The following is a 71,703-nucleotide window of genomic DNA, read 5'->3' as shown; positions in this document are numbered from 1 at the left end:
ATCACCCCTTTTCCCGCCACAGCCCAAGGAACTTAGAGATGCTACAGTAAGCCCTTAGTATTCCCCACCCAGCCCCTTCCCACCACCACCACCACCACCACTTGTGAGAGAGAAATAAGACATAGTTAAATCAGAAACAACTCCCTTGGTAAACTCAGACAAAAGAAGAATAGACACCAGGTTGCATACAGACATAGCATTTATCACCAGCAGGTGAATGATGGGTTCTTTACTGAAAAACTTGTGTGTGCGATTTGCCTTCAGTCTTCTGAAACAATGTAGGATGTGAAAGAGGAGTCCGTTCTGCAGTTCGGGAGCGGATAAAGGTTCTCAAAGTGTGAATATCAGACCATGACACACACCTACAGAAAAACACCAAGTGTGCCTCGAGCGATTTGGCTTCGGTAATAAGGGTCGGATCAATCAACGATGGCACACCAATTACGGTCAATTACACAGACATGCGATAAAGTAGATTTTCACATGAAGGAAACTCTTTAAAGGCGAGGGGTGGAGAAGTTCAAACCTGATTTGATTGTAGGTAACATCCTAAAAACTCTTCCCACTCCAATTGGCATGGGTGTTACTGTGCATATTTGTTTGTAATAGTAGTGGTAGATAAAAATGCAAAAAACAAACGTATATAAAAGAAAGATAACAGGGTTATAAAGACTTTTAAAAACAAAAAAGAAATGAGGACTCCAAATGTCTGGTTATATTTTAATATGATCATACAGGGATAGAGGTCAACCAAAAAAATGATATAATGTGAACAAAAAATTTAAGTAACAAAAAAGTTCAATAAAAACAGACAGAAAAGCACTGATTTTAAACATGTTTTTACTGTATATCAGTCTGTAGCAAATAGTCATTACATACCCTGAAAAAGGGAGGAAGAAAGCTTTGAATGGTGCACTGACCACTGAATAACGTGGCTGGAGAGCAAAGGGGAGGGGGGTGTTAATGCTGAATTGTCTCTGAGCTCCAAGAGTGGTACCCTCAAGATGAGGCTGCTGTGCCTTATATGCGCGAGGTTCTGTTTTTATAACGTCTACAAGATGATCAGTCACTGCTTTTGGGTGCATAGAGGCGTAGTGAGGGTTCAATTCATTTAGCAATCTTCAGTTTTGTCAATGCAACCTTTTAAGCCATCAGTGTGGCGACCATAAGGAGCTTATGGATTTATGCCGTTGCAGTAGGTGCGAGAGAGCAAAAAAGACCACTCGAGGAAGTGCAGAGTTGGGGAGGGGGGGTTGGGGGGGGGGATACATACTGAAGGTTTGTGTGCAACAGGAAGGCAGTTTTTGTGTGTTTTAGGTTTGCGACGGCACTTCCCAACGCTTTGAGCTCGGAGAGTGCTTCTGGTTACTGGTGCCTCTTTTCTCTAGGGCTGCACCACAGACTGTATAAAATAGATGGACAAGGTGTTGACTTCCTCAAAATATCTTAATCGCCCCCTGGTGGCTGGCTGCAATATAGGATTTTTTCCTAGGATAGCGAAGGAATGACTTGCCTTACTCTGCCTTACTCTGCCTCTGATTGGCTTACTCTGACATTCATACCCTAACCCTAACCAGTTCCACTCCTCTTGCCTAAATTGATCCTATAAAGGAAACCAGTACGACCAAATCTTAGGAAGAATAGCGGGTAATTCCTTTTCTATCCTAGGATTTGCAAATTTGCTTAGCGGATGGCACATGGACCAAACTAAGAACTCGAAATAACTATCAAATAAATTTTTCGCATAGATGGTTTCGGTCTTTCTTTTTAGGAAGGTCTTATCAAGATGCTGTATGTTCAAGTGCCTGTTTTTGTGATAAGTTTGGTTTAAATTACTTACTTAATGCTATAAAAATCATGTTTGACATCATTATTAGGCTTGGGTGGTATCACGGTATAACTGTATACCAGGGTATTTAGAAATCTGGAAGCTATGCTTTTTAATACCGTCATAAATTAACAGCCTCTATATTTTAAACTCATTGTATGTAGTGCACAGCAGGCCCCACCATAGCTCATATCTGGTGGCACAGGCAGCTGAGCTGAGCTGAAAAACACATTGGCACCTAGTGATGGAGAGGTAAGTTACAGGACTGTAAACAGAGAGAGACCGTGGGGAATAGCTGCATGTTTCTTAATAAAAACTTAAGGAATTAAGGATTTGTTTTGACCAAACTGGAGCTGATGATTGTTGGAACAGTGGACTTACTAAATAGATTACTAGCAAGAGTAACCAAGACCGTTGTGGGTGAGTTTTATTTAACTTCTGCTTAGTTTGAATGAAGTGTGTTTTATGATGAGTGAACAAGGCATTTTCCATGACTGAGATAAAGCTGAATTCAAAAAGTGTACTGTTTTATTTCTTAACATTTTGTAGGGTTTCTATTGTGTATTTATTAGTCTGAAATTGAAAGTTAGTACCGCACACGCCGTTAGCACTGCAGACCATATACCGTACACCCACGTGAAATTTCAGGAAGCTATGAAAGTGTGAAATATTACATACCACCCAAGCCTAATTATGATTAACAGCTGTGCATGCCAAGTTGTGTGATCACATTCACAATGGTGCTGTTTGGGATTGGTGGGACGGGTGTATGAGCGAGAACTTGACACTGAGATCACTACTGAGCAGACTCTGGCCCTTCCTTCGCTATCCTAGGAAAAGCAAAGTAAGATTCCCTAAATTTTGACTTTATTTTCGTCCATCCTTATAAACAGTCTATGGGACGCACCAGCTACTCATTCCAATAATTACAATCATTACCTTCTCTTATGAAATGACCCTTTGCTAATAACACAACAGTTTTACAGCTTTTTGAAAACATGCCTCACTCACTTTTTAAATTTTCCCCACAGAGATGATTCATTGCAAATAACTCAGTGCCGTTTGAATGCCACGTGGTTAAGGAGAAAACAAAAAAAATCCGAAATGTAAAAATTAAAGCCCCGGATTAAAGAAAAGTTTTACTTTTACAAAATGGCTCTCAAGTATTCTTTGTTCCACAGATAGAGGTCCCTATGGGGCTTTGGATAACTTAGAATTGGTTTAAAATCCTCTTTACAATTTTACTATGGGATTAGGGAGCGTAGGGGAAGAGGAGGGGGGTGTGAATCTTCTGCTGGTGTGAATTGAACACACATACAAAAAAACACGCGCCAATTAAACCTGCACCCACAAATGTCAACTCTCACACTTATGTGTGCATGCATAATCGCTCTCACTCACTCACACACAAACACACACACACACACACACACACACTCACACAGACACACACACATGCGCACGCACGCACAGAGGAGGGACAGCAGTCAGCGGCGTGCAATCTGAGTTGCACTTTTTCACGTCTTTTGAGGAAGGTCGTGTGTCCTGACAGTGGAAACCCCACCTCACCACCAACGTGTGACCCCCCCTCACCGTTGATATGTGACCTGTCCGTCTCCTCTTAGGCAGATGTAATGGAGTTTGTGCGGTTGCTAGCTCGACAGAGGGAGGGTTGGGGGGAGAGAGGGGGGTGGCTGTCAGTTGGAAACGTTACAGCGACTGTCCTTGTTAGAAGTTAAATTAAGGAATAAAAAGTTTCCTAAATGTCGAGAAACACAAAGTGGAATCTTCACGCTAAAGCTTTCCACGGGCACTACTTGAGCTAAGATTCACCTCTTAAATGAGAATTACGCTATGACTATCATAAAAAAATTCCAACATTTAGCATAGCCTTTTTTTGTGTGTGTTCTTTGTCAGCTGGTCGGTCAGTGTTTTTATCGGTGGATTTTCAGCTTTTGTCCAACAGATCGAAGAATATAGCAAGAGAGCGGGGAAGAGGAGGAAAACACACATACAGAAGAGTTGCTATATCCCCCCCTATGCACCATCCTCCCCCAACAACACCCCACCCATGTCCATGGAGACATCATACAGGTAATGTGAGAGACAAACAGCCAGACAGATGTAGTCCAATGATAGACGGCTGGTCTGCCGTGTTTGTCTGGAGGCATCACTGGGGACTTGATGTGCTCCAAGCTCAAGGTGGAGGCGGGTTTCCTGGGAAACTCTGCGAGGACCTGGCATGGCTGGTGGCCATGCAGCGAGATGGGGGGAAGACAGGTCAGTTGAAGGAGGAGAGCGGCCATTACAGCTCCCCAGTGGATGGTATCCCGCAGGGCACTGACTGGTCTTCCTCTGGGTCTGGGATCAGGTTTTGGATGAGGACCTGAATTTTCAGAGTGTCCGTCATCACCTCCGCCGTTTTGTCTAGGCCAGTCAGGAGACAAATTATTCCCCGCTTTTGTTTTCTCTTTTCGTCTTGGTGGTTTGTTGTTGTTATTCTCGTCTTGCTTTAGGTTGGTGTTGAGATCTGATTCGCCCGTTTCGATTTTTGTTTTATTGTGGGGTTCTTGGATTGTTGTTAAAGACAGATGTCATCTGCTCCGTGAGTGACCATCAACTGTCCATGTTACTGCAGTTTTCTGAGGAGAAACAAAAGACATCAGGTTAATCAAGAGATATAATTCAAGAACATTCAACACAACAGTGACATTTTACCAAAAAGCTCTTCCAAAACGAGGGCTGGTTATCGTTTCTAAAACCTACAATACCGGTTCCAATGACGTTACCCTTAAAGTGATACAGATACCAAAAGAGTGCTTCATTTGAGATCAATAATGTGTATGGAGTGGTATGTCTTCTAAACGTTTTGGTGGTCAATCTCTCAAACTAGGAACACTGATCAAAAATGGATTCTGTTACTGCACTGTCAAGTTTATGTGACACAGCCACCATGTTGAAAACGGTCACATCAAACGGAGCACCGCCCACCTGGAGTAAACTTTCTCATATTACAGCTAAACAGTGCACAAATATTTTATATTTATATCTATCTATCTCTCAATATGGTAAAAACAGATTTGACCATTACCGTTGAGTCCGTCCGCCTCTTGCGAGTCGAGGAAGGGTGCAGGACCCCAGACACGCACTGTGCCGTCATCTGAGGCGGAGGCCATGAGTCCTGGGATGGCCGGGTTCCAGCTCACACAGTTAACGGTGCGCGTGTGGCCTGTTAGCTCAGCTATGGGAAGTTCACCACGCCGGTGCCAGATGTACACTTTGTGGTCTGTAGAGGAGAGATGACAAACAAACAGGTGGAAGTTAAGATGTCTCGTAAATGAGCGGAAATCTGAGAACAGGGATAATTGTTAAATACGAGCAAAAATGTGCCAAATAAAAAAACTGTTCAATACTGCAGTGAACCTATGCAACAAGCAGTAATGAAGATATTAGTAACTTTATCTGTCTACTACCCCCAAAATTTTCTAGTCTGGAATATTGTCAAAGCAAGGCCTTAAAAGGCTCACACACGCCTTTATTTCATGTCGATTATATTACTGAGATGGTATTTTTGTAGGCCTTTCAAGACAAGCTGTTTGATAACTTCAACCTATATAGAAGGATTTGTTTTCAAAATCCTGTTGTGTGTCTATGAATCACAATGGCTAAGCGCCCAAATATATCTCTGACATGCTTGTGACATAAAAAACTTCTGCGACCCTAAGGATATCTGGGGCTGGCCTACTGACCAACCCAAAAGTGAGACCAAAACATGGAGAAGCAGTGTTTATTTATCCTGCAGCACAAACCTGGAATAACCTCCCAGACAATGTTAGACAACTTTAGACTCTGAAGACTTTTTGAGTCAAAACTAAAAACATTTTTTTTTACACTGTCTACTCCATTTGCTAATGACTGCAAACTTATTCTTAAACTTGATTTTGAATCATTTTAAATAATCTTTTCATCTTTGCCTCTCTTGTTGGCACTTATCATTTAGTTCTTCATTTCACCTTTTATATCCTATTTATCTACTCTTTTATTGTAAATCTGTAGCCTTTATTATGTTTTATATTTTAGTGCTATGTAAAGCACTTTGAGTTGCCCTGTTGTATGAAATGTGCTTTACAAATAAAGCTGCCTTGCCCACATTAAGTACCCTGCAATATATCACACCACACTGAGAGATGACTTGTAGTGCAGGAACCTCTGTTTTTTACTAAACACAAACCAAACACAGCAACATTACTGCCACTAAGTCTACAGAATGAAATGAAAATATTTCAGCAGCTGAAGTCTATGTACGACAGTGTTATGCCCATCAATGTTTTACTCTGTAGCACTCTCACTCTACCTTCGCTGCCACTGGCAATAAAGTCTTCGTTGTGTCCTCCGAAGCAGGAGTGGATGGTGTAGAAGCCCTGGGTCACACCTTGGTATTTCCTCACCAGCACCCGGTCCTGAAGGTCCCACAGGTGCACTCCCTACAAAAGGATGCAGAATAAAAACCTTTACCTGCTTAAAATACCCTGCATAGTGTTTACAGAGACAAAGTGGCAGTTTGGTTTAGAGGCGAGTAAGCTTATATTGATGATGGTGGAGCTGGTCAAGAAGCTTACCTGAGTTGCTACATTTAACAAAGCTAATCTTCCGTTCTTTGAAACAGTAAAAGACATGATAGGGTGGTCCTCCTGAACTCTGTAAGGGACATGTTAACAAGACACAGGCAGTCAGGCAACTTATTCTTTAATAAAAATATATAAAACACCTGTGTAGCGGGACAGTGATCACTACATTACAGGGCATACTGGATCTGGCACATACATGTTTCTGTCCGTAAGGTCCTCGAAGTTGTACCCCCGGATACGTTGGTGTGTGTCTGAGGCCAGCACTGCTCTGCCATCGCCCAGGCACCACAGGCACTGCACCCTCACACCCTCCCAGGAGTCCAACAAGTTACCGTCCAGGTCCTGACAACACACAGCAGAACCCTCATCTCTCATTCTTAACAGGGAAATAAAAACATGGACAAAGTCCAGTGTGAAGACCTCATTTAACAAGAGAACCTGTTAGATACTCTTTCCGTTCAGCAACATGGCAAAACAATCACATGATATCTTCTGAGACAGCTGAAATACTGGCAATTATGTCCAACATCACTGTCTTTAGACGGATGGATCGGCATCAGTTTTCTTGTGCTGGGTTAAGACACCTTTCACAAGTATTTAAACCTTTGAAGTGAACAAGTTGGTTTGATTTCTTTCAAAAAACAGGGAAAAAATGAACTCAGCAACTTGGCAAGAAATGTCTCGTAAACTTCCAAAAATCAGTAAAAGGTGATGAAAAAATAACCTGAAATTGCCTTAAAGAGGACAGAGAGAAACTAAATGGAAAAAGCATTGAACGTTTTTATACATTCTAAACTTCAAAGTTGAGAAGGCACCTAAACAAAACGCAATGTTTATTGTATAATCATGAATAGAAAAACTTGACAGTGCTGAGATACATCTCAAATTAATCTTTGAGTTTCCTACTGTCAGATGGATGGCATATATCATTTCAATGCGGTATATAATAATGACCTGCTGTCTCCCCTTAAAGATCCTCTCTACCCCCTAAAAAGACAACAGTGGGTCTATGGTGGGTCTCAGAGTGTTTAAAAAAAAAAGTAAAATTTGAGGAATATGGAAGGTCAAACTGCTTTCCTTCCTCTCAACATGTTACATGTTTGTCACACAACAACCATGGAATGGCTGCTAATTTTGGCATTTTTACTGTACTTTTTTGTGCGCCATTTCTGCAGTTTGACAGTTTTTAAGATGTGAAATAAGTTCATGTTTTCATTTTAAGCTTACTAACATTTACAGACATCACCTTCTCAGAGACCTTGTCATGCACAACACACAGCGACACAGGCAAGAGCCATCTTCTCAACAAAATGTGATTTAAAAAGTCGCCCTTATGGGTTCATCAGGTTCATAGCTGGAAAATCAATACACAGAAAGATCCAATTATGTGGAAGCAGCATCCTTAAGGTCAGAGCAGATGTTTAACAGCCATGACTCACATACAGTGTCTTTCCCTTTTTCTTTGTCCTCTCACCTGCCCTCAGAACACACCGGGCATGAGCATGAATTGAATATAAAGATGATTCATAGTTCTTGAGAGGAAAATGGGTGATAAATTTTGGAAGCATTTAAACACATCCCATTAAAACAAAACTATTACTGGAATATTATACATGCACTTACACACTGATAAAACTGCCCCCTCTGTCCTCCTGTGACGAAGCGCTTGCCGTCGGGGTTCCACGCCACACTGGTCAGACTGTCTTCATGGGACTGGGACATTTTGGTCCGCAGCTCCCCCGTCTGCTCATCACAGGGATTGGCAGAGACAGTGGAAAAACAGAGGAGAGAAAAACAGGGGGGAGGGAGAGAGACAGCAAGAAGAAACATTAAGGAAAAGTGGGGGAGGGGTGCATAAAGAGTAAGGGGAGGGGAGGAGATGGGAGAGGTCATTGAGTACACACAGCCTTCGGAGGATCTATGGGAGGCTAAAGGCTTGTTTTTCTTTTCTAACTTGTTCACTGAATTTGAATTAGACAGCTCAAGTCCTTGACATCACCGATCCATGCTTTACTGCAATTTTTCACTCATGTTCACATGAAAAACGGGGCCGGCGTAACACAGTCTGTTACAAGTATAGGGTTATGTACGGTGGGGTCTGAAACACGTAAAAATTTTACCTGAACGTTCCAGAGCCACAGCTCGGAGCAGTCGTCTGGTCCACAGGCGATCAAGTAGGTGTCATCAGGACTCCAGGCTAAGTAGGAGACGCCATATGCGTGACCCTCCAGGGTTCGCAGAAGCTTCAACTGATGGCTCTCCTTCACAGAGATGGGGACAACAGGATAATGGCCAATTTGATTATGGCCAACCAAGACTAATATGACAACTTATCTATGTACACATGCACATTTAAACACGGTTTCAGAAATAATATCCGTCCATATTAACTCACCTAAAACGCTATCACATCATCATTCACATACACAGGGCATGCACATACTGGTGTAAACAAGAAGCAGACTTTTCTACTCAGCTGTTGTTTGCTTAGTGCTTAGTTACAGAATAGATTACAAAATAAATATGGCAAAAAGAAAGAATCAAAATTTCTTCGATTGGACAAACAAAAAGGGGGAACTTTTACTAAAAGCATCACATGAGGGTAAAGGCAGTCAAGGAAATACACAATCATTTGTGTATTTCTGTAGAAAATGACTCATAATCTGAGACAGCCCATAAAAGTGCTGCAAATAGATACATGTGGTTTTAGGCATAAAATATGCACAGAAGGGTTATCATGGGAGATTCTAAGAAAGTACATTACTGTAAAATACATATTTTAAAATGCCTGACCACTACATTCCTGTAGAGTAATTTTAGCTGTGGACTAAATCAGAAAAAAAACAGAGGTCGCATGTGTTTATTTGGGCAGCTGTCACACTCACCGGGTCCACTTGCCAAATTATGACTGTAGTGTCTTTGGAGCCGGTGGCTAGTTTGGTGCCGTCATTTGAGAATTTGCAGAACCACACCTCGTTACAGTGCTCTGTCAGAATCTGTTGGGTGTAGCAGGGGAACTGCTTCCTGTGAGAAACAGCAAAGGTTGAAATCATAGTGTACATGAGCAGAAGCCTTTATCTTCTATATCTCAACATGTGACAATCACAGTAAAATCAATTACATAATATGAGGCCAGGATAAGAGGAAGGAAGTAAAAAGAACTTCTGAATCAAAAAGAGTAGTGCAGTCACAATAGGATAGTAAGTGGTAGGGGCATGACATAAAGTAGAGTGAATGAGTTAACCCTTTGAAATCTGATTTGTGATCTTGCAAGATGACCTGAAGATTTGTTTTTACAAGGGAGGGAGATTTAAAAGAACATGCAAAAAATCTAATCAAATAAAAAAGGACAGAAACTCCAAATAAAAAAACAACATATTTTCAATAATTATAGTTATATATTTTAAATTTATGTTACACAACAAAAACTTGTATATATATATATTCTTCACCTTTATGGGGTAATTTTCTTGTTTGTTTTTGCTTTTTACTTTTCTTTTTTGACATACTTTCAGGTAATTTTATTGTAACTATTTTCTTATTTCGTGCTCATTTTTGAGCCACGTTTTGTTCAGTTTCTTATTGCCTTTTCTTTGAGGTTTTTTTTTTTTAAAGGAAACCAAACCAGTTGCTCAGGTTTCAAAGGCTTAAGACAGAAAACAAACACAAAGCGAGGCCATTGGTGCTTATTCCTCAACAGAACAGGAGGCCAGCTGATACATTATTATCAGATGCTGCGTTAGAATAATGCAACTCGAGGTCTTAAGGGGCCTGATGAACACGCTAGCTGTCCTAACCTGCTGCAGACATGATCAAGAAGGAGAGAGACTGAGTCCAGACTACTGTCCAGCTTGGTGTTGTGATAGAGGCAGCGGTCCCTCTGCAGCTCCACTGCTTGCCGCAGCAGGGTCTGCAGCCGCCGGGGGGGCAGCATCACTGAAGGTGGCAGGTACGCTACGAGAAGAGAGAATAACAGAGATGTGCATTGTAACAGTGTTGTAATCATGCAATATGTGTGTATATTAGTACTCAAGGTCAGTGTGTAGAAGGATGATTATTTTCTTGATTGGTATTCATTGTTTGGTCAAGCCAGTTATTATTTAAATAAATTAGTTACCAGTTAAAAGTTGACAACTAATTAATAAATCGTTGCAGCGCTAGTGTAGACATGTCTCCTCACTTTGTAATTTGTCCAGCAGTCGGCAGCGTGAGGCGGTGCCCTTGCCCTCCCACTCTGCCTTGGCCCTCAGGTCCTCAGCATGGCTACACATTAGGTACCTGCAGGAAGACACGAGCACACAGCTCAAGCAAAACAGCATACACGGTAAGGTTGGGGGATAGGACAGTATTAACTGTGTGCGGATAGAGATGTGTCCACCAGCAGAGGTTTGGCAACACCATTTCCAGCATGGGAGCTATTCGGGGTACCAAATCAGGGTTGAATTCTTGCATGAATTTGTGATCTTGTAAAATCGAGCTGCCTCACAAGGAAAGTATGTCGGTAAAGATTCTCAGTCTTGTAGTTCGTGTAAATTTCAAGTGCTATGTCGTAGGCAACCGGTCTTGCTTGAGTTTCTCGAGGACTTTTCAGTGTTCACCCAAGAGGCTTCTTCAGGTCTGAGTTCAGAACTGAAGAAGCCTCTTCGATGAAGAGGTGACACATCTTTGAGAAAATCAAGCAAGTCCAGTTGCCTACGATGTAACACATTAGAAAGAGCAAGGTAACGTAATCGGGGCAGACACAGAGGAGGAGTGTGAAGTAGTAAATATAGTAAATCCAAAACCTGCTGAAATTCTCAGAAACCTTACAGCTTCCATTTTGACAGAATTTTAGTCTAATTGTTTTGGTTCTCTGTTTTGAACTAACGGGGATTTTTGTTTGTATAAAAGTTGTAAAGAAAGAAATTGATATGAAAAAAATAGTGATTATTTTGACAGATATTTCAGTTTCAAGATGAGCTGTAGGAACTGTTATTTTCACATTGCATTATAACTGAAAAAAATATGTATATATAAAAATGATGATGTGATTTTGCACCACAATTCTTCACTTAACCGTATGATGTGACACATTTTAACTTTATCAAAAATTGCAGCTCTTGTGATTTGGATATTGCACTTGGGGATGTTGTGATTACGATAACATTTCGATTAACTGTGTAGCCCTAGTTATTTAAAACCATTTCTTAACCAAATGCACAGAACAATTACTATATGCTAATACATACAATTATATATGATATAAAATTACATATACCATGATAGAGGGGTTTTGGCTATATCGCCCACCCCAAATCCAGAGGAAATAACATGCACAGTATATTAGCACAATAAAAATACAACAAAAAACATTACATAATGCCAGCGAGAGCAGCAGAACAAAAAACTGATATTAGTGGGAATCAGTAACAATAAGGTGAACATTTCTGTACTATTACTGCAGTTCTACGCTTCTGACCAACACTACACCCAGTACAGATTTAATACAAAAGAGAAACACTGAATGAAATCTTCACATGTGGAAAAAACAGTAAGCTGCAGAATCAAAAAACAGGAAACGGTGACTTAGGTATCGCTTGAGTAACGAGTTGACAGAAATACAATGACAGAGCCGAGGACACACTCAGATACAGGCGAATGATTGACCCAAAACAAGTGACAGATCAATACATTATTCTGTCCATTGAGTGACAGTCTGTTAAGACAAACAGGCTTGTCGCCAGTGTTAGGTGATCAATGCACCCTAATTGATTCAGTAACAGATCACAGGAATGTTTTTGCTGAGGGTACAGGCACACCATGGATTAAATGATCCTACAGCTTCTGACACTCTTATACTGCAGGTCAGAGGGACAAATTTATAGTGTAATATGTATATCGGAGAAACAAATGATCAACAAACTGAATATCATGGAGGAATATTGATCTAAGCCATTGATTTTTGACAAGCTGTGAAAACGCTGTGTGAGACAAAAACAAAATAGAAGTCAAAACTAGTTTCTAAAGGCCTCGTGATTACAGTCAATAGTCACGTTTTCCCCGACTGTACAAGATAAATACACATCTCTATCAAGAAGAGGCGTCATACCCTACAATTTATTGTGTAACTTGATACAATAGCAGCAACAATATTTAACATTAAAAACAGGGCTGCACAATATGCAAAGAAAAATCTAATTGCCATTATTTTAGGTGATTTTGAGTGTGATTTTAATGGGGATTTCGGTTTTTGTGTTTCATTTTCACAGAAAAAATAAAATTAAAAAAGATTAAAAAAAAGATAATAATGGGATTTTTGCTGGGGTCTGCACCAAACTACCATGTCCACTTATATACAGAATTTGATTTGCAGACCTGGTCTTCTTTGTTAGCACCACAAGGCTTCATTTGCAAAGGTATGTAGGGACACATTTTACCTTCTTGGAAAAAAATTGTTGCTCCTGCAATTCGGACATTTCTCTTGGCCATATTGCAATTTCAATATCATTCCAATTAATTATGCAGCCTTATTAAAAATGCTTAATGCTAAATCTTATAGTTTTTATGATGGATTTGACTTGTAAAAACTGTCCAATCACTAGAGAGATAAATTCCACTCCAATGACAAACCAGTCCCCATTTAAAAGCCTCTATAGTTGTCTCAGTGGTGGGAGCTGTATCATTAGCTATTACAGAGCTATCTAAGATTGTAGGTGTGTATTTGTGTAATGGCTATTATGAGACAGACACAGTATTAAACTTGTAACCGTACCCGCTGAGTACATGGATGCGGTCTGTGTTGTACTTGAGTGGCGTCAGCTCTCCCCGGAGCACCTGCAGAGCCTCCAGGACTTTGCCGTCCTCCAGATATTCTAGGTACTTCTGCTGCAGCAGCAGGAACTTCATACGCTGCGGTGAAGAAGAGACAAATACAGTAGGTACAGAGAAGAGAATCCATCAAAGCTGAAAAGGAAGGAAGCAAATAATGACAGATTATAGAACTGCGACAGGTTTCCCTTTGACACTGATAAGAAACGATTTCAACCACTGATCCAACACCACCTGGTCTGAATGACTACAGAAGGGCATAAAAAGCTTCGTGTTTCTAGGGGTGGGCTACAGCTGTGCATCCCCATGTGAAATTTACGCTGTCATGTGCCATCAAAGCCTGACATGGTGGTAACACATTTCAGGGCAGCATGCTCTCATTATCAAAACATATTTATAGATGTAACCAAGACGTATGGTAATGTCAATAGACTGCTTCCTTCATACTGAAGACCACCGGCAAGTGTTTACCAGTCACTGCTGCTGATGGTCAGCGTTAAAGGAGCTGTCTGCAACATTCAGAGCATTAATATAGCAGTAACACTATTTGCTATGGCGCCCAGAGCAGAGAGTAAGTCACGCTTCATCTGCGTGTGTTGTCGTCCGAGCTTCTCTGTTTTTTGTCATGGCAGCAGGTCTGGTCACTCGTGCATGTCAGTGCATGAGAGTCCCAGTGTGTGTTTCCCACTGGCTCAGTACTTGCCAGTGGTTACCTCTGATAAAGGCGTCCCCAACTCACAGAAGTGAAACGTGTCATAACTAGGGTTAGGTAGTGCAACACAGTGCTAAAATACAGTGAATTTTGGGCAAGGAGATTTTATTCTTTTAAATTCTTTTTGGTCTAAGTCAATAAATTTACATTTTGTGAAACAAAATTGAATCTTTAGCAAAGTATACTGTGTGGACCTTTAATAACTAAGGAGAAACGTGGGCCCCGTGGCTGGACTATTTGGGAAGCAATGGTTTAGGGCTATTTGTCCATGAATAACTGCTGTTACACCTCTAGACCCCCGCCAAGCCTTGTTTTACTTGTCACTTGCTGAGTTATAGAGACAATTGTGAAAAATGTAATTTGCTCTTACTGGTACTGTTAATGTTTTTATTGTTAAATTGTTGTTATTGGGTTTGGTTTTAATCATATTGTGAATTTGTTAATAGTGTTATATTTATCTATATATTCAAGTAAATGTTAAACTGTTAAGAGTTTGTTCATTTTAGTTAAAAGTTTGTTCAAAAGCGGTTCTTAAATTTAACTGACTGTCGTTTATCACTTTTTTTTTTTAATAGTTGTTATAGCACCAGTATTAGCTCTGTCAGCGCTGTTAGCATCATTAGCACCATTAGCTGCTAGCAACAGACTCAACCACGTCCATGTTGAGAGCCGTGTGCAGACAATCCTGCTACAGACTCTGAATCATAGACATCCTCTGAATGTCGTGCAGCTCCTTCAGCATTTGTGGTATCTATAGTCTCTGTCTTATCTCAGGTAGGCAGTAGGAGGTGCAGCCCTGACAACGGGTGCAGGCGCAGTTAAATCCACTACACACAAATTCAAAAAAACATCCACCCACAAAGGTCTGCAAAGAAAGAGAGCAGGAACAGATATCTCTTTCTAACACTCCACCAAGGCCTGTGATACCAGCAAACTGCCTACTACACCTGCAGTGTTGACAATGACAACACTAACCTGCTACAACTCAACACCTAAAATGGCTACCCACATTGTGCATACATCTGAAAACCAACAGCTGCAGCCATTCTCTCAATAACCCGCCTGGTAATGGCAGTTAGACTCCTGAACCACAGCAGCAGGCACTTTGACTGAGACACATGGGACCATTTTTGAAGCTCATCTTGTCTGCTAATTAGCATGCTAGCTGGGGCTAATTAGCTAGAGCTAAGCCTCATTTACATGATAACACTGCAGTAGTACTGTGATACAAATTCTCAGTATATCACTGTAGCATACATGCAAACTGTTTTGAAATTATATATATATATATATATATATATTTAGCTTTTTATTCAAAGAATTTCCTGGAGCCCTATTTCCACTGTTAGTTTTAAATTTTTTTCCAGCTGTGAGTAGCTCTTTTTTTAATAGATAATATAGACTTATGCCACACATACAAATCGAGAAAATATAGTGCACTCAAATTATTACTAAAATAATTTGAGTGCACTTAATTTTATCACTTTTCAGTCTGGATGCAGAACATACTCAAATCTCGTTAAAATGACTATGTAGTGTGGAATTGGGACACAGCAATTTTATTTGATTTGATATTACTCCAAAAAAAAATCTTGAATTTGTCTTGCATCCCAGGATTTGAACTGTTTCACATGATTACACATGAATAACAAACAACAAAATCATACTACGTGCTACAAATCACACCAGACATTATGAAAAGTGGATGCAGTGCAACTCATTGTTAGATTATTCTATTACATTCAGTGTTTGATCTAGCTACACCGAAGCTACTCAGTGAGGCTATTCAATACTTAACAGGTGGGGGAACAAAAGATTTCCTCATCCTGTTCAATCAAGCCTGTGTGACTCTTTCAAGTATATATGTTTTTACACCCACACCTCATATCATATCATTTCTTTAAATGTCTTTTTAAACAATTGTGAGAAATATAGCAGTATTGTGATAATATTGTATCATTGGGCCTTCTAATGATCCCCACCCCTATTAGTTAATCAGTGTAAGGGATAGGGATCGACTGATGTTGGTTTTTTAGGGCCGATACTGACGATAATGACTATTACTAGGTTATGAGACCAATAACTGATATTCGGAACGATATGCATTTACAGTAAAAATGAAAATCTTTCTGTCGATATATTTAGAATTTTGAATATAAAAAAACTCCAACACAAAACTTTGTTTAAATGCCTTTAGCAAATGTCTACTCAAAACTGAAACTTTCAACATCACATACAGCAAAATCCTATCAACTTTTTTTTTTTATGAAGTCGAGTGACATTTAAATAAAAATGAATAAATTCATATAGTTCCCTGAGGTTTTACAAAGTAGAAGTTCCTCCCATTAATTAATTTTATGAGTGATCATTAAAATAAAACGCTGTTACAGCTAATTGGCAAAACGCCAAATATCGGCCCAAATAATCGTCCAGGACAGACAAGGAAAATAAATCATGCTTGCAAGGTCAAACCACATTTTGCTTAAAAACAGCATAAATCACTGCATCATTCCCAAATCTAATATGGTGTCTATCTATTCCTGCCGCTGCTATGTTTCCAAGGTAGCTTCCAGAACATTTTAGCTTCCAGCGTTCCACAACAAGAACCTGCCGCCTGCATTTTAACGGTACCGTTCTAGAACCTCCAGTTGTGCCTTCTAACCAGCCGGCTGCCATTCAGTTCAGTTCAAGGGGAGCTTACCACAATGGCGTTGGGAGAATGCATCAGTGCTCTCAGCTCATTGAGATCATTCTCAGCCTGGATCAAAACAAAGGGAGGGTGATGGAGGGGAGAGACAGAGAGAGAAATGGTAAGCTCAGCAGTTTCCATGCATGCACGGGGAAAAAAAAACTAATCACGTGAGCAGTAATAAAAATCTTATGGTCATGAATTAAGATGAGTAAATTTGGGCTATAACCATGAAACTAGTGTGCTGTGGTTATAATTACAAAAGTCAACATAATACCTTTGTCTCTCAAAACATACAGGTCCCTTGTGCCATTTTGCCAGGAGAAAAAAAATTATTTCTGGAATCAACACAACGGCTGGATAACTACTGGTTTATGGAGAGTACAAATCTACCCGCCACATCCAGAATTTTACCACCATTTGGCCGGAGGCTGGTGTTAATTTTCCATCCTGCAGTTCAGACATAGGGTCATTATTCCAGAAGATTCACAAGGCCATTTTTAATAGGACATTCTCATTTATAAGCCTCAGCTCTAAAATGTTGGAATGAGTTATTCTGCGGTGGGAACAGGGTAATACAGCTAAGCTTGTTGATTTAAAAGCCAATTATATCCAAGGTCCTTAAAATGTGCTAATATAAAACCTAATTTTATTCAAATTTAAGATTATCTGGCTTAATGGAGGCTTCACAACAACCTGTAATAAAGCTCCACTGTGCTTTAGATGTTACTTAGAAATATAAACATTATTTTGAGGTTTTAGTACAATAATGAGGCATGTGTCTTATTTGTTAACTTTTTAGAAGGCCCAATAACAAAAATCAGTTTAATTGTACCATCTACTCTTTCTTAAGAATTAATGACCCATTGAACAAACAAACATCCCTCTCAGCCTCCAGAGGTCAGGATTCCTTTCTGAGCTCTCATTAAGCATTTTCGGACCAAACAAAGTCCCGGAGAGGAACTGATAACTGGGAAGACATACATACCTACTACAGCTTTTTTCCTGTTTTCATTTGTATAGAAATAGAAACGCTGAGGTGACGCAAGTCAACTATAGAATATACAAATATCTTTCTAAGACTGGTCAAAATCATGTTGCATTTACCTGTTGCATACACACTCAGTAAAGCCTGGACTTTGCTGTTGGTCAATTTGTCCCTGTTTTCTTCCTTTTTTTTTTTTTTCGTTACAAGCTGTTGTTTGTGTTTTATGTTTTATTTTGTTTACACGGCTAACAGGTTTTTAAAATTGACAGTTGCTGGTTTTACAGTTGCTGGTTAATTTGACTCTTGTGTCACACAAGGTTCCTCCTGTGTTGGACGAGTACCTACTCTAAAATTGGAGCTAAAAAAAGGCAGAATTCTGAGGACTACGAGCGTTCCTAGTTGTTGTGATACAGACTAGACCTGCAACAATTAGTTGTCAACTATTAAATGAATTGCCAACTGGGTAATTTTATAAGAAAAAACATAGTAGAAATTCTCTAATTTCAGCTCCTTAAAATGATTATTTTCTGGTTTCTTTCTTCCTCTATGACAGTGATCTGAATATCTTTGTGTTATGGACAAAACATTTGAGAACGTCACCTTGGACTTTTAGAAAAACTGATATAAACCAAACAGACAAATTAATCAACAGTGAAAATTATAGTTTGTGTTAGTGGGGTTTTTTTTAGAACTATGACAGAGTTCCTACGATCCAAAAACACTTAACGATTACAAGCACATGAAATACTGTTTTGACTATACAGTCCACCACACTGAATGCATGAATTCTGTGCTTGATGGTTAGACTTTCAAACTGTACTTTAACAGTACGAGCTGTACGGTCAAGAGAAGAGTTTCATTAGCACTTGCCAGGAATGTATATCATACTTGTACTAGATATAATGAATAATTGTTTGAGCTAGTGCAACCCTGGCCCAAACACAGAACACTTTCAAGACTTTGCTTACGCTTTCCCAAGCTTACGTCAACACCTCCTAATAGGAATCGTATCCACTTTTGTCGATAAGTTATATGAGATGATCTACACAGACATGTGTCTGCTGGTTTCTCGACCAACCGAGCGCTTCATATTACAATGCAATGAGAAAAACAGATCACTGGGAAGGTCACCAATTCCCTGTCTATCAAAGTGCATGCTATTATGTAACCATGGTAACCCATGATGACCAACCTTGTCCCACTCCCCCTCCATGACATGGTTGCGGAACTTGGTAGCTGAGGGATGTTCCAGTCTGCAGCCTGATTCCTGCATCAGCAGGTCCACTGTCTGACTGCAGAGACACAGAGAGAGACAGAGGAGAGGCAGAAGTTAGACTGACATGTAGAAACAAGACAGGAAGAATGGAAGAAGATGATGACTTCAAAATGTATTAAAAGATAAATCAAGTGCAAAGATAATAGCTTAGTCAGGACAAAGGAAATCTGAGCTCATCAGTATGATGATGAAAAGTTAACTTATATAGATGTGTGTACTAACGATTATTAGTAGTTAATGAGACCGATTACCGATATGCATTTAAAATAAAAATGAAAATATTTCAATTTTAGAATTTGTAATACAACAAATGCCAACATAAAACTTTATTTACATGCCTTTAGCAAATGTTTAATCAAAACTGAAACATTCAACATCACACATAGCAAGTGCCCAGCATTTTTTAAAAGTCAAGTGAAAATTTAAAAAAAAACCTGAGGTTTTACGATGTAAAACTTCCTCCCATGCGGACACATTCTGTGCACTTCTTAATTAATTAATTTTATCGGCGATCATTAAAATAACATCGGCAATCGGCAAAATGCTGAATATCTGCCCCAATAAACAGCCAGGCTGATTATCTGTCACTCCTAGTTTGTACATATATTTATATGGGTACTTTTTAGATTTACTTTACTTTAGATATACTTTTTTTTATCATTAGAGAAGCCACATTGCACACTGTCGTTTTTTTATCTTTGTAAATTATGTACAGTTTTTATTGCTTCATTATATGAAATGAAGATGAGTACGTTCTATGTTTAGATGTCTCCTGCCATTGCGTTTGATTGTGAATGCAGCTGCTGTATAAAGTAATTTCCGTATGGATCATTAAAGCATCTTTCTATCTGTCTTATGAATCATTATTATATTAAGAAACATTTGCAGGCAAACTTTTCTATATTATCTAATCACCTATGACATTTCACCACTCTGACTGTGCCGTGTTTACAAGGATAACAAATAAGGTGAGTTGGAGATCTGCAACAGTCATTTTAACACGGAGACAATAATAACGTCATCGGCTGACAATAGGATGAGGACAACTTCGTATTTCATGGCCAACGATGTCTGGAGGAAGTCAGTCCAGAGCAGTTGTGTCACCATTATTAGTGGAGGTTCACTAACTCAAACCCAGCTTCCACTGCAATTGACATCATAACCATCTGTCCAAACACCACCTCTCTCTGCTAAACACCCTCCACCGCCACAAACAAGTCTGCTGAGATGTGTGTGTGCGAGAGAGATAATAAAAGTGGGTTGGGGATGGGGGTGGCTGACACCTTCAGCACGATGACATCATTCTCAGGTATCAATGGAGTGGCGCAGCAGCTCTGTGTTGAGCCTCTCATCCAGCTGGCTGGCTGCTACACTGATTTCTCTTGCATTTCCCGAGCTGAAATGTAGGGGCTCTGTTTCATACATGCCATGTATCCCCTCTGACCCACCCTCTTTGTAAACACAGCGATGTTAGGCTGCCTTTTATAATGCCTTGTAATGGCAGCTACACTTTCTCAGCTGGATGCCAAGAGATCTGCGGATGTCTGGCTTCCCAACAGTGGCTCCCACAGACACTCTGGAGCACAGGGCTAGACATACATTTCTTGAGAACCCCACCATGCTATAATTAGATTCAAACACAACGCTTGCATCTAAAACAGCTGATAGAAAGCACATTCTTCAGTCGCCATGAACCAAATCTGTTCAATACAGGAGCAACTGTCGCCCACGGTATTGACTGATGTCTTAAAATATATACATGTACACTCACTGTTTGTGACGGACTGTTGACACATTGCTCTGACACAGTGACAGAAAAATAAAGACGTTAATCTTAAGAGAAAGTTATCATGATCGTGAGGTATAGCTGTGCAGATGGTGATTAATTTGATACATAAAAAGCTTGACAGCTCAAGATGTGCAAACGGTGCGCTCTGAATACTAAAATAACCAGGGCAGTTTTCATAACCATGCTAGTTATTACAGTGTGGCCGACCTATTAATGTGCCTCCCACACCGTTTTGCAAAAACCATATTATTTTTTCCCGAGGCAGCCAAGCTGGAAAATGAAAAACCACCAACCATCCGCATTTTTTTCGCATTGAAACGCAAAAAAATGCGCATTGCAAACTCGATAATCCTGCTTGTGCGCTTGATTAAAAAGCTAAATCAGGTTGACATAATGCTTAAACCATAACAAGTCAACGGATCTCTGTATAAACGTTAGATGATGTAATGCCTTTTATTCAGTGCGAAATCTATAACGTTCATTAACATGGCGCTGCTGGCACATGAAACACACTTGAGCTCACGATTGATTTGTTAATGAGCCAAATGTTGGATTATGTTTTATGTTTTTGTGGTGGTTTAGTGTCAAGACATAGCACCTCAGGGCAGGCTAGTGCTGTTAGCTCTCAAGCTAACTGTTATTGTGCAAGATGGACCCCTTCTTTCTACCAACTGCCGAGCTCACAGGCTAACTACCCCATCCCCCCATGTTTGTGTCTGTCAAGCGCACTAATAGCGCTTTTACCATCTGCTATTTGGCAGTTTCCAACCAAACACCAGAAATGTGGATTACGTGTCATATGTTTAACGCTAATGTTAAACGCTTTTGTGTGTTTTTCCTCGACTTTTGATGAACTTACTTCAGCCCTAGTCCGTGGAGATGTTGCCCTATTAATCGTATGACATCTTCCTCCGCCTGCGATAGTCGTTTTTTCTTTTTCAGAGAGCCGACCTCCGAGCCCGAAGCCGTGGAGGCAGCCGAAGTCCCCGAACCGGGCCCGGCTGAAGAGCCGTTACTGGTACCGACACTATTCCCGTTGTCTGTGCTGGAGAGAAGCCCGTTGGAGTGGGTTCCACCGGCCGAGGATGACTCCCCGTTTTGAGCGTTGTTCAGGCAGGAGAGCTCCGCAGATTCCTGTCCCTGTCCTGCCCCGTTTGCCTGCATACTGCTGCTGAGGTTGTTGACAACACTTCGGTTAAAGTGGATGGCAGAGGTGGCTTGAGAGTGCGAAGAGTGAGTAGCAAGTCCTAAGACAACTCCGGTGAGGCCTGTCACAACTGCTGAAGCCCCGGGCTCTCCTGCTCCCTCCGCCGCCGAGGCTCGGTGCTTCTTCCGCGGGGGCGGCGACGCTCCGCCGGTGTCCGAGTCGGAGGAGGAGGAAGCGGAGGCCAGAGTTTCCTCACCGAGAGCGGCCGTGGTTAGAAGCCGGCGGAGCTCCGGGTGGGAAATGAAGGTTCAGCTTCCAGATTTGAGGCCTCGTTGTGGGGCTCAGAGCGGACTGTCAGTGTCGGAGCGCTGTCAGTTGGCCCGTTTTTGTTGTTGTTTCTCTCAAAACAGCTGCAGCTCTAATGGAGTCCTGACGCCCTGACGTAACCGGAAATTCCTACACTACCAAGCTTCCGGGTAGAATTATAATCCATGGGTGGCGCATGAGAACCTAGTTAGCATAATAATTAACTGACAACAATAACGCATCACATTAAAATTCATTTCAATTCAGCATCCCCAGAGACTTGCCTTTAATATATCCGGAATTTCAAATTAGCATATTATGTTAACTTCACGTTGAATTTCCACAGGTGTGCAGATATATTTCTAACTACAACTTAAATAAATCACGTAGCCCAAAATTAATTATCTTCAAGAATATTCGTAAATAAAATTAGGGGAGAAGGTTCATTATTTTGGTTAATAGTTGACCAAAATTTTAGAATATATTAGACACATGATTATGTAAACAATTAACTTTTAAGAGTCCCACAAATACTACAGCTACTACTACTACTACCGATGATAATAATTGGTTTGATTTTTTATTTGATTTTTTTTTGAACGTGTAAAAGACGAAAATATTATACAAACATTTAAAAGCAATACCATTCTCATCATCATCATTAATGTTGTTATATTATTCAGTTATTATATGTGATTATTTACACTCTGCTAATTATTCATATAGAAAGAAACACTAACAAAGACTGTCCTTTTTTGACAGCAAACACTTATGGAGAAAGAAAACTTACTTTAGTATAAATAAACAAAAAAAATATATAGAGAGAGGAATAAATAAATAAATATGGAAATAAATAACTATACATAAATGTATAAATAACAGAATGAATAAATGTTGAAACAATTATGGAGAAAAAAGATGACCGGATAAATTTACAAATAAAGCAACGAATAACTAAACATATAAAAATGATCTTAAATTTATTTCTACATTTTGTACAACAAAATTTATTTATCTCTGTATTTTGTTTCTGTGTATTAATTAGGAAGGAGGTCCTGTCCTTTGCAATTCTTTATTTATTTACATATTGATTTCAACATTTATTTTTACTGATGTATTTCTGTGCTGTTTTGATGTATTCCTGTTTCTACTCATTTGTTTACTTACATACTTATTGATAGTTGTGTAATTTTCTGTTCTCTATACTATTTCAATTTAAATCACAGACTGACTGTAACTGATCAATCCAAGCCCATTTTTCCACTAAACCTAACAGAAAGTGTGACTGAGGCTGATCAAGGTCTTGCTACACTGCAAGTAAATGTTAATCAAGGAATGAATGAATAACTAAGAAACAAATGGCCTGAGACATTCATCGTATTTATAATTAGATCACTGACCCAGAACTGTTTACCTGCCTTTGTCTTGTAGCAGGTCATACCGTCAGCATGATAATATTGTAACTTTATGAAATGAAACCCCTAATGCTATTTTTTTTCTCCCTTTTCCTGATTAAAATAATTCTCAAGACTGAATGATCCACAAAATAATCTGAAAAACTTAGTGCAAACATGTTTTATTAACACGGTATAAATACAGTGTGATTAGGCTACATTATTTTACAAAACCTGAGCTCAAGGTAAAACAAGAAAGTAATTTATGTGTCTGTTTCAAGCTTGTAACTTTCATAGCACTCATATGAATCAAGTGCAAAATTATAAATGCAGGAGCTCTGCAAAATCATCATCTGTAGTCCTGACTTATGTACAGCTATACAGAATCACTTTTATTGTATTATTTTGTCGTGTTGGTCTACTTCCATATAGTTTACATTGCTACAGTGAATGAAAAATGGTTGTGAATATAAAATAAATTGTGCAGACATTCTGCACAAGCTTGTCTTTTTGATAACGGCTTTTTACCACAAGTAATAAGTCAAGAAAGGTCTCCGACTTGGTGTGGAAGGGCAGTGGTCACAGGAGCGCCATTGCTGCTGGATTTGTCTTTTCCTTTCATGAAGAAAGTTAGCAGCTCCCCTTTACCTTTGACAAATATGGGCCCCCTTCGAATAAAGCGGAAGCCGTACTCCTTCAGGATGTCATAGCAGTCTTCCACCACCTGAGTGCAGAGCAGGGCACAACATTTAAAGCAGATTAACAAAAATAGACAACATAAGTTGAAAATGAGCAAATAAATGAGAGTAATATGTATGCTTTTGTGTGCTACCTGGATGTTTCCCATCACTCCGGTGGACTCCATCCTGCTGGCGACGTTGACTGTGTTTCCCCAGATGTCATAGTGAGGTTTGCGAGCTCCGATCACGCCAGCCAAAACTCCCCCCTTATTCAAACCTGAAGGGGATTAACATGGAAACATGAATATACACACCTGCAAATTTGCACACAGTCTTACAAACGCACACGTACACACACAGCCACATGCACTAACCGATTCGGAGCATGAAGTTGTTGAACGACTGTTTGTTGAGGTTGTTGAGGGTAACTTTCATTGCCAAGGCAAAGTCTGCCAGGTCAGAGAGGTGCTGCCAGCGCTCGATCAGTGACTGCTCCTCTGGCTGTGAAAAAACAGCAGAACTTTTTATTGTCATCACCATATGCAAGATAAAATGATACAACAGATTGTTTCACTCATAGTCAGTTAAAATATGAAAGCTCTTAACCTTGCGGTTGCTGTATCCATTCATGTTGCTCTCTGGAGTGAGTCCTGATGCAGCCATGTAGGTGCTTCCTATTGTCTTGATCTTAGTGATGCAGCGGAACTCGTCCCTGTCTAATAACTGGTGGCGGAGGTAGACATCATAGACATTCAAGGGGAGACATTGCATGTTAAAACATATTTTTTTCATGCACTGGTTAATTTTGAGACTTAGGGCTATTTCACTTCCATAACATATCTTCTTTCAGACAAATGGTAAGAAAAAATCCAAAATTCCTGCAAAAAGCGCATATTTAGTTTGACACTGCATCATTTAGGCTACATAAACAGGAAATTTCTTTTAATACAACTTATTAATGTCTTTATGTAAGCAATCAATTGGGGAAGTTCGATGGTGATATCTAAGGTTTTTTTCCACCTCATTCATCTGTAGTGCCTGATTTAAATTTTAAACATTTTAATCCTAAAAAGATGGCAAGTTTGATTTATTATGAATGTTGACAGTATTTTGGGGGGATTTATGGAGGGATTAAAAAGAGATATGAAAAAATGTTAAAAATAAACAAAAAAAATAAATAAAAATACATTTGAACCTGACTTTGGCCAAAGTTCAGATTTTTGTTTGGGAAATCGCTGCAAAATGTTGCATATTAAATTAGATAATGCCTAGTTTGAATATTTAAAAGATATAATAAACTTGTAATACAAAAAAAGTAATTAGCTGGGGAAGTCTCATGGGGATATCTACAAGTTAAAAGTTTTCCCCCATTCACCTAGTACCTGCCCTTAAAACCCGAGAGTTGTACCATTTAGTTGTAGATATGTACAACCAGCTGTACAAACACTGCTGGTACTCACACTGTCAAAGTCGGAGATTATCTCATTGAGAATCCGGAGACACTCGATGCCTCCGTTGTTGATGCTCTCTTCAGTGTAGAAGTCAGAAAAGTTTGGGATGGAAGCAAACATGACACCTATTTCATTGTAAGACTGACTGTACAGCTCCTGCAAATGATAAATGACATGATGTTAGTTTAATCTGATTTTATTTTGAAAATGTGTTTCTTTAAAAAGCTTATTATTTCTAGTTATTAGAATACACCAGAGGAAAGCCTTAATTTGTACTTATGAAATGGACCACAAGATGGCATAAATTTACCCTGAAATGTATTGTGATGAGATCTAGGCATCACATACAGTATCTTCATTAATTTAATGATGCAATTAACAAAACTATATTGAGTTTCATTTGAAGTGTTACTTCCGTTGCCACTGATGAAGGTGTAAAATGAAATGACATTTAAACAGAATTTCAACCTTACTTCTCCTCCTTCTTCTTCCTGACATCGTCCCTCATGTCCTTTTCTTTTTCTCACTGCCCTCAAACACCCACATATCTAAATCACACTGTAACTTGGCGCTCACTCATACGCACCTCATCTCTCTTCTTGCTGCCCAGGAAGTGCTTGGCCACATGCTCTGGCAGCATGTTGGTGACCAGCGCTTCGTTCCAACGTCTCATCTCAAACACCCTCTCCTTTTGGTCATGCACACCGATTTTCCAGAGGAACAGCTTCCTGGACTGACGCTCCAACTACACAAAGTAACATAATATTGATATAAAACAATAAGTATCATATTTTCTAACCTGGACCCAATTTTCCCATGTTTTTGTGTCTTAGTGACTAAAGGGACCCACAATATGTTACACTGGTCCAGTATTGAGCGAGACAGCTGCAGATGACAGCCTTGAAACAGGCTGCACTGCAACCAGTCAGGGCTCATTCAGTTTACACCCACTAAAGGTGTTTGTTTTATGTTGTTTTAAGAGAGGAATCTAATCAGTTGTTATCACCAAATTTCTAATCAGTTCACTGTTGAGCCCAAGTAAATGTTTGTGCCAAATTTGAGGAAATTACCTCAAGGTGTTCTTGAGATATTGCTTTCACAAGAACGAGTTAAATGCAAGGTCACAGTGACCTTTAACCACCAAAATCTAATCATTTCATTGTTGAGTCCAAGTGGATGTTTGTGCCAAATTTGAAGAAAGTCCCTCAAGGTATTCCTGGTGAGGAGGCTTAAAAGGGTCTATCTCAGTAGGGATACTTTCCATAATTTTGCCAGTCACTAAATCGGCCCAATTTCAAAAACTATTGGTCCAATTAGGCAGTAAGACACAAAACCATGGAAAAATAGGATCCAGGTTGAAAAATACAAGTTACCCTTTAAGTGAGTTAGCTATTTGGAGAAAAACTAAATATATATAATAATATAAATTTGATAATTGCTTTGCTCTATGATAGGACGTTTCCCTCTGTAGGTGCTGGCTTTAAAAGCTGTAGCGGACAGGCTGTGGGTCGGCAGAGTGTGATGCAGTGTGGGTGCACAGGGGACAGTGACTCACATGGCGCGCAAAGAAGTAGAAGCCAATCATCATGACAATAATCATCATGGTCATGAGGTACTTGGATGGCACAATAGATGTTCTGGAAACAAGACAGGGACAGAATAATGTACAGCAGACTTACAACTGAATTTTATAAATGACAGACTAAAGATATCTGAATCTTTCTCTATTGGCTTATTTATGTATTTTTCATTAAACTTACATACAGTACATTGATAGATTTACTAATTTCTCACCTGTATGAGGCAAACTGTATGTAGTCATACAGGTCATAAATGTCCCGCCAGCTGTAGATGTTAACGGCTCCATTTGCTGTGACGACCAATACCATGAGTCCCAGTTTAATCAGGTGGCTGACCTGTACCAACATGGCGGTGGCTATGAGTGACATCACAGCCATGAAGCTGTAATGCTTTGGGTTCTCTGCACAGCCTCGATCACCAAATGACTCCAACACGGGGCCAGAGGTGCTGTTGAAGACTCGGAGGGACAGTGGAACACAGCTCAGCTGCAACATCAGAGACGCAGGGCATGAGGAATAAAGTGTATGAAGAATATGTTTGAAATAACCAGTCTGAATTAGCAACAATAGCAACAGTAAACATGTTTTTTTACAGAGCATTTTGTCAAAGTGTGACTGACACATCCGCATGACAGCTAAGACAGAGAAATTAATGTTCACTTTAGCGTCCTCTATTCCTGTCAGACCTTAAAGGCAGCGTTGTGTGTAACAGGCTGCTCCCGTGGGGCCGTGACAAATGAGCCAGCAGGCAACGAGACAGACAGCTAATGGACCCCAGTGGGAACATGTCGTCAGACACATAAAAGGTTGTGATAGTTTGATGAGGACAAAGTGGAAACACACAAATGGAAAGACGCACATGCACTAAGGTTGGTTGATGTGAAAATTTGTACCGTGATGGCAGCATGGGCGGATTATGTGACAGTGAGTCTGTGGGCGCAGACATGCAAAAGGTCCCTCCACCTCCCCTACATAAGAACAAGATACACTACTTTGTGCTGGTTTTGACTCTTTTTGTTGTTGTTCTTTTGTGTCTCTTTGTGACTGACAGCATCTTTTTGAGGTATTATGTCTGTTTGTGGTAATTTTGTGTGCTTGGTTTTGTGTTTCTTTGCAATCATTTTGTGTCTCTTAGGTATATATTTGTCTCTTTTGTGGTCGTATTGTTTCTCTTTGTAGTTCCTTTGTATTTTTTGTAGCTGTTTTGTGGCTCTATGAAGACTTTTTGCATCTCTTTTTTTATTTTTAGTATTTTTTTTCTTATTTGGTCGTCTCATGTCTCTATATAGTAATTTTGTGTCTTTTTTGTCATTTTGTGTTTCTTAAAAGATATATTGGTGTCTTTTTTGGTCACTTTGCATCTCTTTGTGGTTATTTTAAGTCTCTTCTTGGTCGATGCATGCTCATTTGAGTGTTACATTGTAGGGCCCCTGAACATGTGCCCGCTGGGTCCATCCAATAATACATCCATGGATGACAACATTCAATTAACAGGAAATTGCATTAAAATGCCTAAGTACCTTGATTTTACAGATATTTAATTTATTGGATTAGTGAAAAAGTGTATTTTACAATACTATAATGTATTTTGTTTTTGTGTTATGACAATCATATATACTGTTACAGAAATCATTCGCCATATCACCCACCCCTAACGCACGCACACACACACACACACACACACACACACACACACACACACACACACACCAGCAATGTATCAGAGTTGCATCAAAGTGTCTTGCAGTCGTACCATGTCAGCGATCACAGCCATGGTAAGAACAAATATGGCAGCCATTGCCCACGTGTTTCTGGCCCATCGTGTGCGATCGATCCACACTGAGAAAGACACCAACCTCTTGGAAAACATCTATGACAAACAAAAACATCTTACTTCTTGAAATGTCTCGGTTGACCTTTTCAAACTTGACAACACAAACATATTAAATGGTTAGATGCGTATTTCCTGCTGGAATGTTTGTTAATGCAGTAGCCGAAAAGGAGGTTATCAAAAGTATAGTCAATAATTATAGTTTCCTTGGTAGTTGACAGGAAGTAACAAGGGACTAAAGCTGCAGCCAAATCAACAAAATAGCAATGAATAGACTGTGTTCATGTACGGTTTTTATGTTTTCCTATGAGAAATAATGCATAAAAATTCATACATATCCTACGTGATCATGAGCCGCTGATTTGTGTAAAACCCGCATATTTTGGAAGGTTCTGATCACATGACCAATACACTGACAGGACATAAGAAGGAAGCCGTCCCATAAGGAGGCAGGTTAGGTAGATGGATGGTTCATAAAACACAGGACTTCACATAGGAGACCGGTATTTGGAAGTGTGTGAACTTAAAATAATTTTAAGGTAAGTTGTCACCAAGTCTCTTTTCCTAAACCTAACCACAGTCACTTTACTTGCCTAAACCTAACCTCCATAAGTTTACTTTAAGTACGTAACATGAATCATGACATACTAATTCACAGGATATCATACAAACTGCTGTATGAGGATAAAATGCAATGGAACATCCTATACATTTTATAGGAGTCCATCCATTGCAATTCATGATAACTGTAAAATCATAGAAGTTGATCTCACTTGTTATTTTAAACAGCTTTAATTAAATATAAAGTAAAAGAGAATTCAGAGAATTCAACACATGGAAAGTCAAAAAATAAAAATATGGTTGAATTTGGTTTGGTTGAAAATGTTTGAGCCAAAAAAAAAAGATTGGAAAGCACTGAGCATTTAAACTAAATTCTGTTTCCCAGTCACCACAACCATGGATACAAATTTTGTTTTCTCACCCTTGGGAAGATAGCAGCCAGGGAGCACACTGCGAGGACAAGTAACAATAACTCCCCTATTGCAAGAGTCACATAGTTCACAGCCAACCTAGAACAAGAACACAAATCTTCCATCAATGTCTTGATTCAGTTTTGCAATTTTTTAAGGCAAAATTCATACTGTATATGAATTGACAAATGTCCATGGAGCATGTTATCAGCTGTATGCATTTGGTGTTAATATGAGGTGTGTATTACATGTGATATAGTATGACAAAGTAATATATGTGAACTCACAGTGGGTCTATGAACACCTCCATCACTGTGATGAAGAAGAGCACAATGATGCAGCTGCAGAAGGCTGCTCCGCTTCGTTTCTCCTTCTCTGAGGAGTAGTGCTCCTCCAACTTCCCATCCACAAAACGTAAAGACACAGGGTTTATCTGATTATCCTTCATTCTGTAAGAAACAGCAAGATGTTATCCCTGTAATCCCTGTAATCATCTTTATCTACTTTTGCTATCTGTTTTGTTATTTGTCTCAATTTCGCACATTTTCTGAGTTTCTCTCTCCAGCAGCTCCTGCTGCAGTCGTCGGTTGATCACATGTTCCTCCACCATCTTACACCTCTGAAGAAGACAGCATGAAAAATGAGATTCAATAGCTGTCGAAGATTTCACTTAATGGTACTAATTATTATGTGTGTGTGTTTCTATGCGTGCAAATCAATATGCTCTTGACCCATAAGTATTGAATTAAATGAATTAAATGAAGACATTTATCATAATTCACCTCCTGTTTAGACTCAGTAGGCGTGGACTGGGGTGAGGCTGCGTTCCCATTTGTTGCTGTAGTGTTGATCAGCTGGTTTGAATTTCTGTTGGACAGTGTGCCTGGTTTCTGAGGGAGGAGAAGCAGGAAAAAACATCTGTCAATGTGATATATGTATATATATACACACACATACAAATATATATATACAAATATGAAAATATATTTATCTTTAAGAACCAGAAATGCATTTTAATCTAACATAGTGTTTGAAAAGTATACATTACACTGACTTTGTTTTTGATTAAATGTAAATCAAAGTTTGTTTGTTTGTTTGTTTGAAGGAATGCTTCATCCCCCAAATGACCATTTGTGTATCAATTACTTACTCACCCTGTGTTATGTTGAATTCATTAAAAAGATTACTTTTCTTGCATCCCTCCAGTGAACAAAGAACCAAAAAACTGACAAAATTCTAGTCCACATTTAACAACCGCAAAACTATATATCCAAATATCCATTTACAAACTTTCACACAGCTTGTGCAGTTTAATCCAAGTCTCACTTATCTAGTCAATTGCTCAATACTTACCAAACAGACTTCCCTTTCCAACAGGCATCTGAACAGCCCTTGAAACTCAATCTATTGCTCTCTCTAAAGCACAACTCCATGGAAAAAAAACAGTAATTTTACCTCGCTGAACACAGGAGCTGCCTGGCACTGCCTTAGTTAGTTTATCTGTGTTGTTGTGTCGCTTTTGCTGTGAATCAGAACTAGCCCTTTAAGCAACAAAGTCACACAATTACACAAACAAACTAACTGATCTAAGCAGTGGTAGATCATGTAGGTAGATTCCAAGTTCATCTCAGTAAAATTACTGTTTTTGTCAAAAGAGTTTAAGAGAATCTAGATAAGTTTTACTTTTCGTTCAGTTCCCCAAAAGAAAGGGCTGCCTGTTTGGTAAGTGCTGAGTGTGCAATTGGATAAATTAGGCTTGGGCAGAGTAAGTTTGTAAACAGATGTGAAATAGTTTTTCTGTTGTTAAACTTGCACCTCTTTGACTTCAATTTTTGGATTCTTTGTTTACCATAGAGGCATGCAGATAAAAAAAAGTTTTCTGCATGAATTTAACGTAACACAGGGAGAGTAATTGATATACAAACAGTCATTCGAAGTATTCCTTTAAACTCATGCAACAATGCTTTTGATCAAGTCACTCACATTTCCACCGAGCCCATTTGCTACCTGTTTAGGCACAAGAACCAGGTAAGTGTCGATGCCTTTCTCCAGCAGGTACTCGCACCTCTCTCCGCCTTCCCCCGCCTCCAGTTCGAATTCTCCGTGCAGACTGTCTTTGGTGCTCTGGGAAATATGCACTCTCCTGGGTAGCAGCACACAAACCTTCAGAAAATGTATGACACAGTTTGATTGCTCATCCTGACAGTAAAATAATAATAATTCTCTCACCCAGGAATCCCTCCAGACTCCATCTTATTGGCTACAGTGACATCTGTGGACCAAACGTCAAACTGCCACCTCTTCTGTCCGAGCACTCCTCCCAGCACGGTGCCTGAGTGGACACCCACGCGCATGTCCACTTCAGTTCGAGTCTTCTCTCGCACATACCTAGAGCAAGAGGGAAAGCAATGAATCTTTTGAAGTCATTCTGTGACAAACAGCCTACTTCTCTCTGTCTGTGTTGTCTCCCATGTCTCCTTGGCTTCCTCCATTTTTATATTCATCCTCGAAAATATAAAGGCTTTATATGAGTCAAGTGGTTCTGTAGTTGTAAACAAATGGTGCCAATAAACAAATATTTAATAGGTGGATTTGTACAGTGTGTGTATAAATACATGTCTATAAACAGCATTTAGGGTTTACAAATATAGACAGTGGAAGTGCATGATGATATGTACTTACGAGATGGCGTCTACCATCGCTAGGCCCATCATTATGGAGCATGCAGCGTGGTCCTCTCTGAATTCAGGAAGACCACAGATACAATAGTAACAGTCTCCGAGGATCTTAATCCTCAGTTGGTGATGTTCCTGCAAGAGAGCAAGAAAAGTTGTACATACTTAGAGATGGGCAGAGCCTTTTTAGCGTCATGAATCACGAGGATCCGTTCATTAAAAAGAATTGGTCAAAGGATTTGTTCATCGAACCGTTCAGTGTTTGACTGGAACTCCAACTGTGTGTAGTCGCTCTCACTGAGGTGAAACTCAGCTGAACGTTCAGGCCAGCTTGATAACTACTGAACTGAGAATGGATGATTTAGGTAAATAAAGATACTGTTTGCAAACTGTAAGCTGAAGTCCCACTCTGTTATGTACAACACGTATAATTCTGCGACACCTAATTATTAAATAAAATATGATACTACTTCCTACCTCCAGCTACTTAGCAAAAGTCTGTCATTCAGGGCTCATGTTCATAATTTTGTGTGTTCGCTGACCATGCACTGTTCGCTTGCAGTAAAAGGATCTAAGACAGGTTAAGACTTGAATCACTTACTCAGTGAATCCCTGCATGCTTGCCTGCCGCTGATTAGGAGTTCAACTGAACTGAGAAATGAACGGATCGTTTCTGGAAGGGATTCAGCTTGGTCACCCAAAAGATTTGTCCTTTTAAAATAATTGTTTGCGAATGACCCAACACTATGCATATACCAATTAAATGTAGCAAAACAAAACACTGGCAATATCTAGAAGGAAAGAATTGTAACTTTTGAATTTTGCAAAGAGAAAAACAGTAAATGATTACAGAAATAGAGGGAAACAGACACTTACTTCTGCCAGTTTATCAAAGCGGGCAAACAGTTCATTAAGAAGCTTCACGAGCTCCTGAGCGCTACAGGCTGAGGACAGCTGGGTGAAGCCCACTATGTCAGCAAACAGGATACTGGAACACAAGTGAAGAGGTTGCAATGTGATATTTAAAGAGGACCTATTATGCTCATTTCTGGTACTTGTATTTTGGACTTCTAGCAGAACATGTTGATGCTTTAATGATCAAAAAACACTTAGTCTTTCTGTTAATGGGTGTTTACACATCTGAGTGTACAAAAATAACACACGGAGTTCCCCAAGGCACCATTCTGGGGCCTCTGTTTGACATCTACATGTTTCTCCTGGCTCAGATGATGAAAACAAAAACAAAATATGTTACTATAGTTATGCAGACGACACACAAATTTACATAACCATATTAGCAGGGGACTATTGTCCAATACAAGCTCTGAAAGTGCACTGAACAAATCAACAACTGGATGTTTTCTTGGACAGTTTTCTTCAGTTAAACAAACACATAACTGAGTCAGTTGTTGTTGGAGTTGTTTTTTTCATCTAAAAACATAGTTGCAGCATTACAAAAACCTGGCATTTAAACCTGAAAATTAATGAATATTTGATGTTTGTGATTAGAGATTAAAAAATCAACTCAATGAAAGTATAAAATACAACTAATGTATAATATTTTTTAAAGCGTGATTTTCAAAAGTGCATTTTGTGCAAAGAGCAATACAAGTATGTGTAATATTAAAGTGGGCCCTAGGAGTTAAATAATTTACTTCATTATCTAAAACTGTGACATTATACTGTGTGTATGTAAGAAAATAACTAAAAGCATTACAGGTCCCCTTTGAAAAGCCATAAAAACCTTCCCATAACAATGGTCATCAAAACTCGCCGCCCCAAAATTAAAAATGTGTGATCCCGACCTGACGTTTTCATGGCGGTACATGTACATAGTGTTGAACTGCTGCTGTTGGACCTCGTTCTGATTGGCCTGGTTCTTCATGCCCTGCAGCATCTCGTCAGCGATGTGTTTGGGTAGTATGGACAGTAACAGTTCCTCCTACATGGAGGCACAGTTTAGTAACGGTGAGTTTTGTTAAGTTCAGCACTGACAGAGAGAATAAATCTGCCCCATGTGTATTATCTGTGTGTGTGCATAGCATGACTGACACGAAAAAGTGATTCTCGGGAGATCCTGTCAAATGATGTGATGTGTTCTGTTTGGTTGGATCTCTTTGTCTCCTACCAAGGCTCCCCCAATGCAAAGACACTTTGGGAATTTGATCTATTTTTGTCTCTCCATCATCATCTACATATCCACCACTACTCTCCATGTTTTCCACCTCCATTTTTACACAGATCTGCTTTCCCCACATACTGTCACGTTCAGAATCACAGCAATAACGTGAACAAAGTATGAGGGGATCAGATGGAAGAATTAAATGAATAAAAGCAAACTTGAAGACAGTATAAATTACACTTTTTTAACTTTAATAAATTAAAGTTATGGATTAGTATCAGCTTTCAAAAACTGGCACTACTGAGACATGAGAAGAATTACATGATGGCGTAATATGAAAGAGCGCTGTATCATTGCCAGTTTATTCATAATATGATTGCACTGAAATTAAATTACATTTATCCACATTTGGAGCTCAAACTGGCTCACACCTTAATCTTTTATTTATTGGCATGTGTCTTTTCTTCACCTAGCATTTCTAATATTTGGGGGGAAAAATGAGCTTACATACTGGTCAGTTAACACAATTGAAGGGACAGTACAGATTTCTGAAGTGTAAGGGTTACTCATCTATAATCAGAGTATTACCTACAGTAGATTTCAGTCAGCACGCTTCCAGTTTGGAGAAGCAGGCTGGAGTCTGACACAGAAGCTAAGCGATGCATTGCTTATCATTATCATTATAGAGAAAGAGCAAAGTAACTGTTGAAGGAATACAATAGAGAAAGCAACACTAAAGGGGCTAGACAGGATAACACAATGGCAAACTAAGAGCAATGATCAAATACAATAAAAATTCTTATCAAATCTTATCTTCCCACAATTTGGTTGTCACAAAGCTCAAGCTGACCATATTGTGTCAGGTCCCTGACGATGGCTCTGCTGGTGAAAACAAGTCTCTCTAATCAACCTATTAGTCTCCAGCTGAGCAAAACACGCTGTAATTAGGCAGCACAAGATGTTCTACCTCACAGGTGTGTTTGTGCATACGTGTATGTGTTTGTTTGCCCTGAATACGGAAATGTATTATCTAATTAAGCAAAGTATATCTGTGTTTGTGTATGTGTTCCCCCACATACCTGCTGGGTGCTCTGCTCTTCCAGCGTGAGTTTGACCTCTAGTGACTGACGGGCCTCCAAAAAAGCGGTCCTGTACTTCCTGTCTGCCATGTAGTATGACATCACGCCCAGTGTGGCTGCACACAGGTACAGCATCACGTTGGCCAGGAGCTGTGGGGAGAGAGGATGTGTGCATACAGGTAAAGTGGTTAATTTCCTAATACGGTCACTTTCTAACTGTTGTCTGAAATTCTGGCTCAAAATGTGGAGCCAGTTGGAACTGTCAGGCTTTGCATATTAAATTCGGTTTATCTGGATTAATCCGCTAGATTCAAATTTCACCCAAATTCATCCCTGCTTGGGTTTGTTTTCCAGCTCGTGACAGGAGACTTGGGCCAGTCACAGGTGAGAGCAGTTGTCAATCACTGCTGGTGAACTTTGGTAAAACCTGTTACTGCATTGCCTATTTGTGTCTTCAGATATTTTCCGAAACATATTTAACTGTACTGTTAGCAGTAAAGGAGAAAGTGTATGACCCTTAATCCATGTTGGAGTACATTTCTCATTTTATAGCTAAGCAGAACACTAAAATATGTTTCTGAAAACATTTAGGGTGAGAAAAAGGCAACGCAGTAACAGAATCTTGATTCATATTTTTTCAGCACTTCACACTTCACTTGACAGCAGTTTATAAGCAGTGATTGACACAACTGACCAACAGGGTCTCAACTCTGACTCATTAAATACAGACTCGCACTCAACGCCCGTCAATATCAAACACCAACGCACAGGCAACCTATTGTGGCGCTATTATTTGTTGATGCTCTGGGCAGCTACCGTAGTATAAAGAGAAAGAAAATCTGCATTGGGCAGGTGGGAAGTTTAGGTGGATGGGTCAAACAAAGTCCGGACTTTCACCCGTGAGACTGCAGTTTGTGTCGCGTGTGAAAGCAAAAGTCAATGGAGTTGTTTACTACGTGGTGTGCAAGTATATTTAGCATATTATGCTAGTGGCATATGTCATGTGACGTGACATTATATTACGTTGGTAACAAACATTCTTATTTTAGGCCAAACAATATTATTTAAACCTAACCATGTGCTTTTAATGTCTAAAGTTAAGGAAGTGAACCTAAAAACAAAGATTTTTGCCCGCGTTCTTAGTTTATTTTGAAGAAGAGTGTATGCATTTAACAGCCAGAATATGTACATTTCTTTTGAAAAATAAAGTTTAATTTGAAAAGAGAAAATGCATGTAGCGGCCATAAATTGACATACCATAGAAGGGGTACCTAGTGCATCATATTTTGATTGATGGGACACTCACTCACTTACTGAACTTTACTGAGTTTAGAGTGAGAACATGTTTGATTGACAGCTGCATTGGAGACTCCTCCATCTGATGAGTTGTTTTTGTTTTTCATGCAAAAGCTGGAGCACTATGAGGACATTTATCACTTTACTGAGGAGCCATATTTACCTGTCTCACCAGCATGGGTCCCTGCAGGTTGTCCTCAAACCTTTGAGCCACGGTCACCCCCAGCACCAAGGTGTGTATCCCACAGGAGAGCGCTGTGAGCAGCAGCAGCGGCACCAGGTTGATGGGGAGAGTCAGGAAGCTGGAGAAACTGAAAAACGCCTGCCAGCCCACAGAGTCACTGGCCTGCGGGAAACGCTCGTAGTTCAGACCCATGTAGCACAAAACGTGGACGGTGACCATCAGCCACAGTATGTACGGCACTGCTCCGCGTGAGACCGGTGACGAGGGGAGTTTCTGCAGCCAACACAGCACGTAGAGAGCAATATCCGCAGCCAGCGCCACAGCTGCCACCACCACCATCGCCAGTTTGTCCTGAGTGTACACCACCGCGCACATGATGATGATGAAGCTGTTGAAGAGAGCCGCAAACATCACCAGCACCAGCAGGTTCTCCTGTCTCTGCCGGCGGAAGTAGCTCTGGTAGATCCTCTCCAATGACTCCGGCGCAAAAGTGAGGCGCACTGCGCGCGGCAGGCAGCGGCAGCATCCCGACTGGAGCACGGTAACCTCACGCGTCCGACCCGGTGCATGACCCGGATCACTGGAAACTTGCACCGAATACTCCACCGAGTACTCTGCAGACGGCTCCGTGTCTGTGGTGTGGACCCGGTTCAGAGACATGCTGGTTTAATAAAAGTAATCCTCTCGGTTCATGAAGTAATACTGTGGTACGTTAACCCTGAAGCGCGCAGAGAGCCAAAACCCATGGAAAAGTTGTGATGGTCCCATGTTAGTGCTAATTTTTGGAGATAATAGTCAAAATTTTATTTATTTTTATTTTTTTTTTTTGCAAAAGATAATGACATCATTCATTCCATGACTAGTGTCACCTTAGGGTGAAGTCAAGTAATTTGGGACACTTTTTGGTAGGTTATTACCATGAAAACCAACTACTGCAAACTAGCTCAAGTATTAGGCTACATTGTAAAATCTAACAACTTGATTTTGCTTGAAAAAGAACTAGAATACGATTGCTTTGAAAAACATAGGTAGCTAAACATTACTACAAGTCTTCATTTATGTTTACTTTATATGTATATATATATATATATATAATTATTATATTTACATATATTAATTTTGTGAAGATTTTACAACTTAAAAATAACAAGTGCAATTAAAACAAGCTTTCAAACTGGCTATCTCAAATCAATAAAAATGTTTGTTTCATGTAAAGAAGTCAGTAACATGTTTGGTGACCAGCTGCTAGTGTTTAAAGAGCCTGAGATGTAAAACCTTTTTTTTTTTACCTGATATCCCATGGTACCTGACTTCACCCATAATAAAAAAACTAAAAAAGCTTACCTTTTGAAATGATTACCATGTTTCTTCATTTTATGGCATCATTAACCCCCTAAAAGTGTATCAGATTCTCAGAGCTTCTCACAGTGTTGGAGCCGCTGCTGTTCCCAGGCTGTTTCCGTGGAAAAACTTCTTCCTTGCTGCTGCAGTCTTGAGTGCTGCCATGGTAAACCAACAACACCCTGAGCCACAGGTGGATATCCATTTTTATGCAACATTTCATCTTTTCAAAGAGCTTCTTATTTTGATGCATAAATCCATATTTCTCCTAATCGTAATAAGATCTGCACGACAGACTCTACTCTAAGATGCTCTCCAGTCATCTGATGTTATTCTCTGCTCCTCTCTCCTCTCTCCTCCCACTCCCTCCTCCTTTCTCTAAACAGCAATTCCTCTGTTACTGTTGCTAAGATGAAACCAAAGTAATTGCCAGCTTGCAATCATGTCTTGGGAAATGTGACAAAGTTGCTGGTGTGAAGAGGTGAAGAAAAGGAATCATTGCAGTTACTCTGCAAAGTGTCGAACAGAAGACAGTTTCTCTAATCCTCCTTATAATTAGTACTGAGATATCACTATCTTAGTGAATAAATACACAGATGCACAGTTACAACATAACACAAGTTTATGACTCAACTGTCAGGTTTGATCAATTAGCAAATGTGTTTTTAATCTCCGCATCTATGTATTGATTCACTAAGATACATATATATATCATGTCATCACATTTAACTGGTATTTTTATTTTTATATCAGTGAAGACTGAAGTCTGGCCCTGGCTGGGCTATAATTTCTCAAAATTCCCTAGGGCTTGAAATGGGGAGAGTTTTTTGTGCGAAATTCCCAGGGTTTTTCTTTTCAATGCAGAGCTTAACCCTTCGAAATGTGAGCAAACTGATGGAAAGAAGGCAATGAGAAACAAAGAAGAAACTACCCTAAAATAAGCAAGAAATTAGAAAAATTTACAAGAAAGTTGGGTGAAAATTAGCAAAAGAAATAAGTGATTAAATGAATAATAATATTTTTTCAAAAAAAGGAAATGATCAGGGGAAAGTGCTTAAAAATGATCAGGATTCTGTAACCCAATTTCACAAATATAGCTACAATACTTAGTTAATTAGCAATTTTTTTTCATTGAAATTTGGGTTTTTAATTGGACTCTTGCCCAAAACTGCTGCCATGGTTCAGAATCAGGTCTAGCTTGGACTGAAACTATGTACATTTTGGCCTGATTTTTCAAGCCCAAACAAAGCTTACAATGATGCAGTCGTTTACTTAAGTTACTTTTTAGGAAATTACATACACTTACATGCACTTATTTGAACCCTAATCGATAATTGCCCAACACCCCAGACTCTTAACCTAACCCCAACCCTAACCACTGACCCAAAAATCAGCTTTTTCCAAGTTGGAGACATACTTCTTGTCCCCAATTGGACAAGTCATTCCAGTTAACTGGACTGGAGTCTGGTGTGTCCCTGATAGCTTAGGTCACACCCACATACACATACATGTATATGCACACACATTCACTGTTCTTTAGTGTTCGGCCTTGTGTTCAGACTCTCGCAGCCAGGCTTCATTAGTCTCTGTGTGCGTTTGTTGTCTGTGCTGATTTTCCTATCATACCACTAAGAGCACTTCCCAAAGCCAACAATACAGCCACCAGAACTCCCACAGTCCCCAGTCTCCCCAGAGCTGCGGTGCCCAGCGCCGCTGCCCCCAGTGCGCCGGCTCCGATAGGTGCTGCTGCTGCGGTGACGGTCTCCATGCCGATTCCTTTAATTAGCTCTGGCCCCGTGAGAAGGCCCCTCCGAAGATTCACCTGAGTGTGGAACGGGCTCTTTGGTGCACCCAGAACAAATGCCCCCGCTGCAACAAGGGTGATTGTAATAAGTTCTGATGTTGTGGGCAGAGTTGCTTTCAGTGCGACACCCCGAACTGCCAAAATTGCACCACAAACAACTGAACTTATAAGTGCTAAGGCTGAATTTCTAGACCCGAATGCCTGTTTTGTTGCAACACTTGCAGCTCCGAGGGACACCCCTGCAGCTGTGGCTGCTCCTAATGTCCCCCCCATGCTGCTTCGGGGCCCTAGAGCGGAGCTCGACTGCAGAATGGCTCTCAGGGCAAGTGATGATAATATAGCAGCTCCCACAGAGACCTTTGCAGCCACTTCTGGCCCCAATCCAACTGTGGCCACTGTTCCCAGACCGGCTCCTAGCAGCCCTGCAGACAGAAACGCCACCCAGAGGACCGACTGCAGCATCAATATCACCTCCGCTTCTGAACCTTCTCCTGCTTCACCTGCTCCTAAACCTACTACAAATCCCAGTATCCCCACCAAAACAGAGTAAAAGAATATCCGCTCTAAAAGTTTGCACTCAGTTTTTGGTCTTTGTGTCAACCTCTCTGTCAGAGCCTTTCGAAGGGCGCAAAGCACAGAGATGGTCACTCCCATGACGAAAAGTCCAACCATAACGCCCATTCTCCCGTACATGACACTGAGGTAGAGCGTGGTGAAGATGATTAAAAGGGCGGTGGTCATGTCGTTAATGTTGGAGTATGAGTAGACTACAAGGACTAGAATGCCTTGGGCTGCAATGTAGATCCACGGTGGAAGGATTCCCGCTAACACTCCAGTAGTGACAGCACCTGCCACCACAGAGGCTCCCGTCGCAGCCTCCACTAACCACTGCAGCCTCGCTCCAACTTTGATGCACAGCTTCATCATCAGGGCAGCGAGGAGGAAACCACTTCCCAGAGAGAAGAGCACCGAGGTGAACACGAGGCATGCTGTTACTACGCCGACACCCGTGGAGCCGGCTCGTCCAGCAGCCAGAGTTGCAGCAGTCAGCAGGACGCCGTCTTCAGTCAGTGTGGGGTCAACTGCAAATAATGCAGCTTCGCCAAAAGCAAAACCAGCTGCTGCGCTTTGCAGGATCGTCTTCACCACACCAAAAACACCTAAGAGGGGTAAAGACACGATTATAGCCTACAAAAAAAAATTCTACCAGTCACCACAGGTTTAGAGTAACTATTAGTTAACGCTCATGTTGTCCTTGGGGTCAATCTGACCTACCATACTTATGTAAACGAGGTCTATTGGCCCTAAATTCCAAAACGAAGGGAAAAATGTGTAGTAATAGGTTGCATTGACAATTTATACAATATGCTTTAGTCAAAACAGGGCGGGACAAAGGAGAGGACAAAAGAGAACAAAAGGTGTACGGCAATCTGGAGGACATTACGAGGGACACTGCATCTAACGAGGCATAATTTTACACATAATGTTCAGTTTACTCTTAAAAGGCAGCTTTGGTACTTTTCAGCCTGGATGCCATTTCCCATGTTTTCGTGTCTTGCTCTTACTGTTTGACCTTTTTTGTCAATTTTTCCCTTGAATTAAAATATTTGTGCCTGTGCTTTGTAAAGCACTTTGTAAATTACAGTTCTTTAAAATAAAATTCTAGAAAAAAAATATTTATTATGTTAAAGCATCAATAATAATAGTAATGTAACTACCAATGTGGTATAAAGCTGAAAGAGTGATCCTGCATTAGGAGTGCTTTTATTTTAAGTATATTTCCAAAATACATCTACATTTATTGGCTCAGTTTTGAATGCAGGATCTTTACTTGTCATTGTGTTCAATCCAGGTTTCAAGGTAATCCCTTGAAACCTGGATTGTCATCAGTTTTCTTGTGCTGTATTCAGGCACCTTTCACAAGTATTTGACCCTTTGACGACTGAGCAAATTTCAGTTTGATTACTTTGAAAAAATATGGGGAAAAAGGCAATGACCAACATGGCAAGAAAAGTACCACCAACTGCAAGAAATGAGCAAAAGGTGGTGAGAAAATTATATAAAAATAGGGTTAAGTAAAGAATCTGAATACTTGTGTGTACAGACTGCTCTGCTGCTGTTTCTGTCACTTTAACAGAAAAGTGAAACCACCTGAAAGGGTCCATGCTGAAACTCAAAACCAGGAAGTCTGTCTGAACTACAAAAAAACAACAAACATTTCAACAGACCATCTCACTACCTGCACACCTGAGTCAGATCAGTTGATTCTCTGCAAAAATAGTGTGTGTGCTCTCTCTGTACTCTGGTATACACAGGTATACAGGTATCACAACTGTAACTCTGTGATCTGTCTGCAGCTTTGAGATTCTGCTCAGAGATCAACTCTGCTCATAGAAATGAGAGCAGCTGCATGGATATGATGTTTAAATCTCAATTTTAACACTTAGTTCATAATAATATTATATGTTTTTCTTTTGCTGAGTATTGCTAAAGTCTTCTTACCATTGCTGGTTTGTGCCATGGCTCCCTCTGGCTCATTGTGCATGAGCTCACTGGCTCCTCCTTTTCCTGTTTGGTGTCACTTTTCACCAACAGAGGGCAGAAAGTACCTGAAAAAACATGAGTGTGTATCAGTGCAGTGTGACATCCTCTGATTAATCTATTCTGCTTGCTGTCAGTTAGTATTCTCTATAAAACATACTTTATAATAAATACAGTAAATGCAGAGAGACTGCCCACCAACATATAAAAGTGTAAATTGAATAATTTTAACAACTCATCAGCTTTGCAGGTTTTGCTGAGGTTTAAGAAATGAATCCTTTTGTTGTGGGTTTCTTTTTTATATATATAAAAATTCAAAACACAAAAAACAATGAAAGCAATAAGCTTCCTTTTTTTTTTCTCTTTGTTTTGTTTTGTTTTGTTTTACATTGGGGGATGCAATATTGCCATATATTTCATCGTTAATGTACAAAACTCATTTGCACTGTGCATTTTCCCACATAAATATGCCTCTCATGAGGACTGTGCTCAAATATTTGGGGGAGCAGGTGCTAAAGCTGAAAAAGGGCACCCCACTTATAATCATTTCAAAAAAAAAAAAAAAAAAAAGTTGTAGAAAGTAGCACTACTTATTACCTACTTATATATTTATTTGTTTCAGTATCAATACACCCAGTGGTCAACAAAATAAACAAACAAATAAAAATGGAAACTTAAAAAAATTCATACAAAAATGTTTTGCAAAAAGCATGCACTCAGAGTCAGAAGCCTAAAAAGGCAGATGCCTGAGCACCACCTGGGGCCTATTTGTGCGTTCATGTGCCTTCTTTTTTATTATCAGCAACAAAAATGTACCTTATAAAATACCTTATTTTTAATGCAGATAAAAGTTAATCATTGTGGTAGCCTACAACGTTCTACTAAAGCACCATTTTAAAGGATTCGTAAGCTGTAAGTAATGGCTTTGTGTTATTCTGGAGGGGGATTTTACACGACCGGGCAACTCTAAAGTTTTTTCATTGATGGCTTATTATAACTGATCTATAAAGGTTTAGAAAATAGTCATAAATAATTAGTCATAAATAAATCCATACAGTTTCTAGACACCTAGTAAATGCTGCCTTATCAGAAAGAAAAACCCGCATTTCTTTTTAGAAAACCATATCAAAGGTAAATGTAGCTGTTTGTGAAGGAAAGTTATTCGCAAAATAGGGAAAGGAGTGATTGAAGTGAAGGAACCAAGGCGAGTAAAATAAGTAATTGTACGCGGCCCGGGTCTTTCCCTTTAACTTCCTGGTCTGTGGTCAGCTGACTGAGCTGCTGTCATGTGACTGTCGTTTCTCTTTCCATTGGAGCGGCTCAGTTTGTTTCTTTACACTCGGTCGGAGCAGAGCGGTTGTTATTTACCACCGGGTTTGTTCAAAGGTCGGAGTGAAGCCAGAAGAAGAAGAAGAAGAAGAAGAAGAAGAATTAGAAATAGAGGAAGAAAAGGAGGAAGACGATCGGAGATTCAGAGTTGAGGAGACTTGAGGGCGTCCTCTTCCGTCTTCCTTCCCCCAAACCACAGCAGATTACTGAATTTCAGTAAGTAAGTTTATATTTTCGCGTTGTTTGTTGTGTAAATTCTATGTATTGTATTCTGATCTTATGGTACAGTGGTTTTATTATGTGTTTGCATGTGAAGCACTTGGTGCATGTAATTTATTTGTTGTAAACCACTTTGGGCTGCATTTTTTTGTATGAAAGGTGCTATAGGCTACAAATAAAGTTCATTATTATTACAAATGTATGCAATTAAAAGTGTATGTGTATTCTGTCCTATGAAATTCCTCCGTTTTGGCAAATATTAGATATTGCATGAAGAAACTACAGTTCAGTGCCAGGTATCCACCTATATATTTGCAGTATAAGATGATCATTTATGTTATGCATGTTTATTTCCTCATGTATTCTTTTTGCCATGTTGCAATAACTGAATATGTGTAATAAAAACTGCTGCATGTAGTCAGCTGATAGCTTTTATAATAGCGTCTGATGAGAGAAGTCACCTGGCAGGTTGTTGCTGCCGCAGTCACACCCAGTCAGGTGACTCAGGAGGTGAGTGTGTGTGAGAGATATCCGTCATCTCTCACACACACTGACAGTGTTCACAGGGTGGCTGTCACAGGTGTCATCCGGCATTCAACACCAATTCAGCTGAGTGTTTTCTCCTCTGCAGGAATGCATTTGACTGTGCTTCTGTTTGCATCGGCGCTCTCTGTGGCCACCTTCGCCTTGGACAATGGGGTGATGAGGACCCCTCCGATGGGCTGGTTGGCATGGGAACGATTCCGCTGTGACATCGACTGTGAACACGACCCCAAGAACTGCATCAGGCAAGAAATAAATCTGTGATCTCACTTAAATTTTTTTTTCAGCAGGTATTGTTGCTTTTTTTTTAAAAAAGAAGAATTGTCTTGGTGTAAACTTTGCTGTGAGAGATATTAATTATTGAAATAAAAATTACTAATATAATATACACAGTAAGTTCTGTGTCACCAACATTTCAAATGATAAAATTGCACTTTTCGAACAAACCTCTCTGAACTGGGCTTTTATGTGATGTCACAAGTCATACTCAATATCTAACGTTGATTTAGGTTTGCTTACTGATTTTGAAATCAAGCCAACAAGAGAGATGGTTCGTGACAATGTTAGGTGTGTTAATTAACTGCCAAAATCCTGTTAAAGTGTAAGTATAGATATGAAGCTCTAGAAACCAAAACATGTGTTAAAAATGTGCGTTTTTAATTTTTTATCTTAGAATTTGTATTGTTTAACCATTGCACCTGAGCAAATTGGCGTGATTTTTTTTCCAAAATATATGTGAAGAAGGCAATGAGCAACTTAAGAAATGAAATTTAAGGAAATGACCTGAAACAGATTGTTTTTTTTCTAACACAATAGAACTTAAGAACCTCTTTTTTTTACTGTTTCGTATCAATCGGACAATATCAGATTTATTCTATTTTTATTTTTTTTGTGGATAGCGATTAAAAAAAAACAAAAAACAATAAGTTGATTGTAGTGAATTTCCATAATCGGGAAAATCCTAAATATGTGCAGCAGCACCCAAAGAGACCGCACAGCAACCAACAATAAAAGAGACTCTGCAAAGACAGGCTGCATATGCTCCAACCTCTGAGACACATCCTAATCATTGCATTGGTATATTTTACATCGAAAGCTATGATGCTATTTCAAATAATTAAAAAAACTGGCTTTTTAAAATTGTTAATGATTTTGTGGGAAAATGTGGATCACAAGAGTTTCATGACTGGAAATGTTCATCATGTCCCATGCCTACTAGAGCAGTTATCTTGATGATGTTGATGATGAAATGGAAACACTGGGACGTTTCTGTGTTTCCTCCAGTGAGAATCTGTTCATCGACATGGCGGACAGACTCTCGGAGGACGGCTGGAGGGAACTTGGATATGTGTATGTGAACATAGACGACTGCTGGTCCTCCATGCAGAGGGACGAGAAGGGACGGCTGCAGGCGGACCCTAAAAGGTACTGATGGTATATACAGCACACACACACACACACACACACACACACACACACACACAGTGTGCAAACATTAATCTGTAACTTTTAAGCCTTTAAGTCAATAAAACAGTTAACAAGGTGATCACGGTGTGACAGTCATGCAGTCATATGACAGAAAAAACATACGTAGTCAGTAGTTTCTCTGTGTGTGGTTTATATTGTGTGATATGCAGCATCAGCATAAAGTGATAAAGACGCAGCTGGAATTTGGAAGTGAAAGGAGTGAAGAACAAATCCAAGCACACTGACGAAATCACACTGTGGTTATTATCTTAAATAAACAGCCGTAGATTTTTCAGACTTTCACTGCAAACATACGGAGTGCTGCAGAGATGAAACACATTCACAATGTTATTTTGTGAGATTTTGGGCCTTTCCTAAACCACCTACTATACCTACACCCTCTCCTAACCCACTCCCACTTCATTTTTCAGGTTCATGCAGTGTCCACCACATTAAGTACCATCCCAAACCAAGCAGCTGGGTTTTAGAAAAGGCTATAAAACCCTCCAACAGCGAGCCTGCGTCAATGTTTTCATTTGATTTCACTTTATTTAAAAAAAAAAATCTGAAATTTGTCTTGTCTTGTCACTAGAGAAGCGTTGGGTACGTTTTATTCTACTGATTTAGGCTAGCAGCACTGACAGATCTAATGCACAAATACACATGAAGGACAAAATATCAGAGTAAGTTTAATTTTTCTCTCCAGTTAAGCAAAAGGGGAGCACAGAGGACTGATCCTTGATTTAATGGGTTGTCTGTCTCTGCAGTGTCCACTTTGGTGTAACATTAAAAACTGCTCTGCTTCAGGTTCCCTGGAGGTATCCCTAAACTGGCACGCTACTTGCACGACAGGGGGCTCAAGCTGGGGATCTATGGGGACATGGGCACACACACATGCGGAGGTTACCCCGGCACACCACTGGACAAGATCGAGATAGACGCTCAGACCTTCGCCGACTGGGAGGTGGATATGTTTAAATTTGACGGCTGTTATTCTAACGCCACAGAGCAGGCGCAGGGTAAGACAGGAAGACATGACTTTCACATTGTGGTTATTGAAAAGCTGCTGACTTAATTTGACACTTGGTTCCTCTTTTGGACAGGTTATCCTCTGATGTCAAAGGCTTTAAATGCTACTGGCCGTCCTATTGGCTACTCCTGCAGTTGGCCTGCCTATCAGGGTGGCCTGCCACCGAAGGTACAATAAGGATGTCTTTAAGTTTATGTCATCCACCTGAAGCTTTAGGACTCACAGTTTAACATTATTCATGTCTTTCAAAACATGTTTCTCTTCGTGGATGTAGACTCTTGTGAGAATTATGTTCAAATAATTAAAATGTATATACTTTTTTTGTGAAACTGATTTATGTTTCAGGTAAACTACACTCAGCTGGGGGAAATCTGCAACCTGTGGCGTAACTATGGCGACATCCAGGACTCTTGGGACAGTGTCCTGAATATTGCTGACTGGTTCTTCAGTAATCAGGATGTCCTGATACCTGCAGCCGGACCTGGACGGTGGAATGACCCTGATATGGTCTGTTTAACTGAGATAATTACTGACATTATACTCTCATATTCACTGTTTACAAGTTACCATATAACCTGTTAAAGAAACAGCCTCTTCATTAGTTAAAAAAGTGCTGCAGTTATGAGATCTTGAGTCATCCTCTTTGTATGACTTTGACCTTTTCAGCTCATCATTGGCGACTTTGGCCTCAGCATGGACCAGTCTCGGTCTCAGATGGCTCTGTGGGCGATCATGGCTGCTCCTCTTTTCATGTCCAATGACCTGCGCACCATCAGCAGCGGAGCCCGCAGCATCCTGCAGAACAAAATGGCCATTACCATCAACCAGGACCCCTTGGGAATCCAGGGAAGGCGCATTTTAAAGGTGACACACTTTGACATGTGCATGGGTCTTGCACGTAATCAAGATGAAAAAATAAACAAATATTAGCTGACTCTGTGCTTCTGTTCTCACATATACATGTTTTCTCATTCTCTGTGTCACTATTAACATTTTCTTGTCCATTTCTTTCTGCCAGGAAAAGAGTGGCATTGAAGTCTACTGGCGCCCCTTGTCAAAAAATGCCAGTGCACTGGTATTCTTCAGTCGTCGCACTGACATGCCATACCGCTACCAGACTAACCTCAAAAAACTTAACTACACCACCGGCAGCTACAAGGTATGTCTTTCCAGACGGTCTTTTAAAGTCAGGCAGGCAATGCATCATCTCTGATCCAACCATGTCTCCTCAATCGAAATCTGTATCGGTTGTCTGTTGTACGCACTCATTCAGCCATTTCCACCTCCAAAGATTACATTACGCTTAAAGCACACAGGAGTAAAGCCCTCTCACCATCATTAATGGAGTTCCACAGGGGCCTATTGTAGGTCCCTTGCAATTTACATATAAAAAAAACATTTTTTTCCTTATCACAAGTTCAACATCAATTTTATGCAGATGATGCAATTTTATATGCCATGGGTACCATCCCATCCAAGCTCTGACTTCCCAATCATCACTTTGTTTTCATAGACTTGTTTTTAAATGCAGATGAGACCAACTACATGGTATTTTTCAATTTGACTACTCTCCCTAGCTGAGAGTACCCTTAGAAACTGTACGTTACTCCTAAAACCTAGATTGGTTTTGCATATCCACCAAAGACAGTCCTCTTAAATGTAGGCAAAGTTTTTACTGGATGGTAATAGCCATCCACTGCACTATGCAGCTCTCGCTGTATTTTCTCTTTCCTGATGATGCAGAGGAACGTCTGCACCTTTATGCATTGAGTTCTTGTCAAGCAAGAGTGACGGTTATCTCTTGATTAATCAGTGGATTGCAGAGTTGTGTGTGTGTGTGTGTGTGTGTGTGTGTGTGTGTGTGTGTGTGTGTGTGTGTGTGTGTGTGTGTTTAGCTGCACCTTTTAGTATCGGATCAGTATCTCAAGGTACCTCAAGACGGATGACAAAAAAAAAGCACACGAAGAGGAAAAGTTCTTTTGGTACAATCCACATGATTTGACTATGGATACGCAAAATAACAAACTCAGTTAAATTGAACCAGACTGCTTGTAGGAAACAAGGATTCAGACTATCCTGCCAATAAATCTTTCAACTGAGCCCATATCACTTTTGATTGCAGCACAGTTTGCAAACCAAATGCACATAAATATTGCAGGAGAAACACTCACTTTTTCTCTTTCTCCCCTCCCTCAGATCTATGATGTCTTCACTGATCAGACCATGATGCAGAAAGACTCCACTGACTTTGTGGTATCAGTGAACCCCACAGGTGTGGTCATGTGGTACGTGTCTGCACCCGCCAAACTGAACCTCCGCCAGTTCTTTAAAGGCGGCAGATTACAGGGATTCGCCTATGACGATGATGAAAACGCCATCCCTCGTGTTTTCCTCTGATCACTGACTGACTTCATCATCGAATAATCACATCACAGTTTCTGCCTCAGTGCAGTGGCTCCTGATGAACTGACAACACCTCACACCACAGCGTTTGGTGCTCAAAGGACTTATTTCTCGATTTAGCCACAAAGTGCAGATGATGAGCTCTAAATTGAGTCATTGTAAAAAGATGGCACTGTCTGTTCTGACGAATAAAATCACTTTAAGCTCAGGGACAACCATTTTGCATCTGGATATGTCACGATTTTGAAATTCTTCATGTAATCATTTTCTCAAATTCTGCTCTAACAGAACTCGCCAAGGATGAAAAACTGATTGTAGATCAGCGCTATGACTCAGAAGTCTCTGCTTTTAATAAAAAATATATTTTAAAGAAACAGGATAGTATGTGTTTATAAGGAATACTATGCAGGAATTCGGCTACTGAGTACCGCAGCGAAACTGGAAGTGAAAGCCAACGGCAGCATTGTCTGCTTTGCATTTTGGCTCACTCTGTTTATATTTGTGTCCGCTCTTGGATGCAAGCTGCTTACAGTCTGTCACCTGCTCTCTACCCGAACCTCACCCTGCTGTGCCCAACAACTTCTTTACAAAAAAAAAAGTAGAAGTAGAAACAGATGGCAGAGTCACAGCAAACTGCTGGTGGGTCATAAGTGATGATTGAGAGGGATTACTTTGTCATGAGTCTATACATTTTTTTTCTTTTGGGAAAATCCTGCATATTAAACCTTGGAGCTGTCCCAAAAAGCACAAAGAAAGATGATAAAGGCCTCTGCACTGCTACTTTTTCTGAATGTTTACATTTAAATGCTTTGTTAAAGGTGCAGTCGGTGATTCTTTTCTAATACACTTTTTGTCTAATTCAGCAAACATCTCCTCACAGTCCGCTAGCTGCGCAGCCCTGGCTCTGTAAATGGGAAACAAAGAGGCTTGAAATGGGTGTTTATGCACAGGACAGAGGGGTAGCTATGTGTTTATAAAGAGAAATGCGGTGGGAAAAAGAGGGACAGTAAATCTGGCAGAGTTCACATGTTTGGATGTTGAGTTCAAATATCAACAATCTTTCTCCGGGATCGCTGATTTCACCTCAAAAGGAGAATTGTTTTAGTTGTTTAAGAAATGTTTTTATAAGAAATGATTCTGTGAATTATATGTTTTTGCCTTCACTATAATAAATCATTTGCTTTTCAATCAGGCACAGTTGTTTCATTTAGTTTAGAATAATTTAGCAGTGCTCATTTTAATAATAAATAACTGCATCTGACTAAAAATATTACTCTCAGATCACATTTATTTTTCAGGTTTTTGAAGATAGATCTTGTTAAAGCGTACATCTACCCATGGACGGAAGGCTTGTGCTCGTTATGGTCAGAGATGTAAACATTTACGACGTCCTTCTCAGCAAAGTTGTAACTTTAGATTAGTGGTTGTAGTATGACAGACAGAAAATACTTCTTACATGAAACAGCACGCAATAAGGTCTGTGGATTATCTTGAGTAACTGAATCATGATTTCTGGAAAGACATTGCTGTTGAGTTTTTCAAATGTTTTTTTTTTTTGGTGTCATGTAGTTCCATTATATGTGAGAGAAGGCAGACATCTCTACAGCTGATATCTCAAACACTCAGCAACTTGCACCAAAGCAATCTAGATTGGTGAATACACTACAGGTAAGAGGAAAAATCTGTATTTTTGATATTGGGGTGAACTGACCCTTTAACACTCCTTATGTGGCCAAATGCACGTGTTACTGGAGAAGCTTAAACCTCAAAACTTGGCCCAATAAAACTGAAGGAGCCTGTTGAGTCTACGTGAGGCTTAAAAAGTTCACACAAACACATGAAAATACTGCACTTTCAGCAGAAGTAGCCCCACATAGGGTTTGACTGACATAGTTTCAGTTCAGCTTCTAATAACTTTCTAAGTTCATACATTCCTAAAATGGTAAGAGGCTGTTATTGACTTTTAGTGCTCACTTCCGAATTGCTAAGGAAGTCTCTCAGTTATGGTGATATTTGTTTTGTATTTGACACGTTTAATATTATCAGCATAAAATTAGACAAACCTGGTTGTGTTTGTTTCACAGTGGGAATTCAAACAATATCCTGTCAATTACTGCTTTATTTTTTGGTTTAGAGTTCTAAACTCACGCCCGCTTTACATTTTCCTACTGTAAACTGGATTTTGATTGTCAGTAACTTGCTGTTTTGTAATAGATTTATGATTCATGAAGATGCGTTCAGTGTCTAACAAACAGCCCATTAGACATAACGGCCTCTGGGGAGTTGCTGATTATGACTGTGGGTCTTCAACCTTGTCACACATGTCTGAGAGTGCTTAAAAGACTTAACTCTTTGAAATTTGGACTGACATCACTGTTTTGCACTGCATTGAGACCCCTCTCACAAGTATTTAAACCTTTCAACCCTTTGAAGCAAATTGGTTTGATATCCTTTTTAAAAACAAGAGAAAAAGGCAACAAGGAACTTGGCAAGAAATGTCACACAAATTGCAAGACTTTTTTTTTTTAATAGGATTTTTTTGCAGAGAAGAATATAATTCTAATTTTTTAAGAGAATTATTTTCATGTTAAGCATTTTTTTTTACAGATCATTTTCTTGTTCTTTGTTTTGGTTTTTCTTTTTCAAATTTTTAGATAATTTTCTTGTATTTTTTTCTAATCATTTTAGTAATTTCCAGGTAATTTCCTCTTATGTTGATCATTGCTGTCTTCCCATGTTTTAAAAAGAAATCAAACCAATTTGCCCAGGTTTCAGAGTTAAGTCCAAAATCTGAGACACATCCATATTTAGCCAGTAGAGGTCGGCGCTGCTCTTCAGGCTGCGCGGACGTGACAACAGCGGCCTTCGACTTCCATCCACTGCCAAAAAATGCACCTGCTGAAGAGCACAAGGACAGTCAGCCGATTCGGCTCAGTGCTTTATCTCTCTGTTATGATTTAGTTTCCTCCGGTATCACCCTCTCCCATCTGACATTAACAACAATGTATACACTTTTTATACTGTACTTTGTCCTTCATGCCTCTCCTGTATCCATCATCTATCAATTCCTCATTGTATTTATTCTACCTCATCTTCATTTCTCCCTTCCCTCCTCCTCCTCGTCTCCTTCTTAATCCTGTGCACATTATCACCTCTGACCTTGGCCTCAAAGCCCCGTGTTTACACACAGTCTCAAGATACTGGAGTGGTCACATGAGTGTGTGCATTGGCATGCACGCTACTGCATGTGCGTACGTATGACATGAGTAAACTTGCACAAACATGCGTGCACAAATATCCTTGTAGGTCATTTCAGGCCAGATCAGCTGTGTGTGTACGTGTGCGTTTGTGTGTGTGTGGGAAAGACTATCTTTGCCTTCTTTTCTATCCCTTTCAGTCGTCTCAGATATCCGTTGGCTGGATGAACACGACACATCCCTCACTGTCAAGGTCCCTGCCGCTTGGGAGCATGACGTGGGAGAGGGGAAAAAGAGAGGACAGAATTTAAAGAAAGGAGGAAGAAGGGGCGGTCAAAAGTCTATTAGAAGGTGTAAATGAGCAAAGGAAAGGGGGGAGTGTGAGAGATGAGAGAGTGTGAGGGAACAAGTGAGGGAGGGGGGTGAGACGAGGAGCAAGAGCGTTCCTGCCGATGCTCACGTAGGCGCACAGCTGCAGAGAGGCGCAGTTGCCACTCTCGTCTTTGTACCCCCCCCCCCTCCCCAACACCAGCACCCCTGATTCGAAAGCAGGGGTTGACCCCTCCTTTCTCCAGGCAAACACACACGTTGTTGTCACGCTGCTGGTCACACTTTCAGCCTCGCGCCTCTAAAATCCAAGCCAGAGAAAGGGGCACCAGGGTGGAGAGGATGCACACAAGATTTTGCATATAGGTCAGAATATAAGCATGCTCTCAGAGGAGGCTGCACACGCGCAAAACCTCCAAGGTGCTGCCACAGAAAAAGAAATGCAACTAAGCTGTGTCTCTATTCTGTCTGTCTTGGTAATTCCTGGTTGTGCATTGTGACAGAGACAGCAGTTTCGGAGAAACTTAGTATCATTCTTGCAGATACATTCAGTTTTGCAAGCATGTCAGTGGCATCATTTGTTACATGCACACAAACACAAACACTGGCACTGTCCTCCACACCTCATCTAAATGACAGCTACACTCCCTCTTGGCGCCGCCTGTCTCAGTACTGAGTTATGACATCACAATCTAAAGGTCTGATCCAAGTGGCAATCTCCGAGGCTGAAAAATTAAGCCAATGCTCAAATGCCAAAAACTGCAGTTCACTGAATGGCCACTTGAGGCTGGTTTCAAAACAGAGTCAGTCCCCGCAGCCCTCTGTGTTAAAATGTCCAACTTCACAGCAGAAATGAACATGTTTACAGCCTGGTACAAAAACGGTTTTGGTTGTTGAAGCTAATTTTTTGATTCATTGACTGTATTAGGGGTGAATATTTATAAAACTCACCACTGTAAATTCTACTAAGGCTTAAAGTTACGCATATATTAGGGTGGGTTGCATTGAGTGACAGGTGGCCTTGTGAGGCTTAGCTACAGTCTGTGAGTCAGATTCACCCTCTCGTCCAAATATGGTCACTTCTGCCCCCCCAGTACAAGAATGCGACAGCTAAAATGCCACACTCGTAACCAGTGGGTGATGTCAAGGTAGCTCCATTATTTCACACTGTCTATACACCAGTGATACTCAACTTTTAGGCCCAAATCTGGCCAGCTGTAGAGTGCAGAGTGGCCAATCGACCATTTTCTGATTAGAAATAAAAAATAAATTAATGTTTTTGTACTCTGAACGTAAACAAGGTGCCAGAGTATGTAAAAAGCACCAGAACAGATCTGTTTTATTTAAAGGAAAAAACACCCGACAAGTCTGGGCTAAGCCCCAAATACCCTCAAATCCTAGAAACACCCCTGCACATTGCCAATGTCAAAAAGTTGAAAACAGGTAATTAATTTATACGTACTGATAAATATTATTTATGTTTAGTTTAAGTTTATTAACCGGCCCCAGGCCCTCTGTTATTTTGCGACAGTGGCCCCTGGGCAAAGCAAGTTGAGTATTCCTGGCATGGCAAACACACCATCTCTATCTCTTTGAGGTAACTTTTGTGTCTTTTTTTTCATTTTATGTTTTGCATCTCTTCCTGGTTTGTATTGGTAAATTTGAGTAACATTTTTCAGATGAAGGCCAGGGGGCCTGACACTTTGGGCCCCTGAGTCTCTGATAAGCCATTTGGAGTAATCCATTCATGATCCCTGGTGCATATTGTTATCTCATCCTAATGTTAAAGTACCCTTCCTCTTTGAACACCAAAGGCTCTAAAACCTTCAATTTTATGGCATTAAATGTCCTCACATGACTCTCCTTTCTCATTTTGATTAGTACTGATATTGTTGCACTTAAAACTGTGAGACTTGTGTACTGTTAGAGTAGTGTCTTTGATAAAATGTGAGGCATTTCATCTTTGCTCATTTCTCTCTCTTTATGTTTTTTGACAAATGTCACAACTAGCTCCACTGACAACTAAGCATCTTATTCCTATTTTTTCCGCATGCAGGAGAGGCGGTGAGTAAAAACTGACAGGGTTGTGCTTGCACATTTATAAAAGTCTGCATGAGACACAGTGAGACAGGGAAAAGCAGTAAGGTCTGTCCCCAAAGAATACTAAATCTGCCATGCGACACTGAGCTGATACTGACAACATTACAAAACCCCAGAGGAAGAGAAACAAGTCAGCTACCCTATGAGTTAAAAAAGGAAAGGAAAAATAGTCTTCTATGTGCAGGAAGATGTCTTGAGTGGTTACTTGACTGAGGAAGAAGCATGGACAGATTATAAAACAATGGGCACAGATATGCAAAGGTTTGAGGTTCTTCAGAGTAATTTTGTGTCTCTTTGTGCTCTTTTTGAGTCTCCGTCTTGCCAGAAATGTGACATTTTGCAGCTGAAGGCCAGGTGTCAGCATTTCAATAGTGCACTGTAATTCTTTGGCATGGTGTTGTGCTATCAAACTGCTGCCCAGACTTCACCGGCCTTTTCTTGTGACCAGAACGAGGCGCACCTGTGCAGTAACGATGCAGTTTAATCAGCGCCTTGATACGCCACACCTGTCAGGTGGATGGATTATCTTGGAAAAGGAGAAGTGCTCACTTCTCCTCACTTTCGAGTGAAGGAATATATCTACTGAGTGCAAAAGAATGACCTCCTTTCAGACATCTTTAACCTAAAGAAAAATGTGTTTAAATTTTTATTCAGTTAAATGATATGTCATAATGTTAAATCTGCATAAAGAATATAAATGAGTTGCTGAATGCAAAGCAAAATAATACAAAATGTCAAGTTTAGCTATAAAATTTATATTAAAGATTTAACATTTAGATTCAGCCTAAAGTTAAGATTTGACATTTAAATGTAATTTTTAGATTTAACATTTAGATTTAATGTTTAGACTCAGAATTAGTATTTAGATTTAACATTTGTATTAAATATTAAGATTAAGATCCAATATTTAGTTTTTAAAGGTTAGATTTTAACATTTCCCTTTAGATTTTATATCTAGATTGAACATTTAGCTTTGTTAAGATTTTACATGCAGCTTTAACATTTAGATGAAGATTTAATGATTAGATTGAACATATAACATTTACATTTAACATTTACCTTTTTTTTTTTTACAAGAAAACATATTGTTAACCATAACATGTCACATGTTTTGCATGAATATTTGCCTTGAAGAAGAAAATTGAATTGTGAGGAAAGTGAGCTGAATCCAAAATATGTCCACTAGAAATTTGTAAGTGAATGTTTACATTTGGCGTCCCATAAGGCAATAGCTCATATTGGTATAAAATAGAAAAACGTGTTTTCCCCATTCCCATTCAGGAGAGGCTCCAGACAAACGGCGTTTATAAATGTTGATAATATGTTGGTGGTCATGGATATTACGTATTGGAGTTTTTATTTAGGCGATGCTCCCCTTTAAGCACTGATTCATCATTTTCTCTGGGTGTAGAACTCTGCAATCGATCCAGACTCAGGTTTTATATTAAGCAAACATGGACGATCTCCAAGGTGTTACTTAACAGGTTCTTCTCTGTTGCATCCCGCTCTCGCATGTCAAAGTGCGGCCTTGACGTCTTTTCCCTCCTACTTTTACTTGCTCATGCATTAGGAAAAGATCAGACAGCTCCTCCTCCGGCTGACGTCACACACTTCTCTGTTGGACTCTGTGACCCACAAAGCAAAGGACAGTGTTCTCACTGCAGACAGAGTGATTCTTCCTTTAATCCAAAGTACTAGACCATTAAATTTATTTGGGGTTTGGACTCCGGACGTCTGCTGGAGGTCGCTTTGTCCTGTCCTGCCCTATAGCCTGTCAGAGCAGAGGATGTCCTGCTGGCTGTATGGAGATGTTGTTTCAGCTGGAGTGTGTCTGGATATATGTGCTGAACATGTAAAGCCAGGAGATTGTGGAGAGACATGTGCATGTGGGACACGGTTACTGATTCATCTATTTCTGATTAAAACCTACTTGACGTCATCTTTTCATGAGCTGGCAGTTTCCAGGTTTTGAAATACTTCTGTGGTTGCAGTTTTTTTATGAATGAATGTCTGGATTCGTCCACCAGTGGCTGCTGTTGACTCAGTAAAAACAGACGCGCCTGGTAACTGTTTCCACGACGCTGCTGTGTACGAGGCAGGCTGCACGTTGCTGAGGCGTTGAGTTCGCATGGCAACTGGCCAAGCTGTCAGCTGCCTGCTTACTGGCAGCCTGTGTGGGTCAAAGTCAGAGACTGCAGCCAATACTGCTCTCTCGCTCATACACAGACGCTTTGACGACACACACACACACACACACACACACACACACACACACACACACTCTGTCATGGTCTCATTTTTTCCCTATAAGTCCTATATTTCTATTTCTTGGCTTTGCACACCCACTCACACACACTTATTTTCTCCTTTCTCTCCTAAATCCTCTCTGATCTGGGAACTGTAACCACATGTACCTCCACGCAGACGTACTGTACATCTGCAAGAGTGTGTGTGGTCATCCCATTCCCTCACTGTATTCTTCTGTTCCACTGTATTCTCTGTCTTGAGGTTTTCCATGTCAGATCCTGAAGCCTTTTCTGGGCAGCTGAACAAAACCCCTTCTTCCCTTTCACTGGCTGGAGCAGAGCGCAGCCAACACAGCAGCAGGATTTGGCCCTAAACTGGCTTCAAGGAGAATGGTTGGAAAGGCCTGGAAAGAGCAGGTGGAGTTCTTTGGCAAGTTGCGGGTATGCGTGTGTGTGTGTGTGTTAAGGGTCACACTAATAGAAACTTGTCAGATTTCCAGCAGGTATTTGATACACAGTCACACAGCAACAACGAGGGTAACACGATGCCATTTGAGTCGCTGCTGATAAAGCATCTATTTTTGGGTAAAGCTCCATAATGACACATAGCATGATGCGGTAGAAACTTTGACTGACATTAGTTTGCAAAAAGGAGTCATGTGTCGGGGCGGGAAATAAAAATAGAGACGTGATCGGTCAACAATGCTTTTCGTAACCTTCAGTGCAGCCTGTGAACAACCATGTGCAGGATTTTCTCGGCTATTTTTGTTTGTGTCTATAGGCTTCTCTTTTTTTTATTGGACTGTTTTCTTGTGGTTACCGGTCGGCATGACTGTCATCTCTTCTTTCTTAGGCTCTATGTCTGTCACCGAGACCACTTTCACCTGCCGACCTGTCAATCTGTCGTTCGTTCTTACAGTAGCACTGTCATTAAGTGTGTTTGTCAAGTGCCCTGATGAGGAGGTCAAAGCGCGTCAATGATGTTTTAATTTAGAACAATGAAATCACCATGGTTTGATATTTGCTCCTTTCAGCAGAGCAAAATTCTACAATGTCAAAGTCCTGCACAGTAGTTGTTTTGTAGCTTATTAGCCATGCCAACAGGCTTGGGCAATATCACAGTATTACGATATACTAGGGTGTTTAGAAATCTGGAAGGTATGCTTTTCAATACCGTCATAAATACAGATGCTCCTCTTTCTATTAAACTCATTGTATGTAGTGCACAGCATGCACCAGCAGACCTCAGTCTCCAGTCTCATCAGTCTTCTGTGACCAAGAAAAAGTTGAATTTAAAAGGTATACAGTTGTATTTCTATGTGTAATAGGAAAGTAGATGTGAGAATATTGCTTTTCTTAACATTTTGTGGGTTTCTATTGTGTATGTTTGTCTGAAAAGCTGAAAGTAAGTACTGGGGTTGTACTGGGGTGTCAATCAATCACATTCAAACATCACATTCAGATGGGAAGCAAACACCAAACTGCTGCACGAAAGTCTGGGGTTTGTTGGACCTATCTACTGCCAATGCCCTTATATTATGTTGTTACTGGCTGCATTTCAGCCTAACGCTGCTCTGTTGCATATCATGCATACGCACCAAGTTCTGTCCAGCCACGATGCCATCATATACTAACAACGCAATCGGTTCTGTATGGCCGTCCTGGGATGTATCATATGGACATGAAAGGTGCCTGTTGTTGTTGGGATTTAGCATTGTGTTTATTCATTCATTTTGCTTTCTAAAAATTTCATAGTTGTCACACAACTGCTTTTTTAAAATTCTACTGAGTAAAAACATTATCATTTACAACAAATGGAAAACAAATTTGCTTGAGGGGAAGACGTAATATTAATGGTCACATAATGTTCCACAACCAAGTCATTGTTTAATGAGTTTTTGTCAGTAAAATCTTAATGGCTTCACCGCATTTGATTATGTAAGAGGACAAAATATTCCTAAAGCTGGAACATTGTGTTAATATGAATTAGACAATGAAGTCCTGACTTTATTACTCTGCTTGGCATCAGTTCATACACACACAAACTGCTATTAAAGATCCTTACTACTCTGTTCTTTTGGATACATGACAACGTGAATCATACTGTCTCACGACAAGTACGCCCCCACCCCCCTCTCTCCACCTTTCTTTCATAGACCTACTTCTCCCGAGGTGACTGTGTCTCCTTTATGTAAAAACTTTGTGTCAGGTAGGTCAGTCACAGCTTGTGAAGACTGCACTGCCCCACCACCCCCTCACCACCCCCCTCCAGGTCCTTAAATCCATGTCATTTGGCTCACTGTTGGCTGGAAAAGATCAAACAGCACATGTGAGGCTGACCTTCAGCCCAGCGTCCCCGCCGCCTGCGTATATCTCAGCAGGCATAGTGCGTCTAAACATTAACTCTGGGGACTGGGCACAGTTTAGTCTAATGGAGCTGGTGTGTGTGTATATATGAGTGTGTGGTCTTAATCGTCTGTTGTGTAAGTCTAAATGAAGACGTCTGAAAAGATATAAAGAGAGATGTTTTTACATTTCTGTGTTTTTGCAGTCAGAGTGCAGAGACAGACGCAGGGAGAAGATAATCCATAATCTCTGTCATAATCACTGAGTTGGTGAGAAACAGAGTTCAGGGTGCAGAAAGCACCTGCTGTACTGACGCAGCCCGACCAGAGTCCTCCTCGCACTGCTGGGGCTGATGTGCACTTGCACCAGGGAGCCCACCTGTGCTGCAACGCTCACATCCACATGATGCCACCTGCAGCTGGGAGAGGGGGGGGGGCTTTTTTTCTTTCCTCCAGTCAGTGTAGTTCACAGTCTCAGAGCTGACCATTATGAGTCCATTATGAGCACAGTTGAGGCTTTGTGCGCGACAAAGAAAAGAGCTACTTGTCAAAATGGTGATGTAAAAGTCCCCTGCCCCGTGTCACAGTGTCAGGAGAGATTTTGGGTCAAGTTGTAGTTATGTGTGAACGTTGTCACGTACGACGTTGTAAATGACTCACGGTGGCATGATTTGAGGCAGATACACAACCAGATTTGCTTTATCTGCCTGCTCTACTTGTTCGATGACTGCTGCTTGCCAGAAGAAGTGAAAGTACACTGATAAATAATTTGCAGGATTGTTACATTTTGTCAAGGCAGAAGCAGCACTCTGGAACATAATTACTATCTTAACTTGCGTGCAACCTAAGATTGACCCTTCTAAAACTCGGCAAATTGGCTTGATTTCTTTCAAAAACATGGATAGAAGGCAATGAGCAACTTAAGAAGAAATAACGAAAAAAAAACCCAGAAAGAAATTAGTAATAAATACAAAAAAAATCCTGAAAATTAGCAAGAAGAAGTGAAAGAAATTAGAGCAATTGGTACAGGTTTTAAAGCTGTAAACATTGGGGATTAAATGCGGCACAACAATCACACTAAAGCTTCTAAATATATTTTGTTATTATATTGTTTTATTATATAAATTTATGCAGATAGATTCCACTCAATATTATTTGTGTGAATAGATCAACAATCAGTGTATTAAGGTGTGATCTGTAAATACAAAACACCATCTGCTAATAAATAAATTGAATATTTTGCAGATATAAAATGGATCTGCCAGTACACAAACAAATTCCACAAATAAAAAAATATCTGTGAATAATATTTTTTTATTTAAAAATGAATGCAAAAAATTTGTGCTTCTGGATTTGCATTTTTGTATTATGCATATTTTTATGTTTTGAATTCATTTGTGTATTTGCAGACCTGTTTTATAATTATAGAATATTTGTGTGAGTTTACAAATGTTTTTTGTATTTGTGGAAGAGTTGTTATATTTACAGATGACACATTTACACACTAACTGTCTCACACAAATGATATTGAGACAAATCTGGCTGCATATAAATTCAACAGGGTGCATTGATATGACCTCCAAGGTCATTTGCATTTGCCCCATAACCACTGGGGGGCGGTAGGGTATTGCCTGACCTATGACGGGGGATCTGATCCCCAATAACTCAGGTGCTTCCCCCCTCAGAACCCGCAGAGCTACACCTCCGCTGACTGAATGACCCAAAGCTTCATGAATGAACGGCATTTGGAGTCACATCACTTTTAGCTGACCTTGTCCCCAATGCCCTGCACATGTGAATCACAGTGGAAACTCAATCCATTACAACAATAACAGCGATCATTTTGTCTTCTTTTCCCCTCCGCCATGTTGTTGCAAAAGCCGTAGTGGTCAAAAAGGGACGATTGTTTCCTGGAAAGTCATTGCTTTTTAGGTCAGAGAGTACATTAGGTCAAACACACAAACAAGAAAAGAGTGGACACAAATAAAAGGCCAAGATTTAGAGAACAAGAGGACAACACATAAAGATCACAGTCTTCATCCTGGTGTTCATAAATCACCTATAGTTAACCCTCTGACCCTGTTGCAACACACAGACCCCTCTTTAACATCCACTGGTAGCTGTTCAGTCCAGCAGTGGCCAAAGGGAGAGGCATTTTTTCCTCAAAGGAAATCTCTGATAAGCCATAATCTCTCACCTTGATATTTTATGCCACCCAACAGCCCATTCTCACCCCCTCCAGCACTTTGAAGTCCTGAAAAGCAGCCATTGTTTAATTCAGAGAGGGGCGGGAAAAGAAATCTGCTGATCTGCCACTCGTGTGAATGATATGGAAATTTAGGACATGGGAATTTGAGTTTGAGAATGTCCTAAAAAGGGATAATAGCTTGGAAACGTGCAACTTTCATGAATGTGATTTGCAGCAGCATGAATGGAAATATTGTTGTGGGAGGATTTATTGTGGTTCTGTGTGGGAATTTAAGAACCGGGGACAGAAAAAGAGAGAAAATATGATGGATTTCATTTTTATCTGATGCTGAGTTTCCTGTTGCTATGGTCTGCTTACTGTGTATGCATGAATAAACACACACACACACATTCATGCATGGATGTTTATAGTATGTATAAATTCATGTGATGAGCTTTGCTTTCAGCGCCCATTATAAATATGTCTGCAAAAAGTCATATGACTACCTTTGTAATTAGCCAGTGTCACATATTTGTTTGACTTTATCATTTCAACCACCTGTCTCTTACAGTCCCACACACAGACACACACACATCACATTTTTAATGTAGGAGGACAGTGTAGTGGGTTACATTACTTCCCAAGAGACTTTGGTTTTGGGCTTCTGGAAAACATTGTAACATATCTCTAAAAATATGACATGTCTCAGACTTTGTCGGGAATAGAACGGTAAAGTGTTGGCTTTATTTTCACTGTTGTTCCTGGAGTTTACACAGTTCACCACCTTTACCAAGTTGGAGACAGATATTCAATATCTGACATTAAGATCCTTTACACCCCCCATTAAGGAGTCTTGGGTGACCGGATCTCAAGTGGACAGCTCTGAGTCTGTCTGTTCACACTTGAGTAACCGCTTGTGCTCGGATTGCACTTAGCCTCTCTGCAAATAAACGTGAATCATCTCTGTTAGCAAAGAGAAAATGCATTGTTCTTTTTAGCTGGTGGTTTGTCTTGCTATATGCAAATTTACAACCTATTTAAAATGTGCAAGATGTTACTTCATTGTAGAGCTGTGCACAGTGCATTAATTTGCAGCTTATTCTTGCTGTCCCTGCACCTCCTTGCCGCTGGGGGCCTGGCCTACTGCTGCAGGAGTGCAAGCTCTGTGATGGGGACAGTTGGTGAGCATCCACCTGCACACATACAGTGACAGGGCTAACTGGTTGCATCACATGGCTAACATTCCTTTGCTCATGCTACATCCTTCAATCAAATTCAATCAAAATTTTCTGTAATCCTGCTGATGAATCAATAAACAAACAGAACTGAAAACATACCCTCTTTGGAGGCTAATGGACTCTGTCCAATACAGATGCCCAGTTCTGGCGTTAACCGTGCACAGCACCAATCTTAACCTTACCGACATACCCACTACATGCTGAAACCCAACCCTTACCCTAACCTTAACTAAAACCAAATCTTAACCCCAAAATATAATGCTTTTCCCTGTGGGGACCAGCTGTTGGTCCCCAAAAATGTAGTGACTCCCCATAATGTTGTCTTGACTTGTCACGTCCACATTTGTGGATTGTACTTAAAAGAATTGGCACTTACCACATAAACCCTGACATTACTGTCGGCAAAAGCTGGAGCTAAATACATGAAACACAAATAACCATTACACAACCAAAAGTAACTCACGTGCATATGACATAATTCAATTTTTATATCCAACATCCTCCTCCTGAGGCAGCAATACATCACATTCCAGTGACGGTGATGATGCTGGTGACCACTGAACTTTACGGCCTGAGCCAACTCCATTACTGAGAACCTGGTGGATATTTTAGACAGCAGCTCTCACCGCTGCAGAATGTAGATAAACACATACCATTTAGGTTCCCTGTCATAATCCTACAGTCAACAAACCCTTCCTTGGCAACACTGCCTTGCCAGTTTACAATGCTAAGTCACAATTACAGTACCCCTAATTACTGGCTTACCTCTGTGTATGCATGTGTGTCAGCATATATGCGTGTGAGTGCGCAGATCTGTGTGTTCCTGCTGGGCCGTGCCACCGTCTGCAGGAGAGGGAGGGGTTGAGGATGTGGGTAGGGGTAGGTACGATCTCTAAACTGCATTACTGCATGGTTTCCCTCAAGCTATATAAAAGTATTTTGACCAGGAGGTCTCAAAAATAGTATACAAGCTGTTGAATACAAATAAAAAAGGATGGAGACACCTTTTTATAGTTTAACTGGAAAATCAATGCAAGGTGAGGAAATGACAGGAAGGCTTAGAGGTGCCATATAGCCATGTTTTGAAGGGGTAGCTTTCGTGCTGTCAGTCCATTTACTGCAACATCTCAGAGTTATATTTGGCCCCGTGTAGCTCTGCTGTGCCTTTTTCTAACTGGCCTTTTCCTCCTGCCTTTCCAAGAGATGGAGAGAGACAGTCTAACAGCCAGACTAGTAGCTCAAGGCTGCACCTACCACACTGGGGATTGGATACTTAATGTGGAAGTGCTAACATGCTGATGTTTTGCAGGTATCATGTTTATCATCTTAGTTTAGCATGCTAACTTTTGCTAGTTAACACAAAACACAAAGTGCAGCTGAGGTTGATGGGAATGCCATTCGTTTTGCAGGCATTTGGTCTTAAATTAAACATGTTAAAATCCATCCCATGGGAGACATGAATGTGTGTAGCAAATTTTGTGACAATCAATAGTTTTTGAGGTACCCAGCTATTAGTTGTTGATTCCAAAAACATTCTTCAATGGTACAATGTACCTAATGCAATATTTTAGAAATGTTTTCAGCGTCAAGTTTTCTTTTAGATCCCAGAATGTCCTTCTTAAAGTTAGGGTAATATTCCATATAAACATTCAAAAATGGTAAAAATGTTGTTTTATTGTTAACATATCACATTACATTACATTTTCATTAAAAATGTCTGTAATCTCAGGCCTCAGTTAAATGTTCTGAATATTGCTTTTGAAATGTTCTTCTTTGTTCTCTTGTAACATTATGGGAACATTTTACAAAAGAACATTGTATGAACTGTCACCTCTCAACATCACCAAAACATCCTCAAAATGTTGCAGTTATAAGTCAGAATTTAGTCTAATAGGAACATTATATGAAATGATAAACATCCTAAAAACATTCTTTGAACATCTGATGTTTTCTTTCTGAAACTTTAGCCAATGTTGTGGAAACTTCCTCTGATATTTGGGTATTTAACTTAAAAACAAATATGTAAACCTTACGGCGGTGCTAGAGGAAAAGTTAGAGCATCATGAAAGTCAACTTCATGTATGTCTGTTGAAAAAAAAATGATAGTCCATCCAACAGTGATTTAAAAATAGAGAGCATCTTGCAATGGGATCAGTCCAGCCATGGTAGAGCGATCTGTGACCCAAAACAAATGTTGGCCAGGATCCCTTCTTCCTATCCTCTTGCTTGGACCTCACTTATCTTCAATCTCTGCCTTCAATTAAATCTCAACCACACATCTGTAAAGATTTATCACAGCATCGTACAGGATTGTGACATTATCATGTTGACAAACGTTTATCCTCAGGAATGGCCCGAGGAATGTGACAAAGACCTCAGGGCATCAACCTGGCCTCCAAATTCCCAAGATCCCAATCTGATCAAGCATCTATGTGATATGCTGGTATCTCACCCTGTAACCCACGAGACTCAAAGGATCTGCCACCAATGCCCCTATGCTAGGCACCATGCGACACCCCCAGAGGTCAGAGGCTCCCCTGTGGATTCGATTAGATTAGTGGTGCATGTAGATGCACCAGCCATTAGCTCTTCAAATCCTTGCTACTTTTTTTGCTATATTTTTCATTTTCCTCCTTCTGCTGAAGCAAAACCTTTCTACCATAGAGAAGCACTTATCAACATCAGGGAAAGTTTTGTGGGGATTGAACTGAACGCAGCAGACCGCGAGAGGATCCTCACTGATGGCATATGCCGAGCAGCCAGTCAGACCCGAGGGGAGAAATGAAACTGAAAAGCACCGGATGAAGAGAGGGAGGAGAGCCGGCATCAGGGCGAGGCTGACCCAACTTGGACTTAGAGCTGTTCCTCTACCAAGTCTTCCCCTGGCTAATGTCTGGTCGCAGGAGGATTAAGTGGATGAGATGTGATTGAGGCTCACTCAGCAACAAGAAATCAGAGACTGCTCTGCGCACATTCACAAAGACATGGTTAACCCTTAACATCCCAGATTAAACTATTAAATATTTTTAATTTTTTCACAGTTATTATCATTTTTAAGCTCTTTTTCACGTCATTTCCTACAGGTTATTTTTCTTATTTTTTCTTTTTTTTGTTCCAATGTTTTTGGTAATTTTCTTGTACTTTTAACACATTTTTAACTAATTTTTGAGTTATTTCCTCTCAAGTTTCTCATTGCTATTTTCCCATGTTTTTAAAAGAAACCAGGCCAATTCACTTAGGTTTCAAAGGGTTAAAATAACATCGTCATCACCATGTTGTCTCTGCTGTAAATATTGTTCCGTAGACCTGCGTCATTAGATGTGCCTTGATGTCTAGTTCAGTACACAGTTTTATCATCAAAAATGAGGCGAACTTAAAAGGTTGTGGGTAGAGCAGTAATGGAAAGAGTGTGGAAGAGAGTGAACACAAAGGGCAAGAGAAGGATGGAGGAATTAAATTATTGCTCATTGAGCGCAAGTGGATTGGAGACATTACTTGATTATCTATGAATCGATAAGGAACAGAACAAAAGCAGACAATGATAGGACAAACGATTAATAAAGAGGACAGTAAAAAAGAGAAGTACTTGCAGGAAGTGTGCTAAAGGAGAGAGTGCGGGGTGACTCAGCCAAAAAAAATGATGTTTTTAGTTCATCACTTAGAGGAAAATAAAGAAAAAAGAGAGCCAGAGTAATGGTGATGATTCATTTTCATGCTCTAGTTCTTGTCTCCATGTTCACCTTGACCTTTTACTGTATATTCCCTCTTAATGTTGCCACTCCCAGTGACATTCTGTGGCACACACTCACAGAGCGCAAGCTATAAATTCTGAAAGTTACTTTCTTTTTTTAAATCTTGCTCTTGTGTGCTAGGGGAAAAATGTAAATGAAAATGTGTGCCTCTGCAGGCATGGGTACTGCTTTCAACTTGTCTCACGTAAATGCACAGAGAGTATGCTGCACACACTTATATATGCATACAGTCACTCACACATATGCACTCGAAGCTGTTGATGGCTGGCGTAGTTGGGAGAGTTTGCGCTATCATCACTGCCAAGAAACTCCTGGCTCTCACTGTGCTGCTTTTTTTCTGACACCTGAGAAGCAACATTGACATTATCTATCGGCAGAGGTGTTGGGACGGAGTGATGGGGGGGTTCCCCGAAACATTAAAGTAGTGATGCTTGTCCAACACAGACGTAGATGAATCTTTGTGCACCTGTTTGATAGCTTCTGGATGCACCAACCTTTGAGAACTTCCTCACTTTGAATCCTTAAGTTTTCTTGGTAACTACAAGCCTGCAGCTCACCCACCTCAGCCTGCAGAACGCCTCTGGTTTGTAGTTGTGTGGTCAGCGTCCGTTAAGCTGCCAACTGGGAACACATGCCATTCCTAAGAACTCTGCGGGACTGGGGGATCTGGTGACAGGCGCTCTTGGCTTACAGATAGTCGATGCTAAAATGAGATACACTTAAGGGGCAAGCAAGCGGAGGAGGGGGGGAAGCGAGTGTGGGAGGAACGGGAGGTATGAGAGGGAGAGATAGTGGGCCAAGGAAAGAGAGAAGTGTAATGTGTTGCAGCGATGACCACGTGTCAATGAGTTCATGTTTATCCCTCCTTAATTCACCAAGGAGTGAAGCAAGGAGGGTTCTGCTCGACTAAATCCCATGCACTAGGAATGCCAGTTTCGGTTAATTTTGTTTTCGATAGCACAACAGCCAGTGGCTGGTGAATAACTGCTTAATTTTTTAGGAAAAAAAGTACAAATAAATGAAATATTAGAGGTCTTTCCTTTTAGTCTGACGCTCCACTGACTCAGTGGGAGTTTTAGCACCACATTTTAAAGCACTATGCATTTAGAGGTGTTGAAATGTTAATGTTGTGTGATGTAAAGGTATTTCCTTTTGTTTAATTCTCTGTTGGCTTTGCTGACAGGCAGCTGGCTAGCTGCGTAAACGTGTGAAAGCATAGTGCCCTCTGCTCTCCCTCTGGTCTCCACTGGTTAGTTAAGGTTCACTTCGGCCACTCTGCTCTACACACCAGCCAGGTACGGTGGAAGCGAGCCGGTGGTGCAGTTCATTCATGATTGATGGCAGGAAGACGTTGCTGCAGAAACATAGTAGCCAACTTTTCAGTCTGCCCCAAGGTAGCCCCGAGTTGGTCATGGAGGGGGTTGGACAGTTGGCTGGTTTAACAAGTGGAGCCTGGAGGGTGGGCAGTACGTTTCCAGCTTTTTCCAGACCAACATGTGCAACCGGTCGAAAAATGTTCTTGGCCATTAACTGATTAACGGTCAACTGTTGACATCCCCACATTTCACTGTTACCTCATTTATATTATCTCCCCAGCTGGTGTAGAAAGAGTTAAGATTAGGCTACTGGCTTTCATCTCCACTTGATTTAACGTTGTTTATACAGTCTGTGTACACACTGCAGGAAGTGAAATCCCATTAGGGCTTGTGCGATCGTTGATAGGTTGGTTACATTCACAGTACCTGACATGCATTCTTAATGGGAGCCTCTTATCACTGGAAATGCCTTGTAGGTACAGCTCACTGTACAAGGGTAAAGCATATACATGTACACTCCCTCAGGCTGAAATGAAGAGCAGCTGACACTGAATAGAGAAAGCTTTAATGAATACTGCATGTGCTATACTGTACACACCGTCTCACTCTCGGAGTAGGAGTTTATATTTGAGGCAATGTTTCATTCCTTTCTAACTTTTCCCTGAATTTGATAAATATTTGATTTAGTCTTGGAAACGCGTATGTGTGTCCTCTTATCTGTCTGTCCTTGAGCCTGAGCCTGCCAGACAAACTTGGGCAAGCCTGCAAACAGTCAGTATGTAGAAGCAGCCATGTTTTTCCAAAGTAGGAAATCTGCAGTATTTCTCCCACTATGTGCAACAGAAATCTCAACACTGGGCAGATTTGTTTCACTGTGGCAGACAGACAAACAGCGGGCTTTCACAATGAAGGCCGCTGCAACTGTGTGACAAGGTCTCCATGGCAAGTCACTGTTATATATAGTGGCAGAAACAAGTCCTTCAAATTAAACACCAAATGCGTAATTTGTTTTTGCCCTTCAGAATGACAGTATCAGCGTTTTCTGATCTGAAGCGACAATCAACAGGATGTTATCTTTGTCTGTGCTTTCCAAAACTGTTTATAAAACATTTTTCTGATCTTATAACCCTATGGTTTAAAGGGGAACTATTTGCAGGACCATTAGGGACCTTTGGAAATTTGTAATAACTGCGGAGGTCGTCTGTGATCCGGATCCCCTGCAAACCTGCCGTGTCTATAACATAACATAACATAACATAACATAACATAACATAACATAACATAACATAACATAACATAACATAACATAACATAACATAACATAACATAACATAACATAACATAACATTAACATTAGTCTATTGTGAATATATATATATATATATATATATATATATATATATATATATATATATATATATATATACTTTTTTTATTTAAAGGAAAGGCAAATCATTGCATTCGGTTTTTATTTCCGTTTCACGCAGCGTCCCAACTGGAACTGGGGTTGTAAAATACAATATGTACTTTTGTTGCACTTTGGTTTTATTGTACTACTGTAGCTGACTGTTAAAAATATTGTGTATTTATGTTTTTTTTGTTCATTTACAAATGTCTAATCATTTGAAATTAACAGCTTTAACATGCTTTCTATAATGTTTTCAGTACAAATTGGTCATTTCTGTTTGAGTATAAAGATGTAGCTATAAATAACCATTTGCTTGACTTTGTTTTAAATAAGAAAATGTCCAAAACAGCTCTGTGTAAATATACCAAGGTTCTATACTGCAGACTCTTCCACAATGTAAACATTTTGCTCTTTCTCTCACATACACTGTAAATCTAACATCTCCACCCTCCATAACTTTTGACCTATATGTCGACTCCTTCATGTGGTGCTTTACAGAAACATATAAGTGATAAATGATTCGCTGCGAATCTCTTATCTTTCATTAAGACTGCCTCCTCCCTCATAACTGTGCCATCTATTTTAAAGGTAACTCTTAATAGAAGTTACATTTTCCAGATTTTCTTTTGTGTTTGACAGCGTTGTCTTGTGATACTGCCACGTCACAAGAGCTGAGTTTTTGCCACCGTCACTTGGACAAAGTTGATGCCTTCTCTTTGTCAACCTCTCCCTCTTTTCATACTATTTTCATCCCACTTCTTGCTCTTTCTCCTCTATGACTCAGATCTTTGGATCTCCCTCAGGGCCGACGCAGGATCCTTTTTTCTCTCTCTTCTGAATGACCACAACAAACTTTGACCAGAACATTTCACTGGCATCAGCTGCCCAAGACAATAAACATGCTGTGCAGCTTCTCCTTGACTTTTCCCATGATGAACCAAACTCCTGTCCCTCTCACATACTGCTCTTACTGGATAACATTTCACCAATAGTTCACTCACTGCGCTGGTATGCAGTTCACTGTTGGGTTAACGTAGTGATTGCCAATACGGGGTACTTTTACGCCAGCAGCTATTTGTGCAGTTTCCAAAGAAGATTCTGGAGCAGCATCAACATATTTGAAACATAAAAATGTCAAGGAATTTAAAATAAATAGAATTAAATACCATAACTACATAAAAATTAGTAGAGTAATTATAAGATTTTTTTAAAAATATTTTTTATTCTTTATATGTGGTAATAAATCAAATCAAATCAAATCTTTAATTATATAAAGTCTCATCGCCTTTTCATCTTTATTTTGGATACATTTTTTTTGGTTTGTGTCAAAATTACTTGACTCAACTGGATGGAAGTTTTATGTGTAACTGAAACACGCAAACCTGAAAAAAAAATACACCAAATAAATATTATGTGTTTGTGTTGAGTAGGAAAATGTACCAAAATGAACAACCAAATAGGATTAAAAATAGGTTA

At 40.1% G+C, this 71,703-nt stretch overlaps 4 protein-coding genes across 5 annotated transcripts; 1 reads left to right on the top strand and 3 right to left on the bottom strand.

Annotated features, from left to right (window-relative positions):
* Window positions 1-2,392: 2,392 nt before the first annotated feature.
* Window positions 2,393-22,326, bottom strand: LOC121955223 (WD repeat-containing protein 26). The gene is made up of 14 exons (XM_042503074.1): window positions 21,577-22,326; window positions 18,845-18,944; window positions 16,677-16,733; window positions 13,208-13,344; window positions 10,637-10,734; window positions 10,254-10,410; window positions 9,342-9,480; window positions 8,577-8,717; window positions 8,080-8,199; window positions 6,653-6,798; window positions 6,448-6,526; window positions 6,183-6,312; window positions 4,920-5,114; window positions 2,393-4,470 (listed from the first exon to the last, which is right to left on the bottom strand). The coding sequence occupies exons 1-14, from the start codon at window positions 21,879-21,881 to the stop codon at window positions 4,445-4,447; spliced, it is 1,830 nt and encodes a 609-aa protein (XP_042359008.1). The 5' UTR covers window positions 21,882-22,326; the 3' UTR covers window positions 2,393-4,444.
* A 1,414-nt stretch (window positions 22,327-23,740) lies between these two features.
* On the bottom strand, window positions 23,741-38,425 carry LOC121955311 (adenylate cyclase type 3-like). The gene is made up of 20 exons (XM_042503197.1): window positions 37,413-38,425; window positions 35,954-36,103; window positions 34,558-34,694; window positions 33,629-33,740; window positions 32,760-32,887; window positions 32,307-32,465; window positions 32,061-32,220; window positions 30,860-30,967; window positions 30,620-30,696; window positions 30,365-30,526; window positions 30,089-30,176; window positions 29,029-29,145; window positions 27,490-27,761; window positions 27,251-27,332; window positions 26,282-26,440; window positions 25,705-25,851; window positions 24,851-24,967; window positions 24,619-24,745; window positions 24,397-24,521; window positions 23,741-24,288 (listed from the first exon to the last, which is right to left on the bottom strand). The coding sequence occupies exons 1-20, from the start codon at window positions 38,091-38,093 to the stop codon at window positions 24,106-24,108; spliced, it is 3,291 nt and encodes a 1,096-aa protein (XP_042359131.1). The 5' UTR covers window positions 38,094-38,425; the 3' UTR covers window positions 23,741-24,105.
* A 1,836-nt stretch (window positions 38,426-40,261) lies between these two features.
* Window positions 40,262-43,122, bottom strand: LOC121955927. The gene is made up of 2 exons (XM_042504018.1): window positions 43,081-43,122; window positions 40,262-41,738 (listed from the first exon to the last, which is right to left on the bottom strand). The coding sequence occupies exons 1-2, from the start codon at window positions 43,097-43,099 to the stop codon at window positions 40,354-40,356; spliced, it is 1,404 nt and encodes a 467-aa protein (XP_042359952.1). The 5' UTR covers window positions 43,100-43,122; the 3' UTR covers window positions 40,262-40,353.
* A 1,296-nt stretch (window positions 43,123-44,418) lies between these two features.
* LOC121955894 (alpha-N-acetylgalactosaminidase-like) lies at window positions 44,419-51,301 on the top strand. Of its 2 annotated transcripts, none has more exons than XM_042503979.1 (9): window positions 44,419-44,668; window positions 45,299-45,455; window positions 46,495-46,635; window positions 47,485-47,696; window positions 47,781-47,875; window positions 48,053-48,214; window positions 48,374-48,571; window positions 48,726-48,866; window positions 49,904-51,301. In XM_042503979.1, the coding sequence occupies exons 2-9, from the start codon at window positions 45,301-45,303 to the stop codon at window positions 50,102-50,104; spliced, it is 1,305 nt and encodes a 434-aa protein (XP_042359913.1). In that variant the 5' UTR covers window positions 44,419-44,668; window positions 45,299-45,300; the 3' UTR covers window positions 50,105-51,301. The 2 variants fall into 2 exon arrangements, with proteins under 2 accessions (XP_042359913.1, XP_042359912.1); XM_042503978.1 differs by having other exon boundaries at window positions 44,420-44,664.
* Window positions 51,302-71,703: the final 20,402 nt, after the last annotated feature.

Source organism: Plectropomus leopardus, chromosome 16, assembly GCF_008729295.1.
Source record: "Plectropomus leopardus isolate mb chromosome 16, YSFRI_Pleo_2.0, whole genome shotgun sequence".
Taxonomy (NCBI): Eukaryota; Metazoa; Chordata; class Actinopteri; order Perciformes; family Serranidae; genus Plectropomus; species Plectropomus leopardus.
The sequence above is the reverse complement of the archived record's forward strand: the minus strand, read 5'-3'. Positions and strand labels throughout refer to the sequence as shown.

Excerpts from the sequence above, each read along its gene's own strand:
- LOC121955894 (XM_042503979.1), top strand. The coding sequence starts at position 45,301 with ATGCATTTGACTGTGCTTCTGTTTGCATCGGCGCTCTCTGTGGCCACC. Across the intron at positions 48,215-48,373 it reads GGTGGAATGACCCTGATATG|CTCATCATTGGCGACTTTGG; the intron begins GTCTGTTTAACT and ends TGACCTTTTCAG. Across the intron at positions 48,867-49,903 it reads ACACCACCGGCAGCTACAAG|ATCTATGATGTCTTCACTGA; the intron begins GTATGTCTTTCC and ends CCCCTCCCTCAG.
- LOC121955311 (XM_042503197.1), bottom strand. The coding sequence starts at position 38,093 with ATGTCTCTGAACCGGGTCCACACCACAGACACGGAGCCGTCTGCAGAG. Across the intron at positions 36,104-37,412 it reads GACCCATGCTGGTGAGACAG|CTCCTGGCCAACGTGATGCT; the intron begins GTAAATATGGCT and ends CTCTCCCCACAG. Across the intron at positions 29,146-30,088 it reads TGGCTGCTATCTTCCCAAGG|ATGTTTTCCAAGAGGTTGGT; the intron begins GTGAGAAAACAA and ends TGTTTGTCATAG.
- LOC121955223 (XM_042503074.1), bottom strand. The coding sequence starts at position 21,881 with ATGCAGGCAAACGGGGCAGGACAGGGACAGGAATCTGCGGAGCTCTCC. Across the intron at positions 5,115-6,182 it reads TATTGCCAGTGGCAGCGAAG|ACCACAAAGTGTACATCTGG; the intron begins GTAGAGTGAGAG and ends TCTCCTCTACAG. Across the intron at positions 4,471-4,919 it reads AGAGGCGGACGGACTCAACG|AAAACTGCAGTAACATGGAC; the intron begins GTAATGGTCAAA and ends GTTTCTCCTCAG.